The sequence below is a fragment of the Loxodonta africana genome, chromosome 8 (assembly GCF_030014295.1).
Source record: "Loxodonta africana isolate mLoxAfr1 chromosome 8, mLoxAfr1.hap2, whole genome shotgun sequence".
In the NCBI taxonomy this organism is placed as follows: domain Eukaryota; kingdom Metazoa; phylum Chordata; class Mammalia; order Proboscidea; family Elephantidae; genus Loxodonta; species Loxodonta africana.
The window spans coordinates 3,618,856-3,690,944 of record NC_087349.1 but is presented as its reverse complement, the minus strand read 5'-3'; positions in this window follow the sequence as shown (position 1 = coordinate 3,690,944).

Below are 72,089 nucleotides of genomic sequence, written 5' to 3'. Positions count from 1 at the left end.
CTTTAAGGACTAAGGTGTGCCTGACCCAAGCCATTTTGTTTTCAGTTGTCTCATATGCATGGAAAAGCTGGGCAATGAAAAAGGAAGACACAAATTGACACATCGAATTATTGTGTTGATAAAAAATATTGAATATACAATGGACAAACAAATCCATCTTGGGGGAAGTACAACTAGAATGCTCCTTAGAGGCAAGGATGGTGAGACTTCTTCTGACTGACTTTGGACACATCACTGGGGGGCCCAGTCATTGGAGAAGGACATCATGCTTGGTAAAGTAGAAGGTCAGTGAAAAAGAGGGAGAACCTAAATTATATGAATTGACACAGTGACTGCAACAATGAGCTCAAGCATAGCAATGATTGTGAGCATGGTGTAGGACTGGTCACCTTTTTTTTTTTCTGTGATACATAAGGTCACTACCAGTTGGAGCAAACTGAATGGCACCTAACAGCAACAACAATGAAGCACAGCTTCTTCTTACCAAGATCTATCTTCAGCCATTTTTAAGTTGCTGTGTATATAATATTTTGCATAGTATTTCCACAGTTAAATGAATAGTAATAATTTTGAAAAGTTATAAGGAAAAAAAAAACCAAACTCTGCCTTCGTGTCAATTCCGACTCATAGCGAAACTATAGGACACGGTAGAACTACTCCATACAGTTCCCAAGGAGCACCTGGTGGATTCCAACTGCCGACTTTTGGTTAGCAGAAGTAGCTTTTAAGCGCTACAGCACCAGGGTTTCCTATGGGTGGTTAGGAAAGAGAAAATTACCTTTACCTCTGAAACACATTCCCAAGATAACAACTATGCCAAATTCAATGCTAATCATATCTTTGATTTTATTCATTTATTTTTTCATTTTTAATTTCATTGTGAATAAAAATCTCTCTAAACAATTTATCATTGACTTTTGCCTGTTTTAGCTAAACATTAAATTTTAATTCCATCCATGTTTGCAGTTAAAATTTATTTTCACTTCGGGCCAACATGGCACCATAGACAGAAGCACCACGCCATCCCTCTACAGCAAAGACCCAAACAACTAAGTAAAAAAGAGACAAATGTCCTTCCTGGAACCTGAAGCGTCAAATGAAGGGATAAAGAGCTAAGCCAAGCACCAAATGGAATAAGAAACTGACAGAGGACAGAGAGTGAGGAGAGATCCGTGTGGACGGCCCCATCGCTAATGCAGCCCGGATCTGCCATTGTAGGGGATCAGCAGACAGGGAGCACGGGAAAGCAGCTTCGCAGGACTCCCGAGAGGAGACAGAGCACCCAGTAACCAGCGATGCACACGTTTCCATCCCCCATCCTCTCCCTGCTGCTCTACCTCTGAGTTTGCTGGCTGGCTGCGGTGGCTCAGCCAGCCAGGAAGTGCAGCGACTGTTCCACGTGGATTCGCCCCACCCACGTCGGAGATCATTAGCTGACAGGGAGTATGGGAAAGCAGCTTCATGAAGTTCCCAGCAGGAGACACAGCACACGGTAACAAGCGATATACGCTTTCCTAATCCACCCCCGCTCCTTCTTCCTCCCGGCTTCAGCCTCCTCTGCTCCCGACCAGCGGCAGTCTCTTGGCGAAAAGGCAACTGCTTTTGCCTCAGGCTACTTGGATTCGCCCTGCCCATACGGGCCCGGGCTCCTGAGCTGGTGTTGGTTCTTCCTGTCTCTTTTGCTTTCTTCTGTGCCTCCGACCACCTCTCCCTCCTTTCTGTGGAACACCTGGCTCCATGTGCCATCTTTGCTTCTTCTTGAAAGGCTGTGAAGCCATGCTCAACTGGGGAACCTCTCCACCAGGCCATGACACCATGCTGGTGGGATCCCTGGGGCTTTTTTTTTTTTTTTTTTTTGCCTTGTTTTGCTTCGTTCTGTTTTGTGTGTTTTCTTTTTCTTTTTGCAGCTTGGGAGCCCCTTCTAGCTGGGCTGCACTGCACAGCTCAAGAACCACTCCCCCATTCTGTGCAGCCATGTAGGTGGGATCCCTGAGGCATTTCTTTTTTCTCTTTCTTTCTTTTATTTTTTAGTTCCTTTTCTCTTTCTTTTTCCCTTTTTGTCTTTCCTCATTTCTCAGTTCTCATCTCTCTATGCTTATCTTCTTTTCCTGTCTCCTGAATACCTGGTACTGTGTGACATCTATACCCCCTCTAGCCAAGCTGTGCCGTGCAGCCTGGGAGCCACTTCCCCAGTCTTAGAAGCCCCACTGGTGGGACTCCGGGACTCCTAGGGGCTTTTATTTTTTTTTTTTTCCAAATTTTTATCTAGTTGCTTTTTTTTTCTTTTTCCATTTTACTCATTTTTTTTCCTTTTTGCTTTTCTCCATTTCTCAGTTTCTTTTCTCTCCACTCCAATGGCAAGCTCCCTTAGTACTCTTTCTTTCTTCCTTGACTTGTTTGTTTTTAGCTCCTGTTTCTTCTCTCTCCCCTCTTTCCCATACCCCTATTAGCTCCACACATCACAATGCCCCCACCCTTTCCTGCCTACCTGCACTGTGCAATGAACATCACACCCCTGAGCAGCACAGGAACGGCCTCCTGGGACTTGCCTAGCACTGATTCCTGGCCTGCCCTGTTGGCCCTAGTACATGCCACAAACAACTCATCCCAGCCCTTCCCCTTCAGCTGGACATGGTCTGCTGCACCATAGTTGATTGACTGGCCCTGCCCATTGGACAAGGAGGCAAGAAGTATTGTGACCACAGATGAGCAAATGACAAAGAAAGCACAGCCCACCTGCTCAGACATAAACAAATAAAACTAAAAAAGTAGGACAAAACAAACAAATCTACAATCAAGAAATGAAGAAGTTAACTACTGAATGTCTCAAAGACAGCAGACAATATCAAAACATAGGAAAACAGGATGGGATAGTCCAGTAGGCATCCAAAATAAAACACCAGATTACTTTCCAGTGGAAGAAAAGGCACTAGAACTACATGACAGGGAATTCAAATCTCTAATATTTAGAGCAACCCAAGAGTTGAAGCAAAAAGCAGACAAAAATGAGGAAAAAAATAGAAAAATTTATGGAACGGGTAGAAAAATTCATGGAAAATATAGACAAAAAAAATGGAGCAATTCAGGAAAGTAATACAGGAACAAAATGCCAAAATAAATTCACAACTAGAAATCATACAAAAAGAACAATTAGAAATCCAAAAGATGAACAAGATTTCAGAAATGGGCAATGTCATAGAGGGATTGAGGAGCAGGACTAAAATGGTGGAAGACAGAATCAATGAAATTGAAGACAAACAGTTGGATACAACTCTGTTTGAGGAAAAATCAGAAAAAAGAACAAAGAAAAATGAAGAAACCTGAGAATTATGTGGGATAAAATTAAAAGCAAAAATTTGTGAGTGATTGGACTTCCAGAACAGGGAGAGAAAATGGAAAACACAGAGATCATTGAAGAATCATTGACAGAAAACTTCCCTAACATGAATGATGAAAAGCTGACCGTCTAAGAAGCTCAACAAACCCTAACCTTCTGGATAGACACCAAAAGAAAAAAACCAAGGCATATCATAGTCACACTCACTAAAACCAAAGACAGAAAAAATCCTGGTAGTTAAAAGTTTCAGTCTCTTCTGACATCTATTTAGGTCTTCACTTTTTCTCCTGTCTTTTAATGACCTCTTACTTTCTTCATGGATGATGTTCTCGATGTCATTCCACAACTTCTCTGGTCTTCTGTCATTGTGTTCAGTGCATCAAATCTATTCTTGAAATGGCCTCTAAATTCAGGTGGAATATACTCAAGGTCATATTTTGGCTCTTGTGTACTTGTTCTAATTTTCTTCAGTTTCAGTTTGAACTTGCATATGAGTAATTGATGGTCTGATCTGCAGTTTGCCCCAGTATTGTTCTGTTTGATGATATTGAGATATTTCCCACTTAGAGGGTGGGACTTTTCCTGCTCAGGGGGTATTTAATGCTAAATATATTACCCTTATAAACTGTTGAAAGGAGCCCTAATGGTACAGTGGTTAAGTGCTTGGCTGCTAACAGAAAGGTCAGCGGCTCGAACCCACCAGCCATTCCTTGGGAGAAAGATGTGGCAATCTACTTCCATAAAGATTCACAGCCTTGGAAACCCTATGGGGCCATTATTCTCAGTCTTACAGGGTCCTTATGAGTCAGAATTGACTTGACAGCAGTGGGTAAAACCTGTTGACATATTTCTCAAGTTTTAAAATAATAGTTTATATTATTCATTTCAAAATATATTTTATGGACCATTGTGTTTCATCTTTGACCCTTGAGTTAGTTAGGAACTTGGTTCCTGAATTCGTGAATTCAGCCTCAGGAAGGGCAATAATGTTGGCATAGGAACAGGGAGTGAGGGAAGCATAGAAGTGGACATAAATATAGATGTAAATATATGGAGTTCCTGGGTGGCACAAACAGTGAGTGCTTGACTACTAGCTGACATGTTGGTGGTTTGAGCCCACTCAGACACCAGAGGCGCTTTGGAAGACAGGCCTGGAGATCTGTTTCTGAGAAGTCACAACCTTGGAAACGCTACGGAGTTCTACTCTGCGTACGTGAGTTCACCATGAGTCGGAATCAACGAGATATATACACATTGACAGTTTCTCTCTCATGAGGAAAATGAAGATTTGATTCTGTCCAGTGCAATAAAATCTCCCTGCAGGCCACAGGGAAGGTTTGCTTGTAGCCTGTTGTAAGAGATTCAGGTTCCCTAAGCCCAGGGTCCCTCAGCTGTGATGCAAACCCACTGAGTATATATGTGTGTGTGTGTGTGTGTGTGTATTTGTTGTTGTTAGGTGTCATTTAGTTGGTTCTGACTTACAGTGACCCTAGGTAAAACTGTAAAGAACACCCCCTGATCCTTCGCCATCCTCACAGTGGTTGTTATGCTTCAGCCCATTGTTGCAGCCACTGTGTCAATCTATCTCCTTGAGGGTCTTCCTCTTTGTCGCAGATCCTTTACCAAGCATGATGTCCCTCCCCAGGGACTGATCTTTGCTGATAAACTTTCCAAAGCATATGATATGTAATCTCGCCATTCTAACTGCTAAATAGCATTCTGGTTGTGCTCCTTCCAAGAAAGATTTGTTCAGTCTTTCGGCAGTCCATGGTATATTCAATATTCTTTGCCAACACCACAATCCAAAGGTATCAATTCTTCTTCGGTCTTCCTTATCCATCGTCCAGCTTTCTCACGCATACGAGGTGATCAAAACACCATGACCTGGGTCAGGTGCACCTTATTCTTCACGGTGACACCTTTGTTTTTCAACACCTTGAAGTGGTCTTTTGCAGTTTTCCCAGTGCCGTTCTACTTTTTATTTCTTGACTGCTGTTTCAATGGATGTCGACTGTGGATCCAAGTAAAATGAAATCCTGGACAACTTCAATCTGTTCTCCGTTTATCATGATGTTGCTCGTTGGCCCAGTTGTGAGGATTTTTGTTTTCTTTATGTTGAGGTGTAATCCCTACTGAAGGCTGTGGTCTTTGATCTTCATCAGTGAGTACTTCCTCTTCACTTTCACTTTACCTAGTATGATGTCCTTCTCCAGGGACTGATCCCTCCTGAGAACATATCCAAAGTATGTGAGAAGCTGTCTCACCATCCTTGCTTCTAGGGAGCATTCTGGCTGTACTTCTTCCAAGACAGATTTATGTATCTATATACATTAAAAAAAAAAAAAACTACATATGTCTATATATCATATACACGTGTACATAGAAAAAAACAAATATATATCTACATATCACGTGTGTGTGTGTGTGTGTGTGTATCTATGTTTCTATCTCTATGTCTATATCATACATACATAAATTTAAAATCACCTTATGGAAGTAAAAGTGTTTTGAAAAAATGAGATAAATAATGTAACTACTCATTAATTACTCTAATTTGCATAGCAAAAGCCCAGCTGCAACAGGGACTAAATCCAAAGGATATCAGTTTTAATTAATATGTCTATTATGTGGCTTATAGCTATGAGCAGGAGACCACAAAGGATATTTTAAAAAAGTAAGGAATATGCTGGCTCTCTTCTCATGGGTCTAACCCTCCAGGATAGGGAGTTGTAACTAAACATAAATGACTCAGACAAATTGCAGGGAAAACAAGAGCTCCAAATGATTATGAAAATGGTAACTGTGAGTGTTCTATGAACTCAGCAACAGGAGATTTTTATTTCCGATTCTGGGAATCAGAAGAGAGTGAATGAAGAATATGGTGTGTTTTTATTGAGTGAAGCAGTAGGTTTCAATAAGTAGAAATAAGTGCTAGAGGGTTTTCTAATTTGAAGCAACAGTATCAGAGGAGACATTACCATTGTGTTAGAAAAATCCTTTTTTTCTTATTTTATTTTATTATTTTTAGTAGAAAACTCAATTCAGTTTGGTTAAAATAGAGAGTTACAGAAGACCAGCACAGTTCAAGGCACAGGGATGTCACATTTGTTGAGTAAATTGTAGGGTGGGTGAATAGGAGGAAGGGTGGATAAATGAATGGCTCTATTAATGAATGAAGATAATGACTGAAGAATAAAAGAATTGATACTAGAAGGCCTTGGGTCACAGTTCTCCATGGCTCTGTTGTATTTCAGCATGTCTTCTGAGTGAAGCACTTATTGTCCGTTAGCTCCAGGATACCTTCCCAAGCATGTTTGTATGGTGAACAGCCTTGGAAGATAGTGACAGTTTCTCTCTCATGAGGAAAATGAAGATTTGCTTATGTCCAGTGCAATAAAATCTCTCTGCAGGCTTGTAGCCTGTTGTAAGAAAATCAGGTTCCCTAAGCCCAGCATCCCTCAGCTGTGATATAAACCCACTGAGTGAGTAGTATCTGCAGTGGGACCTGAGGGGCCAAGGTCATGCTGCCTGCTGTGCTGTGCGGAAGCAAGTCTTTTGTCTCTGACCCAGGAATCTCCTTTTACCAGATTCCTGAAACATGGCAGGCTAGCTTGTTTTCTTGCAAGTAGGGCAAAATCTCAGGCTCTTCTACACGAAAGTAAGCCTTCAAAGCTGTCAGGAGCTTACTGTTGGTGACCCTTGGGGGTTTGCATTCAATTTAGTAGTCAATTGAAAGTGATTGTTTTAGAAAAGGTGACATTATAATAATATATTTACAAAGAAATTTTAAAAAGCCTAATTCAAAAAGGAGCACTGGTGGCACAGTGATTAGGCCCTCGGCTGTTAACCAAAAGAATGGTGATGTGAATTCACCAGCTGCTCCATGGGAGAAAGATGCTACAGTCTGTTTCCGTAAAGGTTTATAACCTTGGAAACCCTATAGGGCAGTTCTACTCTATCCTATAGGGTTGCTGTGAGTTGGAATAGACTTGACGTCAGTGGGTGTGTTTTTTGGTTATACTTTGAAATACTCACTGAACTTCAATTTATCAATTTAAATGTAATTACAAAAGAGACTGCATTTCTGGGAATGAAGAAATCTGGATTCTAGGTCTTTGTAGAAGTTTGACCTCGTCAACGTATGCCCTGAGCTTAGTGTTATCACCTGTAAAACGAGCCACTTGATGATTTCTGAGGCTCCATTTAGTGCTAAACTTTTGTCTTTTCTCATGTTCTTCCCCCAGAAGTTCCAAAATCCCTTTATACTCACGACAATCATCAATATTTCTAGTTTTGTCATTAGTCTAAAATTTTAACAAATGCCACATAGCAGGCCTTCAAACAAAGTGCTTTCCCTTAGTAGAAAAAGCCCCAATTTTTATTTCTTCTACTCTAGGATGCTGCTTATTTCTTTTTGAAATGTAGGGGAAAAAAATCCAGATATAACCATCTCTTCTTATATTTTTTCTCTAATAAGAATAACTTATGGGGATATAGTTTGGCCCTATGTTCTAAGACCCTATATAACTCTATCATTGCCATCTTCTTAATCACAAATTACTTACACAATGCTTTTTTCATCAAAAGTTTACTGGATCAATAGTGCTTTTGTTACAAAAATATATAAAATAGGGAATAATTGATGATTACCTTACATTTACATTTCTTTTGAGATTTCCCACACATAGTATTCATCAAGATGAAGTCGACATAAGATAAAGTGTTAGGAGTCTCTCTCACTTCTCTCTGTCTTGAATTTTGAGGGAATAAGGAAAGGATAGCCAGAAAACCTATTTACATTTTTTCCTCAGAAGAGAAGCATAAATCATTTACTCAAATGCGTTCCCTAGAAGTGTAGCCCGCTGTTGCCCTTCTGAGACCACATCTGTTTTCATTATTTATTAGTAGTTATTTTTCTTAAGCATTTCTCTATAGGGATTTTGTCCTAAAAGATGTGAATGCTAACTATACACATCGAAAACTGCACAGAACACTTTAAACTCCATCTAAATATATTTGTCACTTATATAGAAGCTGTAATCTCAAAAAGGACACAGTGAGGTTCCTTAAATATGAGTCCTTCACAGATGACTGCTCATAAATAAGGCTATTTTAAAATGCTTTGTGTACCAGCATAACTTCAAACTACTTGACTTCTCTCATGAAAAAAAAAAAAGGTGGAAAAATTTGAAAACAAGGGCCTTCCCAAACCAGGGGCACAACTCAGAACTAGGATGATACACATGAACTTGTTCTTCCAGAAGTTATGGCTTGACCATTATTCCAGCCAATTAAGTAAATATTTAGCTGCCGTTTCCTGGGGTCTGTATCACTTCCCCCTTTTTCCTGTTCCAATTGTTACCACTGTGGATCCCTGGACAGTGATGTGCCCTCCAGGATTGTGTGTGTGTGTGTGTGTGTGTGTGTGTATACATGCAGATGTGTGTGCACACATGGGAGAATGTGTTAAATTACAGTGTTGAGATTCTATTCCATGTCCGCTATGAGGTCACATGGCATGGATAAGTTTTAGAAAACATGTGTCACAATGTCCCTGTCTTTGGAGAATTCACACACTCCTTGGGAAAATTAGAACCATTAAAAAATGATACAAGTAGTATATTAATGAGTTCTACAGGTTATATTCTTAGGTCTGTAATAATATGATAACCATTTTGTATATGGTAGAAATGTAAGTAAGACAGATTCATTGCAGATGGAACGGTCAGGGAGCTTGGTGAAAACCGAAGCTGAGTCAGACTCTGAAGACAGATAGGATTTGACAATCAAAAAGAAGTAGGTGATGAGGTCACCAGTAAGTATTTCCTGAGGGAATTAAGAGAAGAGAATATAAAAGATATCTGAAAAGTAGAAGCAAATAATCAAGTATGAATCATATTACATAACAAATATTTATTTCTAGAAGATCATGGAGACATGTCAGTGAACAAGATGTTTACCTTCTCAGTCTTCACGGAGCCTGCTTTCAGGTAGGGAGCCAGTAGCCCAGTGTAGGTTGTAGTGGGTGCAGGGTGCAGAGGGTGTTAACTACATGTGAGGATGGGTCGGGGAGTAAAAATAAACACAAAGGCCTCCATGCTGAAGCTAGGAGAACCTCAGAGGCCACCTAGAGTAATTTCCTCACTTTACAGATGAGGCATTTGAAAGGGAGGAACATGGAGGACTTGACCGAAACTACACAGGATTTCATGCCAGAGCAAGACCTGGAAACTGAGTCTCAAGACTCAGTCTCATGTTCTTCCGGCCACACAGACATCTGGATGAAAAGTGTAGACCAGATAAGGGGAAGCTCTGGAACCCAGGCTACAAAGGAAAGATGGTATAAGCAACAGTTTAAGATGTTCTGCTAGAAAGTATCTTCGGGTCTATAACTCTTATGATTATATTTGAAAACATGAAGTAACAATTTTCTTAACCATTTCTAACAAGGCATACCTGATGGTAGTTGTTTTTGTTTTTCTTTCACCTCATTTGATTTAACTGGCTATCTTCCTAAGTACGTTGCTTTCGTTTTCATGGATTCTATGGGCCCTGCATTGTATGGAAAGTGCCAGGGCAGCAGATCTTGGACTTACAGACAACACCAACCATGAGGAACCATCCATGTGCACTGCCCAAGTGACAGACGTGGTGAGTATTTTTGGTTGACATGCATAGTCTACTTCAAAGCTAACTATAATTAAGCAGTTTGAACAGTTTCAGAGACAAAGGCAGTTTCTATGCCTAGTTTGTTTGCAGAACCTGATGTACTAGGGAAGTGGGGTGATTCTTCATTCTCCTGGTACGTAGGCTTGATGCTAGAGTGAGGATAAGCATTTATGTCTTCCACACCTGTAAGGACAACCAAAAGGAGCCCTAGTGGCATCGTGGTTAAGTTTTCGTCTACTAACTGAAATGTTACCGCAAAGCACAGATCCGAGCTACCTCTGCAGAAGCCAATACTGAGATGGGGGTGAGCTGAGAAACGAGAGGGTCTTTATTGTATACCAGTATGCAAAAGTTAACTGTGCAAGCCAGGTAAAAACAACACCACAATGCCCAGGATGTTAGGCCCATTCAACCTCTTTCCCACAATGCTCCTTTCAGAAAGGTCATGTTTCAAACCTACCAGCTGCTCCACGGGAGAAAGATGTGACAGTCTGCTGCCATAAAGATTGCAACCTTAGAAATCCTAGTAGCAGTTCTACTCTGCCCTATAGGGTCTCTATGAGTCAGAATCAACTCAATGGCAAAGGGGAAGGACAACCATGGGCTCAAAACGAGGACAAATTCCTGGGGTGGATCACTGGCTTACTTCCCGGGGTGGCCTCGTGGTTTTCTTTCAGAAGAAGTTGTTGTTGGAGCGTTCTACTTGTGTGCTGTCACTGTCCTGTCTTAGCATCTGGGAAGATCACTCAAAGCAAGGAGATTGTTAGTCACTGTAAGAGTTTGGGCAGTATTGCTACAATGCCTAACTTACCACATAGGAGGGTGAGAAACTGCAGACGCTGAATAGCCTGACATTAACCTCCTAAAGGGCAATGCTTAGCAGAGTGTCTGCCACAAAATACGCTTCAAATTTTAAAAAACGGTGAAAGGATAAATTAATTAATACTCTTTTTGTTGTCAGTTGTCATTGAGTTGACCTTGACTCATAGTGACCCCATGTACAACAGAATAAAACGTTGTCCAGTCCTACACCATCTTCACAATCATTGGTGTGTTTGACTCCATTGTTGCAGCATCTGTATATTTTGAGTGCCTTCCAATCAAAGGGGCTCATTTTCCAGTACTATATCAAACAATGTTCTGTGGTGATCCGTAGGGTTTTCATTGTCTAATTTTGGAAGTAGATTACCAGGCCTTTCTTCCTAATCTGACTTAGTCAGGAAGCTCAGCTAAAACTTGTCCACCATGGATGACTGTGATGGTTAAAGTTGTGTGTCAACTTGGCTGGGCCATGATTCTCAGTGGTTTGGCAGTTATGATGTAGCTTGGCAGTTGTGTAAAGACGTAATCACCTCCGTGATGAGATCTGCTGTGAGCAGCCAATCAGTTGTAACAAGATTTTCTTCAGAGGTGTGGCCTGCACCTAATATATATGGGCTTCCTGGCAAAGTTTACTGGCTTTTGCTGGCTCTGGATCCTGCATCCAACTCATCATCATCTGACCTCCAGTTCCTAGGACTTCAGCCAGCAGCTTACCTGCTGTCCTTGAGATCTGTCAGCCACCTTGATGCTAAATGCATTAGGACTGGAAAAACATACTACCAACGATTTCCAGAGGCATAAAGAGTGGTTGGTATACTGTGAAACTAATAGTAAATAGTTAAAATGCATAGGATATCTGAATACATTAGAAAAGACAGAAAGAATAAACACTCCATACCAGGTTGTCTGACAGGTTAGAAGTTTCCAGAAACTGAATGTCAGTTTTATTTCAAAAACTGCATGAGCCATTTCCTCGAGATAAATCTCTCTCTCTCTTTCTATACATATATGTATATCGGCATGTACATATATGTATATATATTCTCTGGTTTTGCTTCTCTAGAAACCTAGCCTAGCACAGTGACTCTGATAGTTTTTGAAATGCACTGACATAGTGACATAGCTTCTAGCATCACAGCCACCTGTCAGCCACCACAGTGCCCATTAAGGATCTTCCCAACTCTAGATACCAGATACTTTGTAATTGACTGTGCCAAAAAGCTACCACGTGGCATAATTCGTTGTGAAGCCTTCTTTTCCCCACAGTGGCTCATTCCACAGGAGAAAAACCAGGCTCTTTGTTCATGTACCTCTGCTAAAACCCTTTCATTACCAATTTTTTTTTTTTTTTAATTTTGTTGATGGTATGTGTTTTCAGTATTGGAATGCGTGCTTACTAATTTGAGGGTGTTTACGTTTTCGATTGGTAATATGGATTTTGAGAAATATGATCTGGTAATACAAGGTAAGTGGCACTCTGGTCCTGTTGATATTGGTATGACAGTATACCAATAAGAACTATTAGAGACTTTATTGTAGGTGCCTTTCTGTTAGGTTACATGGGAAACCTCTGGTTTTCCAAATATGACACAGAAAAACTAAAACAAATCCGTCAGGGCTCACTATCACACAGGAAAGTCATAATCATGCTTGCAAGCCTTATCTTACAGAAATAAAGGGAAAAAGGCAAAAGTTTACAAAACTAACACATCCAGGAAGTATCTTCTAATAGAATCTCAACCTACACAACAATCAGGCTCTAACTCCGGTCAGCTAAGTTTCATAGATTTCAAAAGGGACCCACCTTGACGCTAAATGCATTAGAGCTGGAAAAACATACTATCAGCGATTTCCAGAGGCATAAAGACTGGTTGGTATACTGTGAAACTCATAGTAAATAGTTAAGATGCATAGGATATCTGAATATATTAGAAAAGACAGAAAGAACAGTCCATACCAGTTTGTCCGATAGGTTAGAAGTTTCCAGAAACTGAATGTCAGTTTTATTAAAAAAAAAATATATATATATGTGTGTGTGTGTGTGTTTGTATATCAGGTTTTAACCTTAGTTTCATGACTAGGCTGAGGATCAGGAAGTGGGCTCACAGATAACCCAAGCAGGTTTGCAATTTGGATTTCTGTAGTTCACCCAGTAAATTTAAATATGCCCAAATATTCTAGCGCAGATACTACCAGATACAGTACTTCCATTAATGGAATAACAGCAGTGGAATTTTAGAGTCATAACCTAATCAATTTTTGGCAAAATGAATCTAAATGTATTTGGAATTCATTTGGCCCACCTCGCCTCCATTATGAATTCTCAAAATTACTTTGTAGACTTTGCAAATAATTTAAGTCTGTTTATCAATTCCTCCAACTTAAAATGTTTATTAATTTCAGGGAGTCTATGGGAGAAGAAAAGGAGTCCTGGTGGCACAGTGGTTAAGCAGCTCAGTTGCTAACCAAAAGGTCAGCAGTTAGAACCCATCAGCTGCTCCGTGGGAGAAAGATGTGGCAGTCAGCTTTTGTAAAGATTACCAAAAAAACCCCAAACCCATTGCTGTCGAGTCAATTCTGACTCAAGTGACCCTATAGGACAGAGTAGAACTGCCCCTAGAATTTCCAAGGTGAACCTGGTGGATTCGAACTGCCGATCTTTTGGTTAGAAGCTCTTAACCACTACACCACCAGGGTTTCCTATGGGGAAGTTCTACTCTCTCCTATGGAGTCGCTAGGAGTCGGAATGGACTTGATGATGAAAGTTTTGTTTTTTTGGTTTTTACAGGGGAAAAAGACAAAACAATAAAGTATACATTTACAAGTTTGTGAATTTGTGGTCAATTAAATGTATCATTTTACAGATGGAATATAAAAAATTATCATAACACTGTCTCAGTTAGCACAAGTCCATGAGTATAATAAGCAAATAAAATTATATTTTGCAGGAGGCAAAGAGATTTACCCTTGAGAGCATATATTCAACTGGATTTTATGGTATTACAGTAATGGTTTATAGTAGTTAATTAGGGTGCTGTGGATGTTGAAAGAGTTAATTGTGCTTACTTTAGGGTGAAATTTTAAACAAAAAAAAATGTTTAGGCTTAATCTATAAAAATGAAAAGAGTAATTCTTACTCTCTATAGAAACTCACCTAGTCATAGAGATATTCTAAAAAAAAAAAAAAAGCCAGTTGCCATCAAGTCACTTCCAACTCATGGTGGCCTCACGTGTGTCAGAGGAGAGCTGTGCTTGCTTCATAGGGTTTTCAATGGCTGTGACTTCTTGCAGGAGATCACTAGAGCTGTCTTCCTGCGCACCCCTGAGTAGATTTTAACTGCCAACCTTTTGGTTACTAGCCTGGCACTTAACCATTTGTATCTCCAGGAGCTTCTAGGTTCACCCTAATTATGTGGTAATTAGGCAGCTGCAGAGATGGTTTAATCCGAAAAGTCTTCTAAAGCCCTTCTCTCCCAAAATATTACAGGCATGTATTAGGTAGGCACTAGATGTCTAGATATGGCTTGACATTCAGACCTAGGTTGGAACACTCGGGCTATTTTATATCTAAGTGTGGGTAAAATGGTGGCTGAGATCTTCATCCAAAGTTATTTTAACTTTGGATTTCTGGGAGTCAACAACAACAACAACAACAAAACAGATAAAGGTTGCAAACCAGATGGTAATACAGGAGAGTGACAAGTGTCCCTTTACATGCCCCCTAGCCCTGAGCAGTGTCCCTGGGTGTTAGTGGTCTTGGCAGCTCATGTACAAGGAGCCAGCCATGGTTTTGAGACGCATAGTGCTGCAACTCGCTGCTATGCACCCAACCTTGTGTGACAGCTCTTGGAAACGCAGTTTCACTCCTCAGCTAAGTCATTTCAGCATGCTGGCTGCAACACGTGGCCCCTGGGTCCTGAGCGTCTGGCTAGAGAGTGCTGGGCCATCGGCCCTCCTCTGTATCTACCTTCATGACCTGGGAGATTCCACTTGTGACCACTTGGGGGCACTTCATGGTACACTGCTGTGTTCTCCTTCACCTCATCTTCACTGCACAGTTGCAGGAATGTGAGTTCAAACCAGTTAACATGTGCCCCAGGTCAGGGAGCTGGTGGTGCTGTTGTTGTTGTTGTTAGGTGCTGTTGAGTCAGTTCTGACTCACAGTGACCCTGTGTACCACAGTACGAACCACTGCCTGCTCCTGTGCCATCCTTACAATCATTGTTATGCTTGAGCCCATTGTTGCAGCGACTGTGTCAATCCAATTCTTTCAGGGTCTTCCTCTTTTCCGCTGACCCTGTACTTTACCAAGCATGATGTCCTTCAACAGGACCAGTCCCTCCAGATAACATGTTCAAAGTATGTAAGACACAGTCTCACCAACCTTGCCTCTAAGGAGCATTTTGGTTGTACTTCTTCCAAGACGGACCCGCTCATTCTTTTGGCCGTCCATGGTATATTCGGTATTCTTCGCCAAACCACGATTCAAAAGTATCAATTCTTCTTCGATCTTCCTTATTCATTGTCCAGCTTTCAAATGCATATGAGGCTATTGAAAATATCATGGCTTGGGTCGGGTGCACCTTAGTCCTCAAGGTGAAGTGTTCGCTTTTTAACACTTTAAAGGGGTCTTTTGCAGCCAATTTGGCCAATGCAATGTGTCTTTTGATTTCCTGACTGCTGCTTCCATGGGTGTTGATTATGGCTTCAAGCAAAATAAAATCATGGGCAACTTCAATCTTTTCTGGTTCAGTTGTGAGGATTTTTGCTTTCTTTATGTTGAGGTGTAATCCTTACTGAAGGTTGTAGTCTTTGATTTTCATCAGTAATCGCATCAAGTCCTCTCCACCACTCATCTGTCCGTTTGTTGTACTGGGGTGGCTTGGGTGTTGCTGTGGTGCTGGAAACCTAAATCTGGCACCAAATATTTAGTCTCTCAGGTATTCTGGGACTGCTGCTGTTGGAGACCGTAGTTTGAGCTCACCACAATCTCAGGTTTTAGCAGTGACTTTTTCTTTTTTTGAAAGTCTTTCACTGAAAAAGGATATGTTTCTATCAGCTGCCACTACAAATGCATCAATGTTTAGATGACAATCATCTGTGTTAACCACCCCTACAAAAGTCAAGTCCTCTGTTGGATTCACTGTGCTTCCCTAAAACTGCCTTTCCCTCTGTGATTTCCTTCCCCCCTCAAGGCAATTTTGAATATTCATTTAACTTGATTTCACTTTTATAAAAATATATGATGGAGAGAATAGAATATGCCATGATACTATCTGCCTGAAGCTTAAGACCCTTAGGGATTCTCTAGGTCTTATTCTATAACCCCTCCCTCTTCACTGCCTGCAATGAGTTTGAAAAGGCAGCATCTAAGGACAAACTTTGCGTATTTCAAACGTTGGCCTAAAGCCAGCCTCCTCTAGTGGAGGAAGCTTTGAAGCCTGAAATGTATTTATTCAGGCACAGGGTGTATGAAGAAATTTTGCCTCTCTGTGGACTCATACAGCTGGTAGCTAACAGGCTCTGGCATTTATTCACTTAGGATGTTCAAATTTCATGTAACTCAATTTTCTCTTCAACAAAAACTACTAAAGAACAAAACTGTATTAGAATTTTTTCTAACGTTGTTCTGTCAACTACACCTTTACAGTAATGACTCTCAAATATACCTTTACACTCTGATCTGTCTTCCAACATCCAAATCTCTATTTTCGTTTTGCTGAAGGATACTGTTGTTAGGTGCCTTCTTGTCGGTTCCGACTCATAGCAACCCTATGTACAACAGAACCAAACACTGCCTGGTCCTATGCCATCCTCACAATTATTGTTATGCTTAAGCCCATTGTTGCGGCCACTGTGTCAATCTATCTCATCCAGTGTTTTTCTGTTCTGTGCTGACTCTCTGCTTTACCAAACATGATATCCTTCTCCAGGGACTGATCCCTCCTGATAACATGTCCAAAATGTGTGACATGTAGTCTAGCCGTCCTTGCTTCTAAGGAGCATTCTGGCTGTACTTCTTCTAAGACAGATTTCTTCGTTCTTTTGGCAGCCCATGATATATTCAATATTCTTTGCTAACACCACAATTCAAAGGCATAAAATTGTTTTTGGTCTCCCTCAGTAGTTATCCAGCTTTCACATGCATGTAAGGTGACTGAAAACACCATGGCTTGGGTTAGACGCACCTTAGTCTTCAAGGTGACATCATTGCTTTTTAACATTAAATAGGTGTTTTGCAGCAGATTTGTCTAAAGAAATGCATCTTTTGATTTCTTGACTCTTGGTTCCGTGACTGTTGATCGTGACTCCAAGTTAAATGAATCCTTGACAACTTCTATCTTTTCTCCGTTTATCACGATATTGCTTATTGGTCCAGTTGTGAGGATTTTTGTTTTCTTTATTTTGCTGAAGGATATCTCCTTCTAAATTCACTTCAATAATAACAATACAAATAAGAGATATAGTATTAATAATAATAATAGCAACAATTTATACTATGTATTCAATACCTAAACTTAGTTGGCATTCACTGATACTTTATATGTACTATCTGATTTAATTTTCTCATTGTCAGAGATGTTGTTGTTAGATGCTGTCAAGTCGCTTCTGACTCATTACAACTCTGTATACAACAGAACAAAACACTGCCTGGTCCTGGGCCATAATCACAATGGTTGTTATGTTTGAGCACATTTTTGCAGCCACTGTGGCAATCCATCTCATTAAGGATCTTCCTCTCTTTCCCTGACCCTCTATATCACCAAGCATGATGCCCTTCTCTAGGGACTGGTCCCTCCTGATAACATGTCCAAAGTAAGGGAGACAAAGTCTCACCATCCTCAGTTCTAAGGAGCGTTCTTGCTGTGCTTCTTCCGGGACAGATTTGCTCATTGTTCTGGCAGTCCATGACGTATTCAATATTCTTCAAAAACACCATAATTCAAAGGCATCAATCCTTCTTTTGTCTTCCTTATTCATTGTCTGACTTTTGAATGCATATCAGGTGGTTAAAAACACCATGGCTTGGGACAGGCACACCTTAGTCCTCAAGGGGACAGCTTTTAACCAGAGTGTGGACCAGTGATATTAATGTCTCCCCTGCCGTGAGCCAGGGCTTGGACAGATTGTCATCCAGCATGCCTTTCAGCTTTAAGACCTATGATTCCGTGAAATAGAAACTTGAAATATTTTCTCTACTAGACCATTATCCAGAGGAAAAAAAAATAGTTATATTGAATAATTTTTATCCAAAAAAAATAGCCATCTGTACCCTGCCTAGTCATTTACATTTGCTTCATCTTTATTATATTCCAACTTTTTCGATTTGCTCTGGGCATCCGTTGTAAAATGTTAGGATAGTCACAAAAATGCTGGAGAGAAACACATTTTGCCCCTGGTTAGTAATAAAAATCTATTAGTGCTTTATCATCCTGGTGGACAAGTATACACAGGCAATGAGTGAAATGTTGAGTGCATTCAGGTATTAATCATTTGAAACAGCTAAGGAATTATTGCATATTTAAACATCCTCAGACTCCAATCACCTAACTCATTAAATAATAAATCAACAATCTATAAATACTCAGTGTCATTGCAACTCACTATCAGATCCGCATGATCATTTATAAAATACACAAAAATCAGCTGCTAAATGGAAAACATTATAAAATTTCTGGTTTGGAAAATGGCAAAGCTTACCCAGAATTATTCGATTACTGATTTAGGAAACCTTCCAATTTTATTTAGCTTCAATATTATTTGGCATCTCTGAGGTATTATCATATGTTAAATGCTAAAATAGTATGTTATTTAGGTTATTCATTCAGCTGCTTAACAGAGAGATCCAAAACCAAAAAAAAAAAAAAAACAAACCCACTGCCTGCCTTTGAGTTGATTCTGACTCATAGTGACCCAACATACTAATGAATTTGATATTTTCAAGTGCCTCCTATGTACATGAAAATTGGGCAATGGCTAAGCAAGACCAAAGAAAAATTGATGCCTTTGAATTATGGTGTTGGCGAAGAATATTGAATACACCACGGAATGCCAGAAGAATGAACAAATCCATCTTGGAAGAAGTACAGCCAGAGTGTTCCTTGAAAGCACGGATGGTGAGACTTCATCTCATGCTTTGGACATATGATCAGGAGGGACCAGTCCCTGGAGAAAGACATAATGCTTGGTAAGGTAGAGGGTCAACAAAAAAGAGGAAGACCCTCAGTGAGATGGATTGACACAGTGGCTGCAACAATGGGCTCAAACAGCAGTGATTGTGAGGCTGGTGCAGGACGTGGCAATGTTCCTCCTGTTGTACATAGGGTCGCTATGAGTCAGAACTGACTCAAGGGCATCTAACAACAACATAATAAATTTAATAAGATAGATCCTCTCTCCTTAGTCCAGACGGGTAATCCAAGGCTTGTATGATGCATCACAATCATTAGGAACCATATCCTTCAAATCTTGCTCTTTCAAACTTACCTTGAATATCCAGTTCTTATAAGGACTGTTCCAGTTCTACCCACCCAGTCTGCACTGAAGATGATGATTGGGAGGGAGAGAAAAGAAAGGCTGAGAATGCCACATTTCAGAAGTTGCACAGATCATTCCTACTTACACCACATTAACCAGAATTTACCAGTCACACACCCTTACCTCTAAGGTGACTATGCAAGGCTAACTGGGCTAGCCTTGGCTAACCAATATTGGGAGATCCTATAACTAAAGGAAGAAGGGGAAGCTGGAGGAGAGCTAAGGGTCTGATCCGCAAGTACACACCAAAAAACACAAGTGTTCCCCATCCAAACAGAGATTGGATAATGCATACTGTAATCCAATTTTCAGGGAAAGATGAAATAATAAAGAGAAATTTTGTAATAAAAGTTTTTTAAGAGGTATGTGCAAGCTCTTTTGAGCAACAGTTCAAAGAAGACCCAAGTAATTGATAAGTATCACAAGAATAAGAATGGAAAACCTGGAAAGAGTCAATTGTGCCTGTTTCAATATTGACCAGTTTCCCTACCCTAGTAGAGACCTGGGAACATTTGGGAAGGCTCCGTAGATTCTGGAGGTAAGAGATGATGGCCGTAATTTGTAGGCTGTTCCCTATGCTGTACCATTGGTGTAAACGTGATGCACAAAGTTAAAGTTATTGAAAGAGCCAAGTTTAATGACCCACTGATCAAATGCAATTGGTGATACAACTAATAAAGGATCAATAGAATACCAAGAACAGGAGTATATTGCTTAGGGGTCAGAGAAGATGAAAGGAACAGTGGTTGGAAAGTGGTTTTTACACTGTTTGTAAATTGCAATAAAATTGGATTTTACCTTTTTTTTTAAGTTGTAATAAAAATCAACCACAACAAAGCATAATATGCCACAGAGACTGCTTGTGGTCTGCAAAGTCTAAACTATGTACTATCTTGCCCTTTGCAGGACAAGTTTGCCAACCCCAGGTCTTGAACACAAGAAAGAAACCTTTGGGCATGTGTATAAATCTGAAACTGTAATATTGTTTTCTACTTAGATAGAACTTTAAATAAAAATGGTCCAGGAAAGAAGAGACTAAGCAAGAGCAAATAATGCTCAAAAATTAACATTACAATATTTAAAATTTGCTAGGCTATCATCCCATAAGGAGCCCTGATGGCACAGTGGTTAAGCACTTAGCTGCTCACCGAAAGGTTCGTGGTTAGAACCAAACAGCTGCCCTTTGGGAGAAAGATGTGGCAGTCTGCTTTCATAAAGATGACAGCCTTGGAAACCCTATGGGGCAGTTCTACTCTATTGTATAGGGTCGCTATGAGCCAGAATCAACACAACAGCCATGGGTTTATCACTTCATCTTTCAGGTTTAAAGATTTATTACTTAAGATTTACACATATTATGCACTTTTCCGTATTGATTTCCTCATTCCCAGTACAGTCTATTTTTCTTCATGTACTTATTATACCATAGACATTATCTTTTATAAGTGTTTTTAAATATTGGGTAGATTAAAAAGACTATTATGACACTTATGTAAAGTATTAAAAAAACAAACACACAGGGAAAATCATTTTACCCATCATCTAGGCAGAGAAAATAACAGGGCTATTAGCTTTCAAGAAGAATGAGGACCAATAGTCTCCTGGGGGTTTAGTGGCCAAGACAGATAGGAGTATGGATTCCTTTCTAGAAAGAAAATTGGGGGACTCTATCCCTGTGCATGAGAGGAAAATAAAAAGGTAGGTGAACAAGTAACATTGTCGCTATCCCAGATCATCTCTGATCATCACATAATTTTGAAGTGGACATCCAATTCAATGGATGCAATGTCTATCTTCCTCTCCATCAGACCTGAACATGACTCCTCTTGGTCCAAGAATTTATGAATTGAAGAGGCAAGGTATCAGCCTGCTCACAACAACCATAGAGCAATACATACTCCTATTTGGAAAGGGAAGAATGGCAATCTTTGTCCATAGCATTTCTATAGTCCTGCAGTGTAGTTTCCTTGCTTAGCCCATGAAGGGATTTCCCTGTGGCTCTTCATTCTGGGAGGAATTGCTTTGTCCATTACTGTCATGAGCCCTGGCATTTGGAGAGCTGCTTCTTGTGACATTCCGAGATGACATCTAAAGTGGGCATTAGAGGGTATGCCTCCTTGGATGTGGTACAGATTGTTGTGGTTGTTGTTAGATGCCATCGAGTTGGTTCTGACTCATAGTGATCCTACGCACAACAGAATGAAACACTGCCTGGTTCTGTGCCATCCTCACAATTGTTGCTATGTTTGAGCCCATTGTTGCAGCCACTGTGTCAATCCATCTCGTTGACGGTCTTTTTCTTTTTCACTGACCCTCTATTTTGCCATGCAGAATGTCCTTCTCCAGGGACTGATGCCTCCTGACAACATATCCAAAGTATCTGAGATGTAGTCTGCCACCCCTGCTTCTAAAGAGCATTCTGGTTGCACTTCCTCCAAGACAGATTTGTTTGTTTATTTGGCAGTCCGTGGTATATTCAATATTCTTCACCAACACCGCAGTTCAAAGGCGCCAATTCTTCTTCCATCTTCCATATTTGTCGTCCAGCTTTCGCATGCATATGAGGCTATTGAAAACACCATGGCTTGAGTCAGGCACACCTTAGTCTTCAAGGTGACATCTTTGCTTTTCAACACTTTAAAGAGGTCCTTTGCAGCAGATTTGCCCAATACAGTATGTTGTTTGATTTCTTGACTGCTGCTTCCATGGGTGTTGATTGTGGATTTTAAGTAAAATGAAATCCTTGACAACTTCAATCTTTTTTCCATTTGTCATGATGTTGCTAAATGGTCCAGCTGAGAGGATTTTTGTTTTCTTTATGTTGAGGTGTAATCCATACTGAAGGCTGTGGTCTTTGATCTTCATCAGTAAGTGCTTCAAGTCCTCTTCACTTTCAGCAAGCAAGGTTGTGTCATCTGCATAATGCAGGTAGTTAATGAGGCTTCCTCCAATCCTGATGCCCCATTCTTCTTCATATAGTCCAGCTTCTTGGGCTATTTCCTCAGCATACAGATTGAATAGGTATGGTGAAAGGGTACAACCCTGACACACACCTTTCCTGACATTAAGCCACACGGTATCCCTTTGTTCTGTTTGAACAACTTCCTCTTGATCTGTGTACAGGTTTCTTGTGAGCACAATTACACGTTCTGGAATCTGCATTCTTCACAATTTTACCCATAATCTGTTATGATCCACACCATTGAATGCCTTAGCATAGTCAACAAAACACAGGTAAACATTTTTCTGGTATTCTCTGCTTTGACCCAGGATCCATCTGACACCAGCAATGTTATCCCTGGTTCTAAATCTGGCTTGAATTTCTGGCAGTTACCTGTTGATATACTGCTGCAGCCACGTTTGAATGATCTTCAGCAAAATTTCCTTGCATGTGATATAAATGATATTGTTTGGTAATTTCCCCATTTGGGTGGATCACCTTTATTGGAGATAGACATAAATATGGATCTTTTCCAGTCTGTTGGCCAGGTAGCTGTCTTCCAAATTTCTTGGCGTAGATGAGTGAGCACTTCCAGGGCTGCATCTGTTTGTTGAAACATCTCAGTCGGTATTCCGTCAGTTCCTGGAGTCTTGTTTTTCACCAATGCTTTCAGTGCAGCTTGGACTTCTTTCTTCAGTACCATTGGTTCTTGATCATATGGTACCTCTTGAAATGGCTGAATGTCGACCAATTCTTTTTGGTATCGTGACTCTGTGTATTCCTTCCATCTTCTTTTGATGCTCCCTACATCGTTTAATATTTTCCCTATAGAATCCTTCAGTATTGCAACCCTAGGCTTGAATTTTTTTCTTCCGTTCTTTCAGCTTCAGAAATGCCAAACGTGTTCTTCCCTTTGGTTTTCTGTCTCCAGGTCTTTGCACATATCATCGTAATCCTTTATTTTGTCTTCTCGAGCTGCCATTTGAAATCTTCTGTTCGGCTCTTTTACTTCATCATTTTTTTTCCTTTTGCTTTAGCTACTCAGTGTTCAAGAGCAAGTTTCGGAGTCTCTTCTGACATCTGGTTAGGTCTTTTCCTTGTCTCTTCTCTTTTTAGTGACCCCTTGCTTTCTTCAGGTATGATGTAGTTCATGTCATTCCATAACTCGTCTCGCCTTCCATCATTAGTGTTCAATGTGTCAAATCTATTCTTGAGACGGTCTCTAAACTCAGTGGGATATACTTATATACGTTTGCCCTTATCGACTTGTTTAATTTTCCTCAGTTTCAACTTGAACTTGCATATGCGTAATTGATGATCTGATCCGAAGTCGGCCCTTGGTGTTGTTCTGACTGATGATATTGAGCTTTTCCATTGTGTCTTTCCACAGATGTAGTCGACTTGATTTCTGTGTATTCCATCTGGTGAGGTCCATGTGCATAATCACCATTTATGTTGGTGAAAAAGGGAATTTGCAATGAAGACCAACAGGTCTTGCAAAATTCAGTCATATGATCTGAGGCATCATTTCTGTCACCAAGGCCATATTTTCCAACTACTGATCCTGCTTTGCTTCCAGCTTTCACAGTCCAATCACCAGTAATTATCAGTACATTCTGATTCCATGTATAATCAATTTCAGACTGCAGAAGTCAGTGAGTATCTTCCATTTCTTCACCTTTGGCCTGAGTGGTTGGTGTATAAATTGGAATAATAGTCGTATTAACTGGTCTTCCTTGTAAGCATATGGATATCATCCTATTACTAACAGTGTTGTACTTCAGGATAGATCTTGAAATATTCTTTTTGACAATGAATGCAACGCCATTCCTCTTCAAAATTTCATTCCCTGTATGATAAACCACATGATTGTCTGATTCAAAATGACCAATACTAGTCCATTTCATCTCACTAATGCCTAAGATACCAATCTTTATGTGTTCCATTTCATTTTTGAGGATTTATGATTTTCCTAGATTCATATTTCGTACACTCCAGGTTCCAATTATTAACGGATGTTTGAAGCTGTTTCTTCTCATTTGGAGTCGTGCCACATCAGCAAATGAAGGTCCGGAAAGGTTGACTCCATCCAAGTCATTAAGGTTGACTCTACTTTGAGAGGCAGCTCTTCTTCAATCATATTTTGAGTGCCTTCCAACCTGGGAAGCTCATCTTCCGGCACTGTACCAGACAATGTTCTGCTGCTATTCATAAGGTTTTCACTGGCTAATTCTTTTTAGAAGTAGACTGCCAGGTCCTTTTTCCTACCTAGTCTGTCTTAGTCTGGAAGCTTAGCTGAAACCTGTCCACCATGGGTGACCCTGCTGGTATTTGAATATCAGTAGCATAGCTTCCAGCATCACAGCAACACACAAGCTCCCACAGTATAACAAACTGACAGACGTGTGGGGGGGGGGGGTGTAAAGATTAAGGACCTACTTTCTGCTCGTGTTGTTGTAGGGTACCTTAGAGTTGGTTCTGACTCATAGCGACCCTATGTGCAACAGAAAGAAACACTGCCTGATCCTGCACCATTCTCACAATTATTGCTATGTTTGAGCTCATTGTTGCAGCCACTGTGTCAACCCATCTCATTAAGCGTCTTCCTCTTTTTTGGTAACCCTCTACTTAACCAAGCATGATGTCCTTTTCTAGGTACTAGTCCCTCCTGATATCACGTCCAAAGTACATGAGATGAAGTCTTTGCATACTCACTTCTGAGGAGCATTCTGGCTATATTTCTTCCAAGACAGTCCATGGTATATTCAATATTCTGGCATTCCATGGTATATTCAATATTCTTCACCAACACCGTAATTAAAAAGCATCAATTCTTCTTTCGTCTTCCTTAGTCATTGTCCAGCTTTTCACTGCTGTGATGGTTAAGATGTGTGTCTCAGCTTGGCTGGGTCATGATTCTCAGTATTTGTATATGATCACTCCAATGATTGAATCTTCGGTGAATAGCCAATCAGCTGAAAGAGAGTTTCCTTGGGGAGTGGCCTGCATCCACATATAAGCAGACTTTCTGTCTTTTTCGCCCACTCTGGATCCTGTGCCTGTCTCCTGTTTGTCTGACCTCCAGTTCTTGGGACTTGAGCTATCAGCTTATCTGCCGTCTTTGGCATTTGCCAATCTTCACAGGCTATGAGCAAGAGCCCTGCTCACTGACCTGCTGATCTTGGGTTCACCAGCTTCTGTGGCTACATGAATCAAAAGAAGCATCTATGCTGATCCACGGGGACTTAGGACGTTCCAGCCTCTGCAACTATGTGAGCTGTTTCCTTGATATAAATCTCTCTCTGTATATATATTTTTATGCTTTACTGATTTTGCTTCTCTAGAGAACCCAGCGATTGAAAAGACCATGGCTTGGGCCTGGTGTACTTCAGTTCTCAAAGTGACATCTTTTCTTTTTAACACTTTAAAGAGGTCTTTTACAGCAGATTTGCCCAACACAATACGCCGTTTGGTTTCTTGACTGCTGCTTCTGTGGGCATTGATTGTGGATCCAAGTAAAAAGAAATCCTTGGCAACTTCAATATTTTCTCTGTTCATCATGATGTTGCTTATTGGTCCAGTTGTGAGGATTTTTATTTTCTTATGTTGTGGTGCAATCTGCTTATAGAAGTCAATAAAGCCAAGCATTTTTTGTTTGTTTGTTTGTTTACATTCAAAGGCTTTTTAGTCCAGCCTTTGGATTTTTGGCAGGACAACTCTCAGAAATTCATTATGCTCCTGCTCTATTTCTTTCCAGTCAATTCCAGTGCCAAGAAAGAACCACATTTATTTCCAAGGTGCCATTTACAATTATGTCTTATTCATTTGCATGCTAGCCCATGGCATTCCCAGGTTATATTCAGTGCATTTGGACTAATAGGTGGGATGGCCATACCTCTGCTCTTTTTGTCAGTTTGTTAAATTATTCAGCCTTTGTAACGCAAAACCTTTTTCTGTATCACATCTTATTCCTTGAGATCTAGAAGTGTTTGCTTTTCAAAACCATGAGTTGTACAGATTTCTGAACATTCTTTGTTCCATTTTATTTCTATTTTCAGTTCTACCAGTTGCCACACCCTTCAGGTCATCTCTTTCTTGTAATAATTGTCAAATAGCTGTAAAAGATTTTCTGAAAATGGAAACAAAGTTAAAAACAATACTCAAAACCCCATTGCCTTTGAGTCAATTCTGGTTCATAGCAACCCTATAGGACAGAATAGAACTGCCCTTTAGGGTTTTGAAGTAGTGGATGGTGGATTTTGAACTGCCAAACTTTGGTTAGCAGCTGTAGCTCTTAACCACTGCACCACAAGGAAGATTTATTATTCAATCATACAATTTGCAAATTGAACATGATCTCCACACTTGGCAGAAATGTTGTCCTCAGTTTCCATATTCTGTTTTAGTCTCCACATAGATTTCTAGCCTCCACATAACCAACATGAACTATTAGCATTGTTTTCTGATCAATCTTCCTAGAGCTGACAGCTCAGATCTGTCTTTACAGTTAACAAAGTAACAGTTTTACTGAAGGTTTTATACTGCCTAAAACCTAAAGCACAATGAGTAGATATTTCCTACATCATGTGTTATTTACACTCTACTTGACTCAACCTGCCATTCTTTGTTCCCCTGGACTCCTCAAAAATTTGTCTGTATTTCTTTTCTATTATTATTTTCCCATTTTCACTAAAACACATTTCAGTCCAGTTTTGCTACCTAACATCCTACTGTAACTGTGTTCTTTAAGGTTGCCAATACTCTCTAATTTGCTGAACCTAATATTGATTTTTAGTTCTCATATAATTTGGCTTATCATTAGGATTTATCATATGTAATTGATTACTCTCTCCCTAACTCACTTTCTTCATTTGTCTTTATTACTTCTCATCTTTCTTCAAGGGTTTCTTTGCCTTATGGTGGATTCTCAATATTTGTTTGCCTCAGGATTCAATTTTTGGGCTCCTTTTCCTCTCTATCAATATATAGCTCCTTGGTGATATCATCCAGGCCCACAAGATTAAATGTCATCTTGCTGTCCATACCCCAATTTATATGTCCAGCCCAGGATTTTCTTCTTTAATCCAGACTTACATTTCTAGCTGCTGACTCGATATCTTAACTTTGAGAGGTCCTTTGAATCTCAACACAATGCATCTGAAACTGAACCCCTGATCATCCCCAGGACCTAATCTTACTGTAGAATCCCACATCTTATTTGATGTCAATGCCCTGTATCTAGTTTCTTAAGCCAACAGCCTTTGAGCTATCCTTTCTCTCAAACCATTAGGTGATCGTGTTGGCTGTATCTTCAATATATATCCAACATGCAGCCAGTTCTCATTTTCAGTGTGACCACCCTGATCTCTTGTCTAGATCATGCAATACCTTCCTAACAAGTCTCTAAAATGATATTTTTGTCCTCCTCTGATCTATTCACAGTGAGGAAGCCAGGGTAATTCTATCAAAGCATAAGTCAAATTTTGCCACTCCTCTGCTCAAAACCTTACAATGGTTCCTCATTCTGCTTAGAGTAAAATCCAAAATTTCTGGAAGTTTCTACAAGGCCCTCACACTCAGTCTCCTGTTCACTGTCTAACCACTTCTTGCTCACTCCATCCACACTGGCCACCAGGGGAAGATTCTCCAATAGGCAAGGTAAGCAGGGTGCTTACCTTGCTTACCAGATCGTATGTAATGAACAGATTGCTCACTACAGATTATTAAATAAGCACGAGTAAGCCCGTGTTTACCTTGCTTACTGGGTCATCTGCCCCTGTTTAGGATTATAAATTTGAAAAGAGGATTTGATTTTGTAGGAAGGTGCTGTGGGTGTGGGAGAGAGACAGATGCTAGCCATACCTAGAAGCAGAATCTTTGATGTGGTGAAAAATGTGAAATTGTTGGCCACAAATGATCCAGGAAGCAGGGTAAGCTCTGTGCTTACCTGCCTATTGGATAATCTGCCCCTGCTGGCCGCCATGTTGTTCATTGCACAGGTCTCTATAAGGCCTTTGTTCCAGCTTTTCCATCTGCTTAGAATAGAGTTCTGCAAGATAACTCGGTGGTCAACTACCTCATCACACTCACATCTGGGTTCACATATCACTTTCTTGAGGAATCTTACACACAATCCCACTTAATATTGCATTCTCTCCCCTCTCCCTGGGGGTTTTGGTGATCCGCTAGTTCTCTTTTTGTAAGTGATCACTAATTTAATTTATTATGTACAGAGAGAATATTTTATGCTAAGCCTTGTTTCATATCCCTGTATGTGGTCAGTTTTCGTAAGTGTTCTTTAATGCTTGACATGTTCTGCTGTTGTGGAGTGTAGTGTATATTTATCTACTAGATCAAATTAGTTAATTGCATTATCCATATCTTTTTATCCTTAGTGATTTTTTTTCTGCTTAATTTATCAATTACCAAGATGAGCGTATTAAAAAACCTCATATTTGTCCATTTTTACCTACGGTTCTGCAAATTCTTGAGATATTTTTAGGCTGATTTGAGGTGCATATATGTCATAATTTTTCCTCTTTTTTATTTATTGAAGCTTTTATCAAATGTAGAGATGCTCTTTTCTCTGTAATGGTGTTGCCTGGGGGCAGAGGCTAACCTTATGGACTGTTGTGTTGTTGTTAGTTGACACCAAGTCATTCTGATTCATGTGACCCCAGGCATGCAGGTAGAACTGCTCCATAAGGTTTTCAAGGCTGTGACATTTCAGAAGCCGATTTCCAGGTTTGTGTTCCCAGGTGCCTCTGGGTGCGTTCAAACGACCAACCTTTCAACTAGTAAGTAGTCTAGGGACTCCATCCTTTATGGACTGCACAACTCAAATGCCTTTTGCACTGTAGTTTTGTTTTTGACCCAGGCAGTGGAGGTGTCAGAAAGAGGTCAAGAGCAAGGCAGCATTTCTCATAGAGGGACCCATTTCCTGCCCAGACCCCTCTCCTACAGCAACTAGTCTCTGGCTCCAAAGCCCAATCCTGCCCGTTATTTCTTCAGGTATATCATTTATAATGCCTGTATTCGTGTTGTAGGGCTCCTGTTAAAAAAAAAAAAAAAAATACCACAATTTTGGTAGTTTATGAGAACAGAGTTTCATTGTATTACAATTCTGGAGTCTGGAAGCCAATACTCAGAATGTCTGAAGGGTCTTGCTCTCTTCATGCCTCTAGGAGAAGATGCTTTGCTATCTCTCCCAGCTTCTAGTATCCCCAGGTATCCTTCAGTGTGTAGGTGCAACATAACTCTGTCTCTGCCTCCATCTTCACATGGCCGTCTTCCCCCGTGTCTCTGTGTCTCTTGTCCTCTTTCAGAAGGATGCCACGCAGACTGGTTTAGGGCCCACCTTACTTCAGCATGACCTCATGTTAACCAATAACACCTTCAAAGACTCTTCCCAAACGAGTTACTAGTCACAGATTGGGGGGACGGGGCTAGGGCTTAACATATCCTTTTGGGGAACACAATCAATCCATAGCAATGTATTTCCATTCTTGCTGGCCTGGAGGTTCTTCACACTTCCTTGTTAGTTTTCTTAGCACCTTTTAGAGTCAGTTTGCAAAGTTGTCTGCAGTCACTTGGTTGAGTGTGCCCTGTGTTTCATGCAGCCCAAGATAAAATAAGAAACAGTTTGATAAAACATTTCCCCACTTCATCTGGAGACTCACAGTCTTTCCAGCTGGAATAAATGAAAGGCCGTCTTAACTTCTGTATACAAGTACTTCTGTTTCTTAAGGGATGTTACCCAAAGCACACAGTTACATGTATCAATTTTAGAATCAGTTCAGATGCACTTAACAAGTGACACCAAATTTAAACGATTGTGACTTAAAGCAGTGATATTTACAACTTGTTTTTAACATAAATCAAGCTAAACATGTATTTTTCCTAGTAAACCTATATGTGTTTGTGTATACATATATTCGTATATATACACACACATTGAAGCAAATGTTTCGTAAATCATAGCTACACGCAGTACATGCATTTCTAGTCTATGCTGTATGTATTTTATTCTGATTGCTGCCCACTGAATTGCTTTCATGTTCCACTTGCAACCTTGGGTTTGAAAAATATTGACTAGAACCCTGAGGATATTTACACAAAGCCACCCCTAGATGCAAAGGAGCCTTGGAAAATGAGCAGCTGATCACGTAAACCTGTGTAGTGAGTGATGGAGGGCAAGGCTGCAGCGTTCGGGAAAGCTATAACGTAAGCAAACAACGCTATCTGCGAAAGGATTTACCAACCAGGGAAATTAAGCATCATTTTAAGTGGTGAAATGTCAAAGCCATTTTTGTTATAATCATGATCAGATCAGAAATCCCTGTTAGCATAAACTTTTTTTTCTTTCTGATACAATTTTGGGGGTTATGTTAAAATAAGAAGACAATAAGGTAATGTAAGTTTTATAAATATTGGGAAAAGAAGACATATAATATGATTGTGCTTGGCAAAAAATATATATATAAAAAGTAGAATTGCTAGAATTAATATGAACTTTTGATAAACTGGTTAGGTAAAAAATAAAACAAACCCAAAAAAATAGATACGCAAAAATCAATTATTTTTCACCGAACAGGCAAAATCAAGGTAGATATTGAGAATAAAATAGTGTATTCACTACTAAAATATCTATTAAATTTAAATTGACATGATTAAAAAATTTCTCCAATAATATTACTTGTACATTATTATCCTACACAATAAACAAATAGGTATTAATTGCAGCAATATTTACAATTATGTCTCACAAAAAATCTTAAAAACCTGAGAACTGAAAGTTTTACTAATACGAGGATTAATGAATAAATTATACCATATTTATCTATGTAAATTCAGCAAATATTAAAAATGTAGTAAGATAGATAATGAAATAATAAAAAAATTGTATTCTAATAAGGAAGGATAAATAAATACATAAATAAAGCAGATAAATAAAGACACAGGAATAGAAAGTATTCACTCACATAAAAACCAAAACTAAACCCGTTGCTGTTGACTCTGCAGAACGGCCCCACAGGGTTTTCCAAGAAGCAGCTGGTAGATTTGAACTCCTGACCTTCTAGTTAGCAGCCAAGCTCTTAACTACTTCACCACCAGGACACTTACATAGTCAATTGTGTTCTGAAACAATTGGTGCCACGGCAATTTTATGTGGAAGGAAAGTCTTTTCAGCAAATGATGAAGAAAAATATCCATTAAAAAAAAAAAAAACCCATATTAAAAAATGAGCCTTACTCTCTGCCCCATATTGTATGTAAATTAATTTGAAAGTTCAGGAAAGTAAAAGTTACAGCTAAAACAGTAAATCGTATAGAAATGAATATAAGGGAATATGTTGATACCCTTAGAATAGGAAAAATATGTATATTTAGATAAGACACAAACAAGAGTAACAATAAAAGAGTAATAAATTGTACCTTAATAAAATTAAAAACTTCCACTCATCCATAAACACAATTAGGAAAAGGAAAAGGGAATATACAGACAGGGTAAACATATTCACCGCACCTGTGTTTAATAAAGAATGTGGCTTCAACATATATCCACCACCCGTCTGTCTGTTTGTTGTACCATGGTGGCTTGCGTGTTGCTGTGATACTGGGAGCTATGCCACCAGTATTTCACATACAAGTAGGGTCACCCATGGTGGGCAGGTTTTGGCACAGCTTCTGGCCTAAGACAGACTAGAAAGAGAAGCCTGGCAATTTACTTTTGAAAATCAGCCAATGAAAACCTATGGATCATAAAACAATATCATCCAATATAGCACCGGAAGATGAGCCCCAAAATACCAGTGATCATAAACATCATCAGAATGGAGCGGAACCAGGTGATGCTTCATTCTGTTATACATAAGGTCATCATGAGTCAAAAGGAACCAACAATGAAAACAATTCAATGTATATAAAGAAGCCCCAGAACTTCATAATTAGGAGAAAAGCAATCTAATTAAACAACATACGAGCAAAATCATTGATTCAGCAGTTCACAAGAGGAGTCATATGGACAGCCAATGAGCACAGAAAATTTCCCCACAATCTCAGTGAGAAACCATTTTACAAAAAATAGAACTGTTAAAAATTAAAGGTCTGACCAAGGAGATAATGTACAACAACTCAAATTGTGATACATTTATGGTGAGAGTATATGATGCTAATTTTGAAATCAGTGTGGCAATTTCTTATAAAGTTAAACATACAACTATCCATTGAGCCAGGGATTCCACTCCACTCATAGGAATTTAGTGAATTAAAATGGAAATACAGAGGGGGAGCTAAGATGGCGGAATAGATAGATACTTCCGTCGAGGCCTCTTTACAACAAAGACCCGAAAAAACAACTGAAACGAGTATATTTGTGACAAGCTGGGAGCCCTAAGCATCAAAGGCAAGCTTAGAAAATGAACTCAGGGGCAGGGGAAGGAAGAGACCGTTCAGAAGCGGAGAGAAGGTACCGACCTGGACAGCGGGGAGCCTTCAGGCACAGTTCCCGGAGCGAAAGTAGGGGTGGCGGGCTGGTCCTAGAGATCAGCCACAGTTTCCTCAGGGAGAAGCAGCAGCCAGACAGCCCACTCACACCTCTGGAACCTGAGGAAAAGGGTACTCTCGGCAAAAGCTAAGTACTTGCGTATATTTTACTGTGCCCCCTCCCCCGCCCACTCCTAAGCCGGCTTCAGTGACTGAATCCCTGGGACTGAAATAGACCCTGGTGAGCACCTGGAGCTGTCCTCCCGGCCTTGGGGAAGGAAAAAATTTGCAACTGGGGGGAAAACATAATTTGCTATTTCCATTAACTGGGGGAGCTCAGGACAGAAGTGGCTCCTGTCCACGCATAAACCATCTGTGGACCCTGAGCACCTTTCCCTTCTGCATGGACCTGTGTGGGCCTATTTTGGGAGAATAGGCCTTGCTGGCAGACTCCAAACATTTCAGCTGTGAGGTGGAAAGGTGGGTGTTTGACGTTTGACATTCCTTTGCCTATTAAACAAGGTCCTCGCCTACCCACAAAAGGGACCTAAGGACTGGTGGCTCCACTTGGGTGGCCCAGCCACCTGCTACAGGGGTCCAGGGATAACTGGTACCTTCCAGTCCTTACAACAAAAACGTTGGGTGCCCATGGTCCCTCTGTAGAGCCCACCCACCAGCACGCTCTAGGGAACAGAGACGTGTTTTCTTCAGAGACACTTAGGGATTGGTTCTCAGCCCTCTGCCTTGTTCAGAGCGTGACACCCCTGCTGCAATCAGATATGGGTATATACGCCAATCACCCCTGCCCCTCTAAGACTGTAGGACAGAGCCTGTACCACAGTCTTGATGATCAGCTACCTGGAAACCTGAGCTGAAATCATACAAGAAAACTGAATGGACTCCCAGATTGATATACCTGATAACAGCTCTAGCCAGCTGGGGACAGGACACCAGAGCTCCAAAGCTGAAAATAATCAAGCTAGCTCACTCAAGCATCCCATAGGGGTATACCAAAACAAAACAAAGCAAGCAGCTACGACACAGTAAACAAGCATAAACTAATACGATAACTTACAGATGGCTCAGAGACAACAGTCAGTATCAAGTCACATAAAGAAACAGGCCATGACACCTCAACAGGCTCTCAAAACAAAGAATCCAGGGATCTTTTAGATGAAAGTGCATTCCTAGAATTACCAGATGCAGAATACAAAAGTTTAATATACAGAACCCTTCGAGACATCAGGAAGGAAATGAGGCAATACGCAGAACAAGCCAAGGAACACACAGATAAAGCAACTGATGAACTCAGAAAGATTACTGAGGAACATAATGAAAAATTTAATAAGCTGGAAAAATCCATAGACAGACAGCAATCAGAAATTCAGAAGATTAACAATAAAATTACAGAATTAGATAATGCAATAGAAAGTCAGAGGAGCAGAATTAAGCAAGTAGAAGCTAGAATTTCTGAAATCAAAGATAAATCACTTGACACTAATATATTTCAAGAAAAATCAGATAAAAGAATTTTTTAACAATGAAGAAACCTTAAGAATCATGTGGGACTCTATCAAGAGAAATAACCTACGAGTGATTGGAGTACCAGAACAGGAAGGGATAACAGAAAATACAGAGAGAACTGTTGAAAGTTTGTTGGCAGAAAAATTCCCTGATATTGTGAAAGATGAGAAGATATCTACCCAAGATGCTCATCGAACTCCACATGAGGTAGATCTTAAAAGAAAGTCACCAAGACATATTATAATCAAGCTTGCCAAAACCAAAGATAAAGAGACGATTATAAGAGCAGCAAGGGATAAAATAAAAGTCACCTACAAGGGAGAGCCAATAAGAATAAGCTCAGACTACTTGGCAGAAACCATACAGGCAAGAAGGCAATGGGATGACATCTTTAAAACACTGAAGGAAAAAAAAATTGCCTGCCAAGAATCATATATTCATCAAAACTGTCTCTTAAATATGAAGGTGAAATTAAGACATTTCCAGATAAACACAAGTTGAAGGAATTCATAAAAACCAAACCAAAACTACAAGAAATACTAAAGACAGTTGTTTGGTTACAAAATCAATAATGTCAGGTATCGACCCAAGACTAGAACACTGGGCAGAGCAACCAGAAGTCAACCCAGACAGGGAAATCCAAAAAAAGAAAAAAGCAAGATTAAAAAAAAAAAAAAGCCCAACACAGAGTAACAGCGATGTTATTAAATAGAAGAAGACAACATTAAAATAATAAAGAGAGACTAAGAAATGTAATCATACACCTTTCATATGGAGAGGAAGATACAGCCATACAAAGAAATAAAAGTTAGTTTTAAATATAGAAAATAGGGGTAAATAATAAGGTAACCACAAAGGAGACGAACTATCCTACTCATCAAAATAAAATACAAGGGAAAAATACAGACTCAGCAGAAACAAAATAAACAACAAATATGAGAAAAGGACAATATATAAAGAAAGCCTACAAAGCACATAAAATCAAGTGGGAAAAAGAAGCTGTCAACACACAAAAAAAGACATCAAAATGATAGCATTAAATTCATACCTATCCATAATTACCCTGAATGTAAATGGACTAAATGCACCAATAAAGAGACAGAGAGTGGCAGAATGGATTAAAAAACAAGATCTGCCTATATGCTGCCTACAAGAGACACACCTTAGACTTAGAGACACAAACTAAAACTCAAAGGATGGAAAAAAATATATCAAGCAAACAACAATCAAAAAGAGCAGGAGTGGCAACACTAATTTCTGAAAAAATAGACTTTAAAGTTAAATCCATCAGAAAGGATAAGGAAGGACACTATATAATGATTAAACGAACAATACACCAAGAAGATATAACCATATTAAATATTTATGCATCCAATGACAGGGCTGCAAAATACATAAAACACACTCTATCGGCATGGAAAAGTGAGATAGACAGCTCCACAATAATAGTAGGAGACTTCAACACACCACTTTTGGTGAAGGACAAGACATCCAGAAAGAAGCTCAATAAAGACATGGAAAACCTAAATGTCACAATCAACCAACTTGACCTCGTAGACATATACAGAACACCCCACCCAATAGCAACTAAGTATACTTTCTTTTCTAGTGCACATGGAACATTCTCTAGAATAGACCACATATTAGGTCATAAAGCAAGCCTTAGCAGAATCCAAAACATTGAAATATTACAAAGCATCTTCTCTGACCATAAGGCCATAAAAGTGGAAATCAATAACAGGAAAAGCCGGGAAAAGAAATCAAACACTTGGAAACTGAACAATACCCTGCTCAAAAAAGACTGGATTATAGAAGACATTAAGAACGGAATAAAGAAATTCATAGAATCCAATGAGAATGAAAATACTTCCTATCAGAACCTTTGGGACACAGCAAAAGCAGTGCTCAGAGGCCAATTTATATCAATAAATGCACACATCCAAAAAGAAGAAAGGGCCAAAATCAAAGAATTATCCCTACAACTTGGACAAATAGAAAGAGAGCAACAAAAGAAACCCACAGGCACCAGAAGAAAACAAATAATAAAATTAGAGCTGAACTCAATGAAATAGAAAACAGAAAAACAATTGAAAGAATTAACAAGACTAAAAGCTGGTTTTTTAAAAAACTCAACAAAATTGCTAAGCCACTGGCTAAACTGACAAAAGAAAAACAGGAGAGGAAGCAAATAACCCAAATAAGAAATGAGATGGGCGATATTACAACAGACCCAATGGAAATTAAAAGAATCATATCAGATTACTATGAAAAACTGTACTCAAACAAATTTGAAAACCTAGAGGAAATGGATCAATCCCTAGAAACACACTACCTACCTAAACTAACACAAACAGAGGTAGAACAACTTAATAGACCCATAACAAAAGAAGAGATTGAAAAGGTAATCAAAAAACTCCCAACAAAAAAAGCCCTAGTCGGGATGGCTTCACTGCAGAGTTCTACCAAACTTTCAGAGAAGGGTTAACAGCACTACTACTAAGGTATTTTAGAACATAGAAAAGGATGGAATACTACCAAACTCATTCTATGAAGCCAGCATATCCCTGATACCAAAACCAGGTAAAGACACCACAAAAAAAGAAATTTATAGACCTATATCCCTCATGAATGTAGATGCAAAAATCGTCAACAAAACTCTAGCCAATAGAATTCAACAACATGTCAAAAAAATAATTCACCATGACCAAGTGGGATTCATACCAGGTATGCAGGGATGGTTCTACATTAGAAAAACAATTAATGTAATCAACCACATAAATAAAAGACAAGAATCACATGATTTTATCAATTGACGAAGAAAAGACATTTGACAAAGTTCAACACTCATTCATGAGAAAAACTCTCAGCAAAATAGGAATAGAAGGAAAATTCCTCAGCATAACAAAGGGCATTTATACAAAGCCAACAGCCAACATCACCCTAAATGGAGAGAGCCTGAACACATTCCCCTTGAGATCGGGAACCAGACAAGGATGCCCTTCATCACCACTCTTATTCAACATTGTGCTGGAAGTCCTAGCCAGAGCAATTAGGCTAGATAAAGAAATACAGCGCATCCAGGTTGGCAAGGAAGAAGTCAAAGTATCTCTATTTGCAGATGACATGATCTTATACACAGAAAACCCTAAGGTATCCTCCAGAAAACCACTGAAACTAATGGAAGAGTTCAGCAGAGTATCTGGACAGAAGATAAACATACAAAAATCAGTTGGATTCCTCTACACCAACAAAAAGAACATCGAACAGAAAATCACCAAATCAATGCCATTTACAGTAGCCCCCAAGAAGATAAAATACTTAGGAGTAAATCTTGCCAGAGATGAAAAAGACTTACACAAAGAAAACTACAGTGCAGTTCTGCAAGAAACCAAAAGAGACTTACATAAGTGGAAGAACATACCTTGCTCATGAATAGGAAGACTTAACATTATAAAAATGTCTATTCTACCACAAGTGATCTATACATTTAATGCAATTCTGATCCAAATCCCAAGGACATTCTTTTATGAGATGGAGAAACAAATCACCAATTTCATATGGAAGGGAAAGAGGCCCGGATAAATAAAGCATTACTGGAAAAGAAGAACAAAGTGGAAGGCCTTGCTTTACCTGATTTTAGAACCTATTATTCCGCCACAGTAGTCAAAACAGCCTGGTACTGGTACAACAACAGATACATGGACCAATGGAACAGAAGTGAGAATCCAGACATAAATCCATCCACATATGAGCAGTTGATATTTGACAAAGGCCCTGAAACAGTTTAATGGGGAATAGACAGTCTTTTTAACAAATGGTGCTGGCATAACTGGATATCCATCTGCAAAATAATGAAACAAGACCCATACCTCACTCCATGCACAAAAACTAACTCAAAATGGATCAAAGACCTAAATATAAACTCTAAAACGATAAAGATCATGGAAGAAAAAATAAGGATAATGTTAGGAGTCCTAATACATGGCATAAAGAGTATAGAAAACTTTATAAAGAATATAGAAGAAAAACTAGATAACCGGGAGCTCCTAAAAATCAAACACTTATGCTCATCCAAAGACTTCACCAAAAGAGTAAAAAGACTACCTACAGACTGGGAAAAAGTTTTTAGCTATGACATTTCTGAGCAGTGCCTGATCTCTAAAATCTACATGATACTGCAAAAACTCAATTACAAAAAGACAAATAACCCAATTAAAAAATGGGCAAAGGATATGAAGAGGCACTTCACTAAAGAAGGCATTCAGGTGGCTAACAGATATATGAGGAAAGGTTCATGATCATTTGTCATTAGAGAAATGCAGATCAAAACTACAATGAGATTTCATCTCACACCAACAAGGCTGGCACTAATCCAAAAAACACAAAGTAATAAATGTTGGAGAGGCTGTGGAGAGATTGGAACACTTATACACTGCTGGTGGGAATGTCAAATGGTACAACCACTTTGGAAATCGATTTGGTGCTTCCTTAAAAAGTTAGAAATAGAACTACCATAGGATCCAGCAATCCCACTCCTTGAAATATATCCTAGAGAAATAATAGCCTTTACACGAAAAGATATATTCACACCCATGTTTATTGCAGCACTGTTCACAATAGCAAATACATGGAAGCAACCCAGGTGCCCATCAATGGATGAACTGAAAAATAAATTATGGCATATTCACACAATGGAATACTACGCATCGATAGAGAACAGTGAGGAATCTGTGAAACATTTCATAACGTGGAGGAACCTGGAAGGCATTATGCTGAGTGAAATTAGTTGCAAAAGGACAAATATTATATAAGATCACTATTATAAGAACTTGAGAAATAGTTTAAACTGAGAAGAAAACATTCTTTTGTGGTTAAAAGAGGGGGGAGGGAGGGACAGTGGGAGAGGGTCATTCACTAATTAGACAGTAGGTAAGAACTACTTTAGGTGAAGGGAAAGATAGCACATAATACAGGGGAGGTCAGCACAATTGGACTAAACCAAAAGCAAAGAAGTTTCCTGAATAAACTGAATGCTTCGAAGGCCAGCGTAGCAGGGGCAGGGGTCAGGGGACCATGGTTTCAAGGGACATCTGAGTCAATTGGCATAATTAAATCTATTAAGAAAACCTTTTGCATCCCACTTTGAAGAGTGGCGTCTGGGGTCTTAAACGCTAGCAAGCAGCCATTTAAGATGCATCAGTTGGTCTCAACCCACCTGGATGAAAGGAGAATGAAGAACACCAAGGACAAAAGGTGATTACAAGCCCAAGAGACAGAAAGGGCCACATGAACCAGAGACTACATTATCCTGAGACCAGAAGAACTAGATGGTGCCCGGCTACACCTGATGACTGCCCTGACAGGGAACACAAGGAGAACCCCTGAGGGAGCAGTAGAGCAGTGGGATGCAGATCCCAAATTATCATAAGACCAGACTTAATGGTCTGACTGAGACTAGAAGGACCCTGGTGGTCATGGCCCCCAGACCTTCTGTTGCCCCAGGACAGGAACCATTCCCGAAGCCAACTCTTCAGACATGGATTGGAGTGGACAATGGGTTGGAGAGGGATGCTGGTGAGGAGTAAGCTTCTTGGATCAGGTGGGCACTTGAGACTATGTTGGCATCTCCTGCCTGGAGGGGAGACGAGAGGGTGGAGGGGGTTAGAAGCTGGCAAAAATGACACAAAAAGAGAGAGTGGAGGGAGAGAGCGGGCCGTCTCATTAGGGGGAGAGTAATTGGGAGTGTGTAGCAAGGTGTATATGGGTTTTTGTGTGAGAGACTGACTTGATTTATAAACTTTCACTTAAAGCACAATAAAAATTATTAAAAAAAAAAAAAATAGAAATACATGCCCACCAAAGAAAATGAAAAAGAACAGTCTTGCCAGCCATATTCACACCGAAACCAGAAACAATCCACTTGTCTATCAACAGGAAAATGGCTATGCAAATTATGGCAAATTTTATATATATATATATATATATATATATATATATATATATAAAGGGACAGGTTCTTACATGTAACAATCTCAAAACTGTGTTGTTGAGAGATAGAAGGCAGGCACAATAGATTACATGAATCCATTTAATTAAGTACCGTTGTTGTTTTTGTTATTGGCCATCAAGTTGTTTCTGACTCATGGTGAACCCACGTGAGTAGAGTTGAAATGCGCTCTGTATGTTTTCAAGGTTGTGACCTTTCAGAAGCAGACCACCATGGTCTTTCTTGCATGACACCTCTGGGGGGTTCAAACCACCAACCTTTTGGCCTGTAACTAAGGACTTAAGCTTAACTGTTTGTGACACTCAGGAGAAGTCGTAATGTCAAAACAGTGGTTCATCTGGGAGTAAGTGGAAAATTGACTAGGGAATTCCTGAGACTGATCAAAGTACTAAGTGAGGGGGGTGGTTACAGGGACATACATTTTTGTGAAAACATTTCAAGCAATGCCTTTAAGGTCTGTACATTTTGCTTTAAATACATCTCATTTATTAAGAAAAAAGGATTTTGACAAAAATACCCTATCATGACCTTCCCGACTTTCTTTTCTTCTTCTTCTTTTTTTTTTTATATCATGCTTTAGGTGAAAGTTTACAGCTCAGGTTAATTTCTCATTCAAAAATTTATACACATGTTTTGTGACATTGGTTGTAATCCCCTCAATGTGACAGCACTCTCCCCCTTTCCACCCTGGGTTCCCTGTGTCCATTTGCCCATTTTTCCTGTCCTTTTCCGCCTTCTGGTCTTGCTATTGGGCAGGAGTTGCCCCTTTGGTCTCTTACACTTGATTGAACTAAGAAGATCATGTGTGTTATTGTTTGTTTTATTGGCCTGTCTAGTCTTTGTCTGAATAGTGGGCTTCGAGTGGTTTCAGCTGAGTTAGCAGAGTGTCCAGGGGCCATAGTCTCAGGGGTTCCTCCAGTCTCTGTCAGACCAGTAAGCCTGATGTGTGAATTTGAATTTGTTCTACGTTCTTCCCCTGCTCTGTCCAGGACTCTCTGTTGTGATCCCTGTCAGAGCTATCAGTGGCGGTAGCTGGGTGCCATCTAGTTCTTCTGGGCTCATGCTGCTGGAGGCTGTGATTCATGTGGTCCTTTAGTCCTGAGGGTTAAAATTTTCCTTGTACCTGTAGTTTCATTCTCTTTTGTTCTGGACAGGATGGGACCAATAGATGTACCTTAGATGGCTGCTTACAAGCTTTTAAGACCCCAGACACTACTCGCCAAAGTAGGATGTAGAACATTTTCTTCATGAAGTGTATTATGCCAATTGACCTAGATGTTCCCTGAGACTATGGTGCCCAGTCCATAGTGCCAGCAACTTGGTCCCTCAAGGTGCCTGGATGTGTCTAGGAAACTCCTGTGCTTTTGCTTTGATCTCGTTGTGCTAGCTTCCCCTGTGTTGTGTGTTTTTCCCCTCCCCAAAGGTGACATTTGTTTACTAGCTTGTTAGTGATTTACCCTCACCCTCTCTCTCACCCTCGTGAATTTTTTTTTCCCTGTGTATAAACATTTTCTTGAGTTCTTTTAATAATGTTGTTAGGTTATTGTTAAGTACTGTCAAGTCGGTTCTGACTCATAGTGACCCTATGTACAACAGAGCAAAACATTGCCCGGTCCTGCACCATCTTCTCTTGTGCAGTACTTGTCATTTTGTGATTGATTTATTTCACTCATTATGTTTGAGCCCATTGTTGTAGCCACTGTGTCAATTCCTCTCATTGAAAGCCTTCTTCTTTTTTACTGACCCTCTATTTTACCAAGCATAACGTCCTTCTCCAAGGACTGGGCCCTCCTGATAGCATGTCCAAAGTATGTGAGATGAAGTCTTGTCACCCTTGTCTGTGAGGAGCATTCTGACTGTACTTCTTCCAAGACAGATTTGTTTGTTATTTTGGCAGTCCATAGTATAGTCAATATTCTTTGTCAAAACCATATTTTAAAGGTGTCAATTCTTCTTTGGTCTTCCTTATTCATTGTCCAGCTTCACATGCATATGAGACAATTGAAAACACCATGGCTTGGGTCAGGCACACCTTAGTCTTTAAAGTGACATCTTTGCTTTTTGACACTTTAAAGAGGTCTTTTGCAGAAGATTTTCCCAAAGCAATATGTTATAATAGTGATCTCATACAATATTTGTCATTTTGTTGATTGACTTCTTTCACTCAACGTAATGCCTTCCAGAACCACCTGAGTTGTGAGATGTTTTGCAGATTCATCATTGTTCTTTATCATTGCCTAGTGTACCGTTGAGCGTATGTACAGTAATTCGCTTAGCATTCATCTGCTGATGGGCATTTAGGTTGCTTCCATCTTTTTGCGGCTGTATAATAATGCTTCAGTGAACATGGTCGTACATATTTTATTCATGTGATGGCTCTTATTTCTCTAGGATATATTCCTAGTAATGGGATTGCTGGATCATATGGTATTTCTAGCTTTTTAAGGAAGCACTATATCATTTTCCAAAATAGTTGTACCATTTTGCATTCCCACCAGTAGTGCATAAGAGTTCCAGGCTCCCTGCAGTCTTTCCAACATTTGTTATTTTTTGTTTTTTTGATTAATACCAAGATTATTGGGTTGAGATGGTATCTCATTGTAGTTTTGATTTTCATTTCTCTAGTGGCTAGTGATTGTGAGCATTTCCTCATGTGTCTCTTAGCCACCTGAATGTCTTCTTTGGTCAAGTGTCTGCTTGTATCCTTTGCCCATTTTTTTAATTGGATTATTTGTTGTGTTGTTGTTGAGATGTTGAAGTATGCTACACTCTTGTGGGATATATCATAGACAAAATTTTTTTCCCAGTCTATAGGTTCTCTTTTTACTCTTTTGGTGAAGTCTTTTGATGAGCACAAGTGTTTTAGTTTTAGAAACTCCCAGTTATCATCAATATTCCCTTCAAGTAGGAGCTTCTCCACTTGCTTTCTTGGTGGTATGAGGTCCCCCTTCTCTGCTTGCTTTCCTTTCATCTGTTGTAAGATAAAAGGTGGTGCAGGCCACACTTTAGTAAGGGTGTTACAATCCTACCCTAATCCTCTTTAACCCAAACTTACAATCACAAAATGGAGGACAACCACACAATACTGGGAATCATGGCCTAACCAAGCTGGCAATTATTTTGGGGGGACACAATTCAATCCATGACAGCTCTGAAATAATTTGAGTAGTATTGGTGTGTGTGAGCTCTTCTCTGAAAGTTTGATAGAATTCTCCAGTGAAGCCATCCTGGCCAGGGGTTTTTTTGTTGGGAGTTTTTTTTTAATTTCCTCTTCAATCCCTTCTATTGTTATGGGTCTGCTTAATTTTTCCGCCTCAGTTTGTGTTAGTTGAGGTAAGTAGTGTGTTTCCAGAAATTTGCCCATTTCCTCTAGGTTTTTAAATTTGTTAGAGTACAACTATAATAAGTATTCTGATATGATTTTTTTATTTCAGTTGGATCTGTTGTGACATCATTCATCTCATTTCTTATTTGAGTTATTTGCTTCTTCTCCTATTTTTCTTTTGTCAGTTTAGCCAAAGACTTGTTGATTTTGTTGATCTTTTCAAAGAACCAACTTTTGGTCTTGTTGATTCTTTCTGTTGTTTTTCTGTTGTCTCATTTATTTCTGCTCCAAGCCTTATTATTTCCTTTTTTTAGTGCCAAAGGGCTCCTTTTGTTGCTCTCTTTCTATTTGTTCAGATTGTAGGGTGTTTGTTTTGATTTCAGCCCTTTCTTCTTTTTTGATGTGTGTGTTTATTGCTGTAAACTGACTTCTAAGCTCTGCTTTTGCTGTGTCCCGAAGGTTTTGGTAAGATGTGTTTTCATTCTGATTTGATTCTATAAATTTTTTTTTATTCCATCCTTGATTTCTTCTATTACCCAGTAGTTTTTAAGCAAATCATTGTTCAGTTTTGATACATTTAATTCTCCCCTTGCTATTTCTGTTATTGATTTTTACTTTTATGGCATTCTGATCAAAGAAGATGCTTTGTATTATTTTGATGTTTTGGATTTTTTTGAGGCTTGCTTTGTGGCCTAAAATGTGATCTATTCTGGAGAACGTTTCATGTGCAGTGAGAAAGAATGTACACTTTGTTGCTCTTGGGTGCAGTTTTCTGTATTTGTCTACAAAGGCAAGTTGGTTGATTGTGGCATTTAGATCTTCTGTATTTTTATCGTGTTTCTTTCTATATGTTCTTTTCTTCACCAAAAGTGGTACGTTGAAGTCTCCTACTATTATTATGGAACTGTCTATTTCTCTTTTCAGTCCTGTCAGTGTCTGTTTTACGTGTTTTGGAGCCCTGTCATTGGGTTTGTATATATGTATTATGGTTATGTCCTTCTGGTGTATTGCCTCTTTAATCATTATACAGTGCCCTTTCTTATCCTTTACAGTGGATTTTGCTTTAAAGTGTGTTGTATCAGAGATTAATATTGCCACTTCTGCTCTTTTTAGGTTATTGTTTGCTTGATGTGTTTTTTCCCATCCTTTGAGTTTTAGCTTATTTATGTATTTGTGTCTAAGGTGTGTCTCTTATAGACAGCGTATAGATAGATCATGTTTTTCTTTAATCCGTTTTGTCACTCTCTATCTCTGTACTGGTACATTTAGGCCATTTACCTTCAGTGGAATTTTTGATAGGTGCGAGTTTACTGCTGTCAGTTTTTCCTTTTTTTGGTGGTGTTGATCATTTCTTTGTTCAACTTAATTTTCTGTGCTGAGTTCTTTTCATTTCTTTCATAATTGTTCATTTTGTGTCTGCTGAGTCTTGATGTTTTTCTTCTTTTTTACTTCAATGGATTAGTTTATTAGTTTCCTTTGTGTTGTGTTGAAATTTACCTTTATTTTCCTAAGTTTAAGCCAGTGTTTTATTTCTTGATATCATTTGACTTCTTCTCCATATGGAAGTTTTATGACTACACCATTTATTTCCTTTTCTATGTTTTGATGCTCCCATCATTTACATTTTGACGTATCTGGTCCCCTATTTTCAGTCTTTTAGTTTTCTTTTATTTTTGAAAATTCTCTATCTAGGTTGGTATCTGGTTCATCTATCCTGTGTCCTAGTCTCAGATTGTTGTCTATTATTGGTTGTCTTGAATTGTTGTCTGATGTTTGTGGTTCTCTAACCAGAAAAAAAAAAAAAAAACAGAGGGCTCCTTTTAATATTTCTTGTAATTTTGGCCCAGTTTTACACATTCACTTCATTTCAGTTTATCTAGAAATGATCTAATTTTGCCATACTATTTGAGAAAAAATATTGCTGCATATACAATTCTTGGAAATAAAGAAGAAGGGTCAGTAGTTGGAAAATATGGCCTTAGTGACAGAAACAATGCTGGAGATAGAATGATAGGATTTTGCAAGACCAACCATTTCTTCATTGCAAGTACCTTCTTTCATCAACATAAACGGTGACTATACACATGGACCTCACCAGATGGAGCACACAGAAATCAAATAGACTACATCTGTGGAAAGAGATGATGGAAAAGCTCAATATCATCAGTCAGAACAAGGCCAAGGGCCAACTGTGGAACAGATCATCAATTGCTCACATTCAAGTTCAAGCTGAAACTGAAGAAAATCAGAGCAAGTCCACGAGAGCCAAAATATGACCTTGATTATATCCCACCTGAATTTGGAGACCATCTGAAGAATAGATTTGATGCATTGAACACTGGAGACCAAAGACTGGATGAGTTGTGGAATGACATCAAGGACATCATACATGAAGAAAGCAAGAGGCCATTGAAAAGACAGGAAAGAAAAGGCCAGGATGGATACTGGAGGAGACTCTGAAACTTTCTCTTGAGTGCCAAGCAGCTAAAGCAAAAGGAAGAATTGATGAAGTAAAAGAACTGAACAAAAGATTTCAAAGGGAGGCTTGAGAAGACAAAGTAAAGTATTATAATGACATGTGCAAAGAGCTGGAAATGGAAAACCAAAAGGGAAGAACACACTCGGTGTTTCTCAAGCTGAAAGAACTGAAGAAAAAATTCAAGCCGCGAGTTGCAATAGTGAAGGATTCTATGGGAAAAATATTCAATGATGCAGGAAGCATCAAAAGAAGATGGAAGCAATACACAGTCATTATACCAAAAAGAATTAGTAGATGTTCAGCCATTTCAAGAAGTAGCATATGATCAGGAACCAATGGTACGGAAGGAAGAAGTCCAAGCTGCTCTGAAGGCATTGGTGAAAAATAAGGCTCCAGGAATTGAAGGAGTATCCGAGAAATATGGAACACAGCTTCCTGGCCAACTGACTGGAAGAGATCCATATTTATGCCTCCAAGAAAGGTGATCCAACCAAATGTGGAAATTATAGAACAATATCATTAACATCACATGCAAGCAAAATTTTGCTGAAGATCATTCAAAAACAGCTGCAGCAGTATATCGACAGGGAACTGCCAGAAATTCAGGCCAGTTTCAGAGGAGGACGTGGAACCAGGGATATCATTGCTGATGTCAGATGGATCCTGGCTAGAAGCAAAGAACACCAGAAGGATGTTTACCTGTGTTTTATTGACTATGCGAAGGCATTAGACTCTGTGGATCATAACAAATTTTGGATAACATTGCCAAGAATGGGAATTCCAGAACACTTAATCATGCTCATGAGGAATCTTTACATAGATCAAGAGGCAGTTGTTCGGACAGAACAAGGGGATACTGATCAGTTTAAAGTCAGGAAAAGTGTGTGTCAGGGTCGTATTCTTTCACCATACCTATTTCATTTGTATGCTGAGCAAATAATCTGAGAAGCTGGACTGTATGAAGAAGAACGGGGCATCAGGATTGGAGGAAGACTCATTAACAACCTGCGTTATGCAGATAATACAACCTTGCTTGCTGAAAGTGAAGAGGACTTGAATTGCTTACTAATGAAGATCGAAGACCACAGCCTTCAGTATGGATTGCACCTAAACACAAAGACAACAAAAATCCTCACAACTGGACCAATGAGCAACATCAGGATAAACAGAGGAAAGATTGATGTTGTCAAGGATTTCATTTTACTTGGATGCATAATCAACAGCTGTGGAAGCAGCAGTCAAGAAACCAAAAGACGCATTGCATTGGGTAAATGTGCTGCAAAGGACCTCTTTAAAACGTTGAAAAGCAAAGATGTCACCTTGAAGACTAAGGTGGGCCTGACCCAAACCATGGTATTTTCAATCTCATCATATGCATGTGAAAGCTGGACAATGAATAAGGAAGACTGAAGAAGTATTGACGCCTTTGAATTGTGGTGTCGGCGAAGAATATTGAATACACCATGGGCTGCCAGAAGGATGCATAAATCTGTCTTGGAAGAAGTACAACCAGAATGCTCCTTAGAAACAAGGATGGCAAAACTGCATCTTACATACTTTGGACGTGTTGTTAGGAGGGATCATTCTCTGGAGGAGGACATCATGCTTGGCAAAGTACAAGGTCAGCGGAAAAGAGGAAGATCCTCAATGAGGCGGATTGACACAGTGGCTGCAACAATGGGATCAAGCATAATAACGATTGTGAGGATGACACAGGACCAGGCAGTGTTTAGTTCTGTTGTGCATAGGGTCGCTATGAGTCGGAGCTGACTCAATGGCACCTAACTACAACAACAACATGTAATTCTTGCCTGGCAATTTTTTTTTTTCCTTCAAGGTTTTATATGTGTCATCCCATTGCCTTCTTGCCTTCATGGTTTCTGCTGAGCAATCAGAGATTAGTCTCATTGGTTCTCCTTTGTAGGTGGCTTTTCTTTTATCTCCAGCTGCTCTCAGGATGCTTACTTTGTCTTTGGTTTTTGGAGAGTTCGAGTATGATATATCTTGGTGAGTTTCTTTTGGGGCCTATCCTGTATGGGTCTCATGGAGCTTCTTGGATAGATATTTTATCATTTTTCGTGACAGTAGGAAAGTTTTCTGCCAGTAAATCTTCAACAATTCTTTCTGTTTTTTCCATTATCAGCCTTGCACTGGAACTCCGATCATGCATAGATTTTTCCTTTTGACAGTATTCCACAGTTATTTTTAGGCTTTCTTCATTCTTTTTTTCTGATTTTTCCTCAAACAAATTGGTGTCAAAGGATTTATCTTCAGTCTCACTGATTTTGTCTTCCATTGTTTCAGTTCTACTCTTATGACCATCTACTGAGTTGTCTAATTCTGAAATTCTACTGTTAATCTTTTGGATTCCTAGTTACTGTTTTTTGTATGATTTCTAGTAGCCTATTTATTCTGTCATTTTTTTCTTGTACTGTTTTCTCGAATTCTTCTGTTGTTCTGTCTGTGTGTTCCTTGATTTTGTGTGTGCTTTGCCTGATCTCCTTCTTGATCTCTTGGAGAGTTCAATATCCTAGCCTTTTGAATTCTTAATCAGGTAGTTCCATAGTCTTATCTTCCTTCAGAAAGTTTTCTGGTTCTTTATTTTGGTTGCTTGCTTTGGTTGTCCTGCTCCTTTATGTGATTCAATATTGACTCTTGTCTCTGAGACATCAAGAAGTTATTATATTTATTTATTTATTGTATGTTGGTTTACTGCATCCTGTATTTTTGTTTTATTTTGTTGTGATACATCTGCATAGGCAAGATGTGTGTGCTACTCTGGTCATTAATCTGGTCATATTGAAGTTCTCACCTCCTGTCCCCAGGTGGGCAGAGCAGCTGTTCGGTATGTGATCCCAGGACTCTCTTCACTGTTCTTATGGGGCTGCTGAGGATGTAGGCGGTGTTTTTGGTGAGGTGATGTATCTGTCCTGCTGGCTATCTGGCTGTGGTTGCAGGTGTTCTCCCTGGTCATTGTGTTGGGTGTGCACTCTGCCGTTTGCCAGATGGTTCGGGCAAAGGTGCCTGGGTCATCGGTCACCAAGTGTGTGTTGTGGAGTCTCTCACTTACAGTCCTGCCCACGCAGGGCTGCGTAGGTGTGTTTGGAGCAAAGTTTCCTGGTTGCAGTGGGAAGCAATGCAGGAGGTGAGGTAGTGAGCTGTTGGCTGCCCCCAGGTGCCCAGATGGAGGGCATGCCCCTCTCTACTAGATCACATAGTGGAGAAGTAGTGCAGCTGGTCCTTGGGTGCCCAGTGCCATTGGCTGGAGGGATTGGGGGCCACCACTTGTTCTCAGGCCCTGTTATGGGCAGCTGGATGGAGTGGGTGGAACCGCCAGCCCTCAGGCCCCTAGCATGGGTAGTTGAGGTCCCTTCTCAGGCAGCAGAGCAGTAGTGAATGCTATAGATCTTCAGCTCCTGCTTTGCTGCTGCAAGTGGGCTTTAGTTAGGAGCCCCGGGCACCTTGACCAAATGAGAACGTGCTGTGCCAGCTCAGCCAGTAAGGGACTGGTGCAGGTGATGGGAGGGGGTGAAGGGGATAGAAAGTCTGTGAACTCCCTGCACCAGTGAACAGAGCAGTGTCTAATGCCACAGATCTGCAGGGCCCACATGGCTGCTATGGGTGAAAATAGGCTTCAACTGGGAGCCCTGCCTGCTTTCTCGTAATGAGGACACGCTGTGCCGGCTCAGCCAGCAAGGCACTGATGCAAGTGATCAGAGGGGGTGAAGGGTGCTGCAAGTTTGTGGACCCACTGTGGCAGTGTCTGGACTAAGGGCCAGGTACCTTGTACCGGGCTGAGAGCTACCAGCTTACGGGGCAGGGTGGAGTCAAATGTCACATATCTGCAGCTCCCAGCTGCTGCTGTTGAAAATGGGCATCAGCTGGGAACTCTGCCTTCCTTATACCAGTGTGAACATGCTGTGCCAGCTCGTCCAGCAAGGCACTGAGTGGGTGATCAAAGGCGGGTGACCAAAGAGGGTGGAGGTGCTGAAAGCCCATGGACCCCCTGTGCCAGTGCCTGGTGGAATGGGCGGGAGCCTCCAGATCAAGACCATGAGTTCCTAGTTTAGGGTACATGGCGTATTGAATGCTGCTGGACTGATATTGGAGCAGGGAGGGGGATGGATGAGGGGAAAGTAGGGCTCCATGGCCCATGGAGCTCTGTTGTGGGGGTTGTATTAAGCATGATGGGTTTGGAGCATGCACTTAACTTTCGCAGGTCTGGTATCCCCCCGGTTTGATTCTGGAGCTACGTGCAGTTGCACCTGCTTAGCTGCACCAGACAGTGTGGGTTTTGGCTTGGGATGCTGCTGCTTGTCTCAAAGTGTCCACGCTGTGTACGTTTGGCTAGCAGGGTACCATCGATCTATAATTCTCCATTTCTGCTGTTTTTGAATTGTCTCTCTTTCCACCTGTTTGTTGCTGAGTTCAATTCTTCAGCTTTGTCTTTGATGCTTAGCACTCTTAGATTGTCATATATATATTTAATTCACTTGTTTTTTGGGGTCTTTGTTGTAAGGGAGACCACATGAAGCATCTGACTCTTCCACCATCTTGGCGCCACCTCAATGCGACCTCCCCCAACTTTCATTTTATAGCAGATGTATGTACTATAATATCTTAAAATACTTATTCACAGGTAATATCGTCTTACAAATGCTTTTATAAGAAATAAAAATAAGCAAATTAACTGGCAATGATAAAATATTTTAAAATAATTTTTTTTTTTCTATTGAATTATTATTGGTATTACTTACCATGGTAGAAACACCATCGACATAGGATTTAGGTGATTATTTTTGGCTTGATTCTACTATCAGTCTTCACAAAGGTATTAATCACCAATTTTGGGGGCACTCTATTTCAGCCTTAGAAGTAGTGGTTGGTTGTTCCTTATACCTATGAATCCTAAATTCTCTAGAGTTCTCTCTATTTCTTACTATAAATCTCCTATTACCTCCATTTCCTGTTACAGTTACTTCTTTGTTTTATACATTGTCTGTTCTAATTCTTGAGTGGCTTCCATCTCATGGTTGGACCTGACTGATACAGGCAGTTAGATTAAAAATGAGTGGCTGTCAAGTTTATTCCAACTCGTGGGGGCCTCCTGTGTGTCAGAGTAGAACTGTGCTCCACGGGGTTCTCAATGGCTGATTTTTCGGCAGTGGATCACCAGGTCTCCCTTCCAAGGTGTCTCTGGGTGGACTTGGACTTCGAAACTTGCAGTTAGGCCCTGAGCATGTGAACCATTTGTACCACCCAGAGACTCGAGGTTAGAGTTGCTGTTACTTAAAATCTCCTTTAGAACTAAAACTTAATTATCATATTATTCATATAAAAAACAAGCCTTCTAATTTTACTTTGATGCATGACATCACAGGATATATAAAGAGAGAATAATTAAAAAATACGTTTTCACCCATGCCAGATATATTACATTATAATATGTATCTCCTCTGCCTTCTCCTCTTTTCTCTCTTCTACCTCCTCCTCCTTTCTCTCCTGTACCTCTTCTTCCTCCTCCTTCTTCTCCTTTCTCTTCTCTACCCCTTCTCCTCCTCCTCCTCTTCCTCTTCCTTTCTTCCCTCTACTTCCTCTTTTTCCTCCCCTTCTTTTCTCTCCTCTATTTCCTCCTCCTCCTTTCTCTCCTCTAACTCTTCCTCCTCCTCTTCCTCCTTCTCCTTTCCTCTACCTCCTCCTCTTCCTCCTTCTACTCCTTTCCCTCCTCTACCACCTCTTCCTCCTCTCTTTTCTCTCCTTTATCTCTTCTTCCTCCTCTGTCCTCTACCTTCTCCTCCTCCTCCTCCCTTATATCGTCTACCTCCTCTTCTCCTTCCTCCTCGTCCTCCTTCTTCTTACTCTGACTATTCATCTTCTTCTCTGATTATCATGCTCATTGCTCCCTTCTCATTATTATTATCCCCAATCAGACAATTTGTTTTTTCTCAGAAACTTCTAAAGAACTAAAAAAAAAAAGAACTAAGGAAAATAAAATATGTTTAGTAATTATGAGATAAGCTGAAAGGATGTTAATTAACCAAAGCCTGCACTTGAGTAGAAAATGAATGGTTGGAAGGTTTTATAACTCCCCGTAAATTACAGGGACTGGAATCTAGTAATAGCCCTCTGTAATCAAGGATAAAAGAATAAAACCAGTTAAATAATACAATAAAATTAATTGTAATTGTGTCCTTAATTATATTTGCCTTAAAACATTATGTGTAAGTATAGCTTTTGAGATCCCTGTGTGATAATCTTATTATCTGTTTTTGAATAAAAAACTGAGAAAACATTGAGATTGTGAATCCATGCGTTATAAACAGAGTCATAATATAAATAAATCTTGGGAAAGGGAAATTTGAATATTTGAACAATGTAATTAAGGCATCACTCTGTCTCTTGGTGTTGATATGGTAACAATGATGCCTTTTAATAATACCAATTTTAGCAGACATTTATATAATGCTAAAGACAATGGAAACTCTGGTGGCGTAGTGGTTAAGTGCTACGGCTGCTAACCAAAGGGTCAGCAGTTCAAATCTGCCAGGCGCTTCTCGGAAACTCTACGAGGCAGTTCTACTCTGCCCTATAGGGTCGCTATGAGTCGGAATTGACTCAAGGGCACTGGGTTTTTTTTAATAGCAAGACAATGAATAAGGAAGACTGAAGAAGAATTGACGCCTTTGAATTATGGTGTTGGCAAAGAATATTGAATATACCGTGGACTTCCAAAACACAAACAAATCTGTTTTGAGAGAAGTACAGCCAGAATGCTTCTTAGAAGCAAGGATGACAAGAGTTCATCTTACACACTTTGGACATGGACATGTTATCCGGAGGGACTAGGCCCTGGAGAAGGACATTATGTTTGGTAAAGTAGAAGGTCAGTGAAAAAAAGGAAGACCCTCAACCAAATGGATTGACACAGTGGCTGCAACAATGGGCTCAAGCATAATGGTGGTCATTAGAATGGCACAGGCCCAGGCAGTGTTTCACTCTGTTGTACATGTGGGGGTCGCTATGAGTCAGAACTGACTCACCAGCACTTAACAACAGCAACGGTTGTATTCCAAGGACTTGATATGTGTTAACTTATTTGACCCTCATAAAAATTCTATGCAGTAGTTGTTACCATTGTTTCTATTTTACTTAGGAGAAAAAAATCATTGGTGAAGATGAGGTTAAATAAACTTACCAAGACCATGTATTTACTAAGTGGAAGAGCCAGGGTTCAAAACAAGGCAGCCTAGCTTAAAAGTCTGTGTTCTTAAGTTCTTAATGGACACCCTATACTGTGGGGGATATCTTAACTGCTACATCTAGATCTTTAATATTTTAAGAAATGAATAATTCCTACAGGAAAAATATGATATTTGTTTTTACTTTCAAGGGGTTATGATTGTCCTGAACTTTTTTTTTTCCCCCCAGAGTTGATGTGTCCACACCTAGAAATATATTTTTGTCACCTGGATAAACCTAAACCAGTTGCCATTCGAGTCAATTCCTACTCATAGTGACCACATAGAACACAGTAGAACTGCCCCATAGGGTTTCAAGGAGTGTCTGCTGGACTCGAACAGCTAACCTTTTGGTTAGCAGCCGTAGCTCTTAACCATTACACCACCAACACCAAGATAGAGGGGTATAGTTTGTAGTTTGAAACAGATTGTACATTGAAAAGTTAACTGAGTTAAACAAGTTAACATCAAGAAGACAAAGTCTGACTTTCCCACACTTGCACTCAAACCAGCTGAAAATCTGGCCCAAGGATCAGCTTGGAACCAAACACCGTAGCATGAAATGAAATACAAAGGGTACTTCACATGCACATTTAATGATGAATTGCAGTATGCAGCATTTACAGGAACTTCCAGTAAGACATGTGTGGATCCATGCTGGGTCACGTCTTGCCCAACAGCTTATATAATTAGCCAGGATGTGAAGTGGTGATTATATTAATGTGTCTACACATGGTAATTAATTTGGGAAGTAAAACAGCATCTAGAAATCAATATGCATGTATGTGTAATGGATTGAAGTGTAAATAAGTATCCCCCCACAATGCGTGTCAAGGCAGCTAGGCCATGATTCTCAGTATTGTGTGATTGTCTACCACTTTGTGATCTGATGTGATTTTCCTGTGTGTCGTAAATCCTACCTCTATGGTGTTAATGAGGCCAGATTAGAGGCAGTTTTGTTAATGAGGCAGAACTCAGTCTACAAGTTTAGGTTGTACCTTGAGTAAATCTCTTGTGAGATATAAATGGTAGAAGTGATCAGAAAGACAGTAGGACTTCATCACCACTGAGCAAGAACCAGGAGGGGAACATCTCCTTTGGACCTGGGGTCCCTGTGCTGAGAAGCTCCTAGACCAGATGAGGACTGATGACGAGGACTTCCCTCCCGAGCTGACAGAGAAAGCCTTCCCCTGGAGCTGGCACTGTGAATTTGGACTTCTAGCCTCCTAGACTGTGAGAGACTAAATTTCTGTTTGTTAAAGCCATCCACTTGTGGTATCAGTTATAGAAGCAATAGATGACTAAGACAGTAGGTATATATATTAATACACATACATATATACATAGATATATATTAATATACATATATATACATATTTAAAAAACTGTTGCCGTTGAGTTGATTCCGACTCATAGCAACCCTATAAGACAGAGTAGAACTGCCCCATTAGGGTTTCCGAGGAGCAGCTGGTGCATTTGAACTGTGGATCTTTTGATTAGTAGTTGAGCTTTTAACCACTGTGCCAAATACACATATAGGCAATTGATTTCTAGATGCCTATTTTACTTCTCAAATTAATACGTATACATATACACATACATATACGTATGTATATGTACTGATACTATTTGGTTGTGTAAATAAAGTCAATACTTTTAAATATGCACAACTGAACACATACGATGACTCAGTTTTCTTCTCAGTATAATTATTCAGATAATTTACTGACATGTTGGGGGCTCTCCTTGAATACTACTCTTGCCTCTGACTCTAGAAAAGCTACCCTTTAAAATTCATTGACTGATCTTTGGTTTATAATCTCTTTACATTCAGAATCTTTGCTACCACTTATTTTTCTTCCATTAACTGTCTCTCAAACCTGTTATAATTTTGTTATAGCTATAGATACATTTTTGTGTTCAAGTTTAGGTGTGTTGTATACAAATTATCTTGGAACAAGGGTCTAATGATAGTTATGAGAAGGGTAAGGGAACACTGTGACATGGATTTATTGAGCTCCTGTATTTTACTTGGCTGAGGTTTCTAGGCATGATTTCCAGATAGGGGACGTGACATGAAGACCCTTAAGGCTTCACATGCTGTGTTTTGCCTTGAATACCCATGCTATTTTTGGCCCATGCCATCACTCCATAGATCTATTTGTTAGAACTTGTTTGCAAGACCGAATCATTATGCAGAACTATTTTGAATATAAACAAGAAGAATGAGAGAAGAGAAATTATCTGTAGGAAATTTACCATATCCAATTTCTCCCCGAATAAAGTTGTTCCTATATGTCATGTAAATTCCTCCCCTATCACTCGTCATACCCCCAAGCAACTATTCTCATTTATTCCACTCCTGTTTTCTGCTTCCATTTTGATGATGGCCCATGATAAACTGGAGAGTTAAAAAGAAAACAGCTCCTATCTGAGGCCTCTTTTCAAACTGAAACCACTTAGCTCTCAAGGGGCATGTCAGCTGTTGTAACATTTTGGAGCATCATATAAATTTTCTTAAAACTTTCTTCAAGGAGCACTTGATCCTGTTTCACATTGCTGAATACCCTTAACATCTAAGTTCTGCGTTTCCCTAAATGATCTTCCTCTATAATGTAGACAAGATAGAAGCTGCTCGAATATGCTAATGAAGGTGTGTTGTTTAGATCATTTATGTACAAAAAAGATATATTTTTGATGTAAAAATACCAGTGAATTGCTGGAACAGTAAGCTAACATAAAACTGAAAATATGATAACTATTATATGGAATTAACTAATAATCTGAGACTCAATTACTTGGTCTTTTAAATTTGACAAACTGTTTTGAATTCACCTTGACGAAGAATTTTAGCATCCTTTAATTTCCCTGAGGTTATCGAGGAAGGTTAAAGTTGTCCTAATCATTTCTATAGGTGTCCAAAGTGATCAATTTCTGTTATCTTTGTTAAATAACACTTTCAGTGGTTGATGTCACAGTATATATCCTAGATTTTTTTTTTCCTTTTTGTAAATTATCCAAGTGTAATATATAAGGTGTGAAGCCCTGGTGGCACAAACAGTTGTTATGTACTCAGCTGCTAATCTAAAGGTTGTCGGTTCAAACCCACCCAGCTTTTCCGAGGAAGAAAGACCTGGCCGTCTGATCCAATGAAGATTACAGTCTAGAAAACCCACACCTGTTCTAGTATTAAAAAAAAAAAAACGCTCAGCTTTAATAAGTGTATGCTGTATTCCAAGTCTGTCCCAGCTACTGCTCCAGCTGCTGCAGTTACGCCCTCTGTCACTTCCAGCATTATTTGTTCTCTATTCTCACTTCTTTCTTCAGCAATGTCACCAGAGGTTTGTCAGTTTTATTAGTATTTCCAAATGACCAGTCGTGGATGATTTTCCCTTTTGCTGCTTTGCTTGCTTACATTGTTAACTCCTGCTTTTACCCGTATTGCTTTCTCCTGCTACTCTGACGTTTTTCTGTTGTCTTATTTCTGCCTATAGAACACAGGCTTTTCCAGCCTTTCTTCTCTTCTATTCTAAGTACTTGCGGCTGTAATTTTCCTGCTCTGGCTTTATCTCACAGGCTTTGATAAGCAGAGCTTGTATTATCTTCCATTTCATAGTGGTGGTGTTGTTAGGTGCTGTCAAGGCAGTTCCGACTCCTAGTGACCCCGTGCACAACAGAACGAAACACTGCCCAGTCCTGCGTTATCCTTACAATCGTTTTGCTTGAGCCCATTGTTGCAGCCACTGTGTCAATCCACCTCGCTGAGGGTCTTCCTCCTCTCCGCTGACCCTGTACTTCATAGTGGCTATAATTATTGTAAGACTTCTTTTTTTTTTTTTTCCTTCTTTCATCCAAGTCCATTGCTATTGTGACTTACAGTGTTCAAATAAATGACATTCTTATTGGGCTATTTTTGTTATTATTTCTCTCCAACTTTCAGAATCTCCTTACATTTGTTTTGTGTATTATGCCCAGAAATTTTTAGTTGTATTTAATGGAAGGAGGACGGAAAAGTATGCCTGTTCCATCTCCCTGCCTTCCGTATTTTAACTAGTAAGTCTTTCTCAAATGTTGCTGTTATATTGCAGTGCCACCTAACCTGAGACCTAGAGGTCAGCTTTTCCAGTGGAGAAGTTGTTCCATTCTTGTACTGACAGTAAGAGTTATTTCTGATTAGCATTAAGGTGAAAGGAGTTAGTTAGTTGCCATCTTTCACTACTAGGCAAAGAAGTAGGTGCAATGATACTTTCTGAGCAAAGCCATTAAGAAAGCTGTACTGTGCCCAGCTGCTGCTTTAACGTTTCATATCCAAGGCCTCTAAATTATCAGATTAAAAAAACAATGACGTCTTACGCCTATGTGTCAGGAACGCAGGTGCTTTATTAATTCAATGTAGAATTATATTTTTTTCCAGATAATAGAAGGACATTTGAAAATAATATTTCCTATGCTTGACAAATTGAACTGGCAGATACTATTAATTTATTTCCCTCTCTTAGTCACTAACAAGGAATCTGCAAAGTGAACTCTTGTGTTGGGACTCCCCACCAGCGGGTTTCATGGCAAGGCAAGCATTGTTTAATTCCTGGGGTCAACAGAGCTAGTATTAGAGCATTATTTTTTTGAAATATTTTAATAAGCACTGCTGTGCTTCCTCATAGGCTGAGAAAGGTAGAAGAGGAGAAATATCCAGGATTTGCGTGATCATCACAAACATCATTCCTGAGGGTCACCACAATCCTAAAAGCTATCTACTGATATTCTGCAGAGAAACTGTGTAATTAGCAAGATGCCTAGCTCCCAGAGTGGAGAAATTATATTCATAAGAGATTAAATAGCTGACATGACAGATTTGGATATTGAATAAATTCCTAGTATAAATTTATATGGATTTTTTTTTTTTTTAAGTATAACGGGCCTGTGGTACAATTAGAGATCTAACAAGGTATTTAATGTATTTTAAAAAGCCAAATGTATAATTCTTAGGAAATTTGGTTCTTTGCTATGCTTAATCAGACTAATCTAGAAAAACAATTCAAAGGTAAATTTCAGACTAGAAGAAACTGCAGATATTTTGCTGTAGTGACTTTACTCAAATATCTCATATTGAAACAGTGTTCTACAAGACGTATTTCTCTGGAATGATTATATCATTAAGGGTTACAACTAATATTAGAATAAAATGACTTTCACCTTAAAGAATGTAGATATCTCCAGTGATTTTCTTAAAAAGTGGAAATTAAATAGTACAACAGGAAACAAAAATTATCTTCTTTTTTTAATCTTGACTAAATCTAAGCCTTACATATTCTCAAAATCAATGGTATTCATTAAAAGTTAATCTATTACACAAGATACCAAAATCTCTAAGCTTTATAGCAGATAATTTCTCCTTTTAAATGTGCTTGCTGCTGTTAATACCACCTCTTTTATACCTTCATGTGTAGTGATGGCTCTCTCATTCCGATTTAAACACCTTGTCTTCTCTTAAAATAACTGAAGTGATAATAAAAATGAGGATAATTAAGCAGCAGATGTTCGGAGATAAAAAGCAGTAATAGCATTGTTTGATCAAAAGTGAAACAAAAACTCATAAAAAAGACCAACTACTATCACCGACTTGAGACACAAATGAAGGCTCCACACAAGCTGGTGGGCTCTGACGAAAACTTGTGTTCAACAGATTTCTTGTGCTCAGATTGCTCTGAAGCAAACACTGATCAAAGTTAACCTGTGACTGTAACAGAGTAAGACGTAAACCAATAGCAAACCAGACGTAGGAACACCGGGGTCTCTCAAGCCTTTACTCTGATGCTGCTCTATGTGCATAAAATCACCCCCGTCTCTTGTTGAGCATCGCTGTCAGGGCACCTTTGTCTGGTGTGAGAAACCAAAACAGAACTGATTACCTTCATCAAATCACAAGACTCCCCAAGACTGGACTCACTGGTAATTCTTAACCCAATTTCATAGTTTATGAACATGTCTAATGGTGATATTTATAATCTCCCTATGGCCGAAATAGAATTTTTTTCTTAAGTAACAATTACTATTGTACCTGCCACAAGCTCCTCCCCTTTTTTCCCCCTCAATATTTTACTCGTTTTTAGGGTTGTATTTTCATTTCTTCATTCATTTACCTCTCTAGATTATGGTCCAGGTACCATGCTAAGACCTGAAAAGGAACACAAAATTTAACATGGAATGTTTGCTAAAAATGAATATTTTTGGTCTGCTAGAGAAAAGAAAATATTCAAATAATTGTAATAAAATGGGATAGCTGCTCCACTTACCACGGGGACCAAATGATGAAGAAAAACAAGCAGGTGAAATTGAATTTTCCTGAGAATGTAAGGGAGCATTTTAAACAGGAGTTGATATTTTAACTGAGTCTTAAAGAAGAAGCAGAATTTGGTCACAAGAAAGAAAAAGGATGTGGCAGACATACGACAAGGCACACAGACCCCATTCTCAGAGAGTCCAAATGGGAGAATGTGAATGTGTTGGGTTGATAATGAGACACTGGAATAGAAGGAAATCCTATTGTAGTGTTCTTTCTCTGAGCCATTGTTATCTTTATGATCTACCAGGCACAGTCCTCTCAACCACTTTCTCCTGAAACGCTTCCTATAAATGCCTCTTCTCCCTGACATTTTGAGAGATTTAGGAGGGTAAGTAAATGAGGTTCATTGTCTGCAATGTCTTCCTTAGTCTTCTCCGCCAATGGGAGTGTAATCCTTACAGGCTGACCATTTTACTTGAGATGGGTATTGCAAATAAATATGATTTCTCAGAAGGGCAGTAAAATGGGCCATTAAAAACTTAGCACAAATTAGCTTTTCCAGGGTAATTGACCGCACACAGAGGGACCATCGGGGTTTGGGACATGAAGCTCACCATTTAAATGCAAATGAAAGGGAACAGAAATGTACAGATACAGGGTGCAATCCAGTCAAGACAGACCTCAGCAGAAACTTTAGTAGATATTGTGGATAATTCACGAGTCAGAATGAAGATTTTGATTATCAAAATGCAGGGGGTTACTGGAGCAGTGATTGACAAGTTCTGTAAGCAAAGATGAGTCAGCAAAGCCAGGCCTACCCCAGGCCCTTCCAGGTCTAAGGACTGGAGACAAGACAGCCTGGACTGAGGTTGTTCCCCTGGTTTCTGTCAGCACAGTAGGCGAGAAGTGCAAAGGACTCTCTGCAACATCAACTTTGATAGCAACGGCTGTGCCACGCTGCTTGCTGTGGACTGAATTGTGTCCCCCAAAAGATGTTGAAATCCTACCCTTGAACCTGTGAAAGTGACCATCTTTGGAAATAGGGGTTTTCTTCCTTTTATGTTAACAAGGTCATACCAGAGTAGGTTGGGTCCTAAACCTTATCACTGCTGAGTGTTGTCTTATAAAAAAGGAATAGAGAGAGACAAACCCACAGAAGGGAGACAGTCATTACATAATAACCTCTCATGTACTGCACTCAGGAATTTTGCAGAAATGGATGTTTATATTTGATATGAGGGATAGAATGGCCAATCAGAGGCAGTGAGCTCTAATAATACAAGCTAGGGCTGGGCCGAGACACCTACAGTATGAATCATTTCTTCTACTAAATGGGTTTGCCCTATTCTTCTCACCTGTCACGTGAGGTATTTGGACTTGGTAATCTTGGGCTCTTTCCTACTTGGCTTCTATAATTATTAAACAGTAGGGCAAACAGAAGAAACCATAGCCAGTGGTAGTTAATACATTTTTTTTTCTTTCATATGGGATTTTCTTGTTTACTTCATAAAGCCCAATAGCTTTTCTATTGATCAGAATAAAGTTTGAAGGCTGTATATAAGTGGGCTCATTGAAAATAAAGCCATTGTTGTATTTCACTCATAAAATGCATAGGCATTCACCTCTGAAAAAGGAATTATATTACAGTAACAGTGATTTAGAAAGTATCAAAAATATGTTTTTAAAGAGTTTTGTTCCCCACAGAGATGTGAAAAAGTTAATCCCAATTTTTAAAACAAAGACTTCTAAAACTGGGGAAAAAAATTCAGTAGAGCACAAAAGTCTTCTCAATAAAATTCAACACCATTTCTTTTTCTACCACCTGGCAGTCATTAGGAAGCTAAAAGGAAGATGGCAGAATTCACCTCCTTACACCCTTCTCTAAAGTGATTTAAGTGGAAACAGGTGTATGCACCTTGTACCTTAGCGGATGTAAATAACCCCTTGCAAACACCTGTCAAATAAAATCATGCATGATCCAGAGCTTTGGTTTGCTACCAAAACTTTTCAAAAAGTTTCTGTCTATTTAGTATGTCCCAGTTCACCTAGCTCTGCATAGATTTTCCTCAGATGTACCCAGATATAAGAAACAAGGCTAAACCTCAGTTAATGTACCAAGTAGGCTCTGAGGTCATTGAACATTACTGGAAAAATTACATCTTCTTGTCTTCAGCATTCAGCGAACAGGAATTCCTGAAGGTGTGGTATGTCATCCAAAAATGAGCATTTGAATTTAAGTACAACTGATGTGATTAGCACACTATATACTCAAATTTGAATACACACTCAATGCTGAAAAACAAATTAATAAAAAGATAATCACTGACTACTTTATGTAGATTGTTCTACTCAAAGCCAAAATGTTTCAAGAATAGGAAAAAATAAGTGTCCACGATGTCAAAGAAACTTATAGGGAGATTTTGCCTTTGACCTGCTGTTGCCCCTTCCCATGGTGCACCTATCCTAAAATCTTATATGACTGGCTCCTTCTTCACATTTTGGGTTTAACGCCAACATCACCTACTCTGTGATTTTTTTCTCGTGGAACATATCTAAAGTTATCTCCTCCATCATTGCGACAACTTTATCTATCATGTTCTCATTGCTTGCCCAACTTCTAGTACCTTAAACAGTCCTTAGCACTGTAATTTTTAAATTAATTAATGGTACTTTGGTATCAATTGAATTCCTATAATATCTTGGATGTATTTCCAAGGCAAGACCCAGCATCCCTCATTTAGGCTAAAGATGCCCACTTCTGATTTGGCCTTGGCACAAAATTCGTCAAATGGACTTTGCTTCAAGGTGGTGCCTCACTCTGGCCTCTGATGGAGGTTTTAGTCTCTAGATTCATACTTACTGAATAGCTCCCATTTTATAGACTTTCTGGTACGAAGTTCTTTCCTGGGTGCCATACCATTTGTTTCTACATAAATATTTTATCTATCAAATGCCCCTCTGTCACAGTTACCGTCTAGTGATTTCTAACTCATGGCTACTAGTGAGTGCTACTTAGCATCCTGAGAGCCTGAGAGCCATGGAGCCTGAGGCATTCCTGCTCTGTACCACTGCCATCCACAACTCAAGTTCAACACTCTGTATGAAAGTGAAGACATACCCCTCATACTTCTTTGAATCACCCTTGCTGTTTACCCACTGCATGAAAATAGGTGAGCAGTGATCAAGATAGCATGGTATGTTCATGATCTGAGAGTCCCTCTGCATGTAAAGAAGTCAAATATTGATGGAATGTAAAAGAGAAAATTTCAGTAGCACAGTAGTTCATCAAAATAAGGTAATCAAGCCCATGAACAGAATGGAAATGCAAAGAGGTGGGCAGGGCCACATCCAAGCTCCTGCAGGATTCTAGGGGCACAAGAAGCAAAACTCAGAATGCAGAAAACTCTAGAGGACAGACATCCCAGTTTCTTAAACAAATAAAAAAAAAATCTTCAAGAGAAAGATAAATGGGGAATCTCGAAATTAAAAGACTTAAATAACCTATCAACAAGTCACAATGTGAGGGCTTTTTTCGGATTATGATTAAAACACACCAACTTTTTTTTTTAATGACATTTATAGAATTACAGGAAATTTGAGAACTGACTGATATTGGAAGATATTTTATCATTGTAGGTATTAGGGAAGCCTTATTATTTATCATTTAGGTGTGATAATGTATTTTTTCTTTTGTGCTTTAAAGAAAGAGTTCTTTATTTTTTAGAGGTGAATATAGAAATATTTGTGTCTAAATTGCTATGAAGTGTGGGTTTTGTTTCATAATAATATGGGGGAGTAAATGGAGGTATAGGTAAAACAAGAGAATACCAAGAATAGGTAACTTTTGAAACTGGGTGATGGAAAATGTTGTATATACTTGAAATTCTATAAAATGCATCATACAGAGGTGATGTGAATGGAAGGCATAGAACAGAAATTGATAGAATTACAAAGAGAATTTTTCAAACCTACAAATGTCTGTTTAAACACTTCTATCAGAAACGTATATACTAAGACTAAAAATTAATAAGGAGGTGCTTTGAACAATTCTGTGGGCAAGCTTTGTACACTCAAAATAATAAACATCCTTTTCAAGAACAGAAGAAACATTTTAAAATTATGACCACAAAGGAAATCACAATAAATACCCAAGATTGATATCACGCTTATCAAATTTATAAATGGAATTGAGCCAGGAAAGATAGCTCAGAATACTTACGCATACCCCCCCACGTGTCTGTCAGTTTGTCATACTGTGGGGGCCTGTGTGTTGCTGTGATGCTGGAAGCTATGCCACCGGTATTCAAATACCAGCAGGGTCACCCGTGGCAGACACGTTTCAACTGAGCTTCCAGACTAGAAAGAAGGACCCGGCAGTCTACTTCTGAAAAGATTTAGCCAGTGAAAACCTTGTGGACAGCAGCTGAACATTGTTTGATAGAGTGCCAGAAGATGAGCCCCTTCTGGAAGGCACTCAAAATACGACTGGGGAAGAGCTACCTTCTCAAACTAGAGTCAACCTTAATGACGTGGAAGCTTTCAGGACCTTCATTTGCTGATGTGCCACCACTCAAAATGAGAAGAAACAGCTGCAAACATCCATTAATAATTGGAATATGAATGTACAAAGTTTGAATCTAGGAAAATTGGAAATTGTCAAAAATGAAATAGAACACATAAGCATTGATTTCCTAGGCATTAATGAACTGAAATGGACTGTACTGGTAATTTTGAATCTGACAGTCATATAGTCTGCTACGCTGGAAACGACAACTTGAAGAAGAATGACTTTGCGCTCATCCTGAAAAAGAACATTTCAAGATCCATCCTGAAGTACAATGCTGTCAGTGATAGAATAATATCCACACACTTACAAAGAAAACCAGTTAATATGACTATATTAAAATTTATGTACCAACCACTGAGGCCAAAGATGAAGAAATGGGAGATTTTTATCAACTTCTGCAGTCTGAAGTTGATCAAACATGTAATCAGAATGCCATGATAATTACTGGAAATTGGCGTGTGAAGGTTGGAAATAAAAAAGAAGGATCAGTAGTTGGAAAATATGGCCTTAGTGATAGAAACTATGCTGGAGATTGTATGATAGAATTTTGCAAGACCAAGGACTTCTTCATTGCAAATACCTTTTTTCACCAACATAAATGGTAACTATACACATGGACCTTGCCGGATGTAATACACAGGAATCAAATAGACTACATCTGTGGGAAGAGATGATGGAAAAGCTCAATATCATCAGTCAGAACAAGGCCAGGGGCTGACTGTGGAACAGACCATCAATTGTTCATATGCAAGTTCAAGCTGAAACTGAAGAAAATTAGCACAATCTATGAAAGCCAAAGTACGACCTTGAGTGTATCCCACCTGAATTTAGAGGCCACCTCAAGAATAGATTTGACTAGTTGAACGCTAATGATCAAAGACCGGATGAGTTGTAGAGTGACATCAAGGACATCATACATGAAGAAAGCAAAAGGTCATTAAAAAGACAGGAAAGAAAGAAAAGACCAAAATCGATGTCAGAAGAAATCCTGAAACTTGCTCTTGAACAGCCAGTGGCTAAAGCAAAAGGAAGAAATGATGAAGTAAAAGAGTTGAAGAGAAGATTTCAAAGGGCAGCTCGAGAAGACAAAGTAAACTATTATAATGATGTGTGCAAAGACCTGGAGATGGAAAACCAAACGGGAAAAACACACACTGCATTTTTCAAGCTGAAAGCATTGAAGAAAAAATTCCAAGCTTCCAGTTGTAATACTGAAGGATTCTATGGGGAAAATATTAAAAAACTCAGGAAGCATCAAACGAAGATGGAAGGAATACTTAGAGTCACTATACCAAAAAGAATTGGTCAACGTTCAGCCATTTCAGGAGGTACCATATGAGCAGGAACCAACGGTACCGAAGGAAGAAATCCAAGTTGCACTGAAAGCATTGGCAAAAAACAAGGCTTCAGGAATTGATGGAATACCAACCGAGATGTTTCAACAAATGCATGCAGTGCCGGGAGTACTCCCTCATTTATGCCAAGAAATTTGGGAGACAGCTACCCAGCCAATGAACTGGAAAAGATCTATATATACACCTATTTCCAATAAATGACCCAACCAAATGAAGAAATAATAAAGCAATATCATTAATATCACACACACAAAAAAATTTGCTATAGGTCATTCAAAAGCAGCTGCAGCAGCATATCAACAGGGAACTGCCAGGAATTCAAGCCAGATTTGAAGAGGACATGGAACCAGGGATACCATTGCTGATGTCAGACGGACCTTGGTTAAAAGCAGAGAAGACCAGAAGGATGTTTACCCGTGTTTTATTGACTAAGCAAAGGCATTCGACTGTGTGGATCATAACAAGTCATGGATAACACTGTGAAGAATGGGAATTCCAGAACACTTCGTTGTGCTCATGAGGAATCTGTACATGGATCAAGAGGCAGTCCTTCCAACAGAACAAAGGTATACTGTGTAGTTTGAAGTCAGGAAAGGTGTGCATCAGGGTTGTATCCTTTCACCATACCTATGCAATCTGTTTTTATTTATTTATTTATTTTTATTTTTTTATGCCATCTGTATGCTGAGCAAATAATCCCAGAAGCTAGACTATATGAAGAATGGGACATCAGGATTGGAGGAAGACTCATTAACAACCTGCATTATGCAGATGACACAACTTTGCTTGCTGAAAGTGAAGAGGACTTGAAGCACTTACTCAGGAAGATCAAAGACCACAGCCTTCAGTATGCATTACACCTCAACATAAAGAAAACAAAAATCCTCACAACTGGATCAGTAAGCCACATCATGATAAGCAGAAAAAAATTGACGTTATCAAGAATTTCATTTTACTTGGCTTCACAATCAACGCCCGTGGAAGCAGCAGTCAAGAAATCAAAAGACACATTGAATTGGCCGAATTGGCTGCAAAAGACTTCTTTAAAGTGTTGAGAAGCAAAGATGTCACCTTGAGGACTAAGGTGTGCCTGACCCAAGCCATGGAGTTTTCAATCTCCTCCTATGCATGTGAAATCTGGACGAAGAATAAAGAAGACCGAAGAAGAATTGACGTCTTTGAATTGTGATGTCGGAAAAGACTATTGAATATACCATGGGTTGCCAAAAGAACGACAAATCTGTGTTGGAAGAAATACAATCAGAATGTGCCGTGGAGGCAAGGATGGTGAGACTACGTCTCACATACTTTGGACATGCTGTTAGGAGGGATCAGTCCCTTGAGAAGGATATCATACTTGCTAAAGTAGAAAAAAAAAAAAGTAGAGGGTCAGCAAAAAAGAGGAAGACCCCCAATGAGATGGACAGACACAGTGGCTGCAACAAGGGGCTTAAGCATAGCAACAATTGTGAGGATGGTGCAGGACCGGGCAGTGTTTGGTTCTGTTGTACATAGGGTCGCTATGAGTTGAAACTGACTCGATGGAACCTAACAAAAATGACAACTTATACGTAAAAATCTCTACTGGCTGGAGAGAGTGTAGCTTTGGATACCCTATGGGGCAGTTCTGCTCTGTCCTACAGAGTTGCTATGAGTCAGAATTTGACTCCATCACAACAGGTTTGGTGTTTTGTTTGTTAATTTGGTTAGGTAATGCCATGTCTTTTGGTTGCACTAAAATCAATACTAGGCATACAAAATACTCTATGGAAAGCTTAAAAAATATAATTCACTGCATATATAAGTCAACAATGAAATGAGAATACTACAAAAAGAGGAAGTCATTCTTACATTCAGAGTCACTACACAGAAGGAGCTAAGGTTCTTCCCACACTTATATGTACCCTTTAGACATAATACCCCAGGTGTGTTTTTATTACTAGGTCATTGTAGAACTAGAAGACAAAGAAGGAGAACAGTGAAGGAATTCAAAATCATATCATGTGAGAAAAGATGGAAGAAATGGAGATACCTTATCCTGATCAAGGCTTACTAAGAGCAAAACTCTGTTACAAACACGGGAATACTCATCGTGGCAAAAGTAACTTACTCTGGCGTGGAATTAAAAGTCCAAAGAAAAATGCATGTACATGCTAGAAATGTAGATTTCTTCTCAATATGAGAAGTAATTCTGTAGTAGTGACATTGTAGGGAAATACAATCAACTGTCTCATGAGATAAAGGATTCCCCATCTATAAAATGATTCAATAAAGAGCACCTAGTAGAAATTTGTATCAGTAATGGCTAACGTCTTGGCAGCTATTGAAAGGTTGGAGGGTAAAGTCCACCCAGAAGTGCCTCGGAAGAAAGGCCTGGCAATTTACTTCCAAAACAAATCAGACATTGAAAGCCTTATGGAGTTGACATGCATGAGGTCACCATGAGTAGGAGCCAACTTGACAGCAACTGGTCTGGCTTTATTCACTGCTTGAGGTAGGAGATGACTCTTCAGATGTCTTTCACATGGAACACACTTGGATCCTCTGGTCTCAAACTGTCAGTTTACTTTCTGCGATGATGGTCTCTGTCATCTTCAGCTCTGCCTCGCCCTGTGTGCTCACTCTGTTTGTTAGTCCTTTGCAGAATTTCATTTGCTTTCCCACCAAGCCCAAGCCTTGAGGATAGAACATCCAGCTCTGCTTTCTCTCAGTCCCTAGGGTTTCTGCTGTCACCCTCCTGACTTTCTTTGTTGTGATTTCCAGGACCATTTTCCTCTCTGAAACAGCAGCCCCTAGAGATCTGGGGTCATACAGAGCCTCCATCCATTCATTCCATCAGTGTTTATTGAGCACTTACAATGTACCAAGATTGCTACGAGGTGCTGGGGATACATCGCGGACAAAAGGGTCAAAGTGTCCTGTCCTGTGCTGCACCGTGCTTCCGTGAGTTTGGCAGTGCTGTCTATTTCAGACCCCACCAATCATCTACCATGGGCGGGACTCGTTCCACAGTTCTCTCTCAACAAGTATTTACTGAGCACTTGCTACAGGCCAGGCAGTGTGCGTCTTACTTGTAAAATATTGAATTAAAGAGACACAGAGCTACATTTTCAAAGGGCTTACTTGAAAGCAGGGTGATTCAGAGGGAAAGGCTTTCAAATTTATGGTAAAAGTTTCCGAATGACAACAATTTCCCAACTCTCTATTCCCAAATAATTCCAGCTACCTTGAGCTATATACTTTAACCTCTTATCTGTGTAATTAAGGAGAGGTGAAGAGCAGGAACGTGTAATAGCAAGAACTTCTTCAGGAGAGGTTACTTGTCTGTGGTCTGATTAGCCAGTGTCCAGAGACTTGGATAACAAGGGGAAAATCACACATACATGGATGGGGATGTAGGCATAGACATATATAAATATTTAAATATATCATTTTCCCATTTAAAGGCTGCCTTATAAAGAATTCAAAATTTGGAGTAACCCTTGGTTAATAGAGGTTTTCAACCCAGTAAGAACACGTAAAAGTCATTTTGTAGAGCTACACTAAATCAAAGCCGCTCTGCCATAAAAGGTTTCCTAGGAGTAAATGGGGAAGTTATCACATTTGAAATTCTCTGCTCCACACACCCAGCCCCAGTTCACTGCTAATTTTATTTAACACTGGATGTTTCTATGCTAATGTTGTGTGTTTCAGCACTTCCAGGTCCCCTTTCCAGCCAATACCTCACCCTTACTACTGTGACAACCACCATCTAATTTCTGTTCACGTTAGAAAAGTTTTGCCTTTTTCCAAACTACAAATTATAGGAATATATAATCCGTGCTGCTTTTGCCTGGCGTCTTTCAGACTTAGTAATGCTTTTGAAGTTCATCTCGTTGTTGTTCGTATCAGGCAGTGCATCTGGATACTGACGGGGATGATGCCATAGCGTGAATACACGCTACAGCCTACGGATGGCTCATTTCCAGGTTAGCTCTCATGAACAAAGCTGCTGTGGACTTTGTAGTATGATTCTTTTCGTGGGCATACGTTGAGTGAATTCCTAAGAGTGATATTTCTGGGTCCTAGGGTGCGTGGCATGGTTAATTTCATTGGAAACCACCAAACAGCGCTTCAGTGATGTCCTGCCATTTAACGTTTGCACTAGACATTTTTGAGATTCTACCCACACCACACCCTTACCAGCCCTTGAGAGAATCAGTTATTTTTTTGTTTGGTTTTGTTTTTAGAAATTCTAGCAGAAATGTGGTGACATCTTGATGTGGTTTTAACTTGCGTTTTCATGATGATTAAGAAGTTTGAGCATATACTTATTTATTTATACATTTAACATTCTGACTTCTTTATATAAAGGATCAGCTGAAGTATTTCACCCATTTTTATATGATTTATAGGAGTTCTTCATAGATTTTGAGTGTGAGAGCTTTGTTAGATAGACGTGATATACATGCTGCAGATACTTTCTCAGTGTGTTGCTTTCTTTTTTCCTTTTTAACGCTGCCTTTTGGAAAGATTTTTTGTTTTTGTTTTTAATTTTGGTGTGAGTCCCAATTCATCATTTTAGTTTTAGTTCCTTTTCTTTATTTCTTTCATTTTTTTTCTTTTATGGTTAAAGCTTTTTGTGTCCTAAAAATGTTTGCTTGCCACAAGTTAGAAAATATATTCTCCCATGTTTTCTTCTAAAATCTTCCACTCTGTTCAATTTCATGTTTAGTTCAAAGGGTCCTCTTTATTAATTTTTTGTGTGTTTGGTGCCAGATATAATTTGAAGTCTCTTTTTTTCATAAAATAACTAATTGTTAAGCATTATTTATTGAAAATAAGTCCCTTTTCCCATTGACCTCCTTTGGAGCTATTGTCTAAAATTAAAAATAAATAACCACATTTGTGTTGTGATTGTCTAAAATTAAAATTGACTTATATTTGTAAGTCTGTCTCTGGGTTCTCTAGTGTATTCTTGTTATCTATTTTGTTTAGCTTTATGCTAATTACCACGCTTATCTTAATTACTGTAGCTCTATAGGAAATCCTGAAATCCTGTGACTCCCAGCTGCCTAGGCAATTCCATCTTCCAGCCTCCTATTCCTGCACCCAGTGAGCTTGCTCTTCTTTCTTGTACTGTATCTTTCTGTGTGACAGCTTAGACACTGCTCCTGGGCAAAAAGCTGTGTAAATGGGGAACTTCCTTCATTTTTTTTAAGTCTTGAAGCCCTGAACAATCTGCAGTGTTTAATAGCAGTTTCTTCATATATATGACCAGTTGTATAGGGTTTACTGTGGAAAGTAAGTCCAAAACCAGGCACTCCTTCGTGTCAGGGTCAGAAGTCACCCTTAATTGCTTTGACCCACCAATTATTCTGTTCCAGTATCTTTGGGACTTCCAGCATCACAGCAAGACGCAAGCCACCACAGTACGCCAAACTGACAGACAAGTGGTGGTTAAGGACTATAGGAATAGACACACAGATGTGTGTGTGTGTCTATGTATGTGTATACTTGTTACATATTGTCAAGTCTGCTCCAATTATTGGTGACCCCACGTACAACAGGACAAAACGCTGCCTGGTCCTGCACCATCTTCATGATTACTGAAATGCTAGAGTTCATTGTTGAGGCCACTAGGTATTTTGAGAGCCTTCCAACATAGGGGGCTCATCTTCAAGCACTGTATTGGACACTACTCTGTTGTCAAGGAGCTCTGGTGGCACGTGGTTAAGTGCTAACCAAAAGGTCGGTGTTTAAACCACTAGCCAGTCTATAGGAGAAAGATGTGGCAGTCTTCTTCAATAAAGATTACAGCCTTGGAAACTCTGTGGGGCAATTCTACTCTGTCCTACAGAGTTGCTATAAGTCAGAATTGACTAGGCAGCAACGAGTGTGATCTGGTTATTCTTTTGTCACCCATAAAGTTTTCATTGGCTAATTTTCAGAAGTAGGACATCACATGTTTATTCCTGGCCTGTCTTAGTCTATAAGCTCCATTGAACACTGTCCACCATGGTTGACCCTGTTGGTATTTGAAATTCCAGTGTCATATCATCCAGTATCCCAGCAACACGCAAGTCACTACAATACAAGAAACTGACAGATAGGTGGTAGCGAAGGACTATATACAATAAATATAATAAAAGCAGCTTTTGTTTGCCAATGTTTCTTACTTCCTACCCAGAAAGACAACCTTAAAGCCATGGCTCATTCTTCGGCACTCTGTAGAACCCAACAGTGGTGTGATTGCTACCAGGATGGATATGGCCATAGAAGATATCAAGATATGGACCCAGCCTCCGCAGATGCCTTAAGCCTCCAATGCTTACTCTACTGGTCAGAAGCACACCCTTACTTAGTACAACCAGCACCCTGAATTACAACAAAAAGACCACCCTTAGAGATCACCATCTGAAGAAACTTGCAAGAGCTGTTATTTGTTTGTACAGTGATTTTCCCATAAAGACAATGCAGTGGGAAGCACAAGTCTTTGCAGACATCAAACCTGGTAGAAACCTGAACTGAGCCCTTACCA